Raw genomic sequence first — 72,089 nt, 5'->3', positions numbered from 1 at the left:
TATTTTATAAATGAAATGAGGATATTAGATGAAATAATTTGGAAAGAAATTAGAGTGACAGAGGGGAAAAATGGAAAAGAAATGAGATCTATGAAAGAAAAAATTAAGAAGAGAATTAATAGCTTGGTATAAGGGTACAAAAGCTTACCCAAAGCAAAAGGGACCTTAAAAAATAAAATGTGCCCAAAAGAAGCAGTGACTTCATGAGAAAGTGAAAAAAGTTGAAACAAAGCCAAAAGACTTTTTAAAAAATCCTGAAGTGAAAGTTATCTCATATAAAAAGCAAATGACCTGGAAAACAGATCAAGGAGAAATAATTTAATAATCTATGGAATATCTGAATGCTTTGGACAAAATATTGACTTACAACTAAGAATATCTGAACCAGCAAAGCAAAGTATAATCTTAGAAGAATATAAAATCTTGGAATCTTTTAATAAAATAGAGGATTTCTAAGAGTACTTTCTGATGAAAAGATGAGGGCTATGTAGAACTTTTGTAAAATAAACACAGGAGTGAGGAGAAACACAAAACTTAAATATGAGCAAGAAATAATAAGGGACTAAGCAAGGATGAATTGTTTACATTATAATATGTGAGTGTGTGTGTGTGTGTGTGTGTGTGTGCTCAAAGCCCTATTTTCAGACTTCATAGCAAGAAGCTACTAAAGCAGAGGCCTAGAAAGGATGGTTATGTTATAATTTGAGGAAGAGGGGAGCTAAGGGAAAAGAAGGATATGGGAAATATTCTTACAAGACTGGGGTGTCTAAGTTGAAGACTATACAAACAAGGATGAAGAGGTGGAAGGAATGGGCATCACTTGAATTTCAGTTATCTGAAGCACTTAAAGGAGGGAAAAATACATACCCAATTGGCTACAGAAAGAAATTTTAGTCACAGGAGAAAAGGAGGATAAAAAGTGAGAGAGAGTAATAGAAGGGGCAGTAGATTAAAGGAAAGACTACTCCTAAGCAAAATAACCTCTAACCATGAAAGATATATCACAAAGAGAGCTTTAAAAGGAAAGAAAAACTAAGAATGTGTGATTTGGGTCTGAAGAAAAAAAGTACTGTGTTTACAGAAGATGAGGAGAAAAGGACTAACTTTGAGGGGAAAAACAGGGACAAATGAAGGAAAATAGAGATTTGGATCTCATAATTTTGAATGTTATTGGATTAAATAGTCCAGTAACATGAAAAAAGTGACAAATTGGATAAGGAAAAAAAAACACACTTTGTAGTGTACAAGAAATGTCTTTTTAAAAACACACAGAATAAAAATGAATTGGAAAAAATGTACTATGCATCAGGTGAATTTAAAAAGCAAGAGTTGTAATAATGTTATCAGCAAACAAAAACATTCATTATATTAAAATGGATAAATTAAGAAATTACATTATGCTGAATGAACTATAAACAACAAACCAATATCAATATTAAATTTAAATGCTAATACACTCATGCATGAAAATTAGATCAACTATAAGAAGACATACACGATACTGTCCTAAAAGAAATAATGAATTTGATGTATACAGAAAAGTAGGGAAAACATAACCAATAAAATAATATACAGTGGCTTCAATGATATTAATGAGAAGAATAAACAACAACAACAAAAAAATCTTGAATCAGTGTCTCAAGGATATAAGATTATATTACAAGTATAACTTGAAGGAAGAAATAGGATAAATTGCCTTCATACATCCGAAGATGTATGCAATCTACAAATTGCAAATTAAGAGATCTGCAAATGAACATTTCAGATATTTTTAAACTTTTTCAATGCATTGATGAACTATATTGATTTTTTTCATCTTTTCTTTCCATCATTAAAAACAATCTTTATCATTTGGGATGGCTTTCTGAGAAAAGAAGAGGAAGGAGTATTGGTAAAAGTTAGTGAAGTAAAAGAGAGAAATAATACTTTTTTAGAAATTTAGAGACCAAATAATTTAACTCATAAGGATGGGTGGCTCAAAGAACAAATACTAGGAACAATAGATAAAGGGGACAGGGGAACAAATATTTATTAAGCACTTATTGTGTATGAAACATTTTGCTAAATAATCTACAAATATTATCTTAAGCATAATAACTACAATGAAATTACATTTTAGGATGTAAATTTTGAGATGTAAAATATCTCTATCACTAATTAATAAAATTAATAAAAGAAAAGATAATCAATGAATTAGACATGAAGCAGCAGCAGCAACAACAGTAACAAAAAACCTTCCTTTTTTTTTTGGACATATTTTAAATAACATATTTTGAAGACTTAATTTAGCACCAAAATATGAGTTCTGAAAATAAAATTTCAAAAACTGACAATATTAAAAGAAAAAAGAAATATCTTCCAAAATTGAATAAATAAAACTAGGAATTGTTAGGGGAAAAAAACACAATAAAATAGGTAGTTCATTAGCTAATTTGATTGAAAAAGAGAAAAAAACCAGTTACCAGTATCAAAAATGAAAAAAAAAAAAGGATTTGTAGCAGATTAGGAAGAAATACAAGAAAATAATAGAAACTACTTAATTACTTGCCAGTAAAATGGACAATCTAAGTAAAATGAATATTTACACAAAAGTTAAATGGTCAAATTAACAGGAAAAGTGATTGAAGACTTAAATAATTTATCCTAAGAAAAAGAAATTAAACAAGTTTTAAATGAGTTCCCCAAGAAGAAAGAAAAACAAAAATGGGACCAAATGCTATCAAATATTTAAAGAATATTTAATTCCAATACTACAAAGGTTAGTTGAAAAAAAAAATGAGAAAGTAAGGATTTCTTACCTAACCCTTTCTATAATGAAATCATGTTCTTGAGGTCTAAGCCAGGGAGAGTCAAAACAGAAAAAAAAATAGCTATTATCCACAATTAAAATTGACGTTTTTAAAATAAAAGATTAGCAGGGAGACAATAGCAACAAGTCATGAAGATATCTCTTATAAGCAGGTTGGATTTATACCAGAATTCCAGATTGGCTAAATATTGGAAAATTATAAGCAAAATTGTCTATGAAAGTAACAAGAACAACAAAACTCATGATAATATCAATAAATGCAGAAAAAGTCTTTATCAAGATATAACTCACTCCTGTTTTTAAAATAACCAAACCAACAACTAGAAAACATGGAAATAAACATATTTTTCACTAATATAATGAGTAATGTTTATCTAAAATCAATAGCCAGCATTATAATTAAAGTAGGATAGACTTTAAACCTTTCCAATAAGTTCAAGGGTAAAGAAAGAGTATCTGTTTTCACCATTACTAGTGAATATAGTGCTAGAATCACTAGCTATAGTGATAAGACAAGAAAAAGAAATTATGGGAATAAGGATAGGAAAAGAGAAAACAATATTACTGCTGTTCTCATATATGATAATTCACTTCAAGAATTTTAGAGATTTGATTTAAAAACTAATTAAAACAATTAACATCAGCAAAGTTGTAAGATGTATAAAAAATCTATACAAAAAGTAACATTTCTATATTTTGTCAACAAAACATAGGAATACATTATTGTGGAGGAAAACATAGAAATAGAAAGTGAAATGTACTGTCTACAAAGTAATGTTCTGTGAATGATCTTTCTATTCTCTACAATAAAACTATCTATGACTACTCTGAAGGACTTACTATGAAAAATTCTAGCCATACCCAGAGAAAAAATTGATTGTGTCTGAATACTGATTGAAACATACTCTCTTTCTCTCTTTTTTTTCCTTTTTTTTTCTTAAGGATTTTTTTAGGGGACTTTTATGGAAATATTTTACAAAACTCCACATTTTCTTTCTTTATAGGAGTGAAGGATGGGAATAAAGGAAAGAATTTGGAACCCAAAGTTTTAAAAATAAATTTAAAAATTATTTTAAATGAAACAATTTAATTTTTTTAAAATTAAAAATAAAAATAAAAATAAAATCGTTGGATCAGTTCACAATTCCACCACCAACAAATTAGGGTCCTAATTTTTTCACATCCCCTCCAACATTTGCCACTTTACTCTTCATTTCTTTTAGCTAATCTGTTAGATATAAAATGATATCTCAAGATAATTTAAATTTGCATTTCTCTAATTAATAATGATTTAGAGACTTTTTCACATGACTAAAAATATTTTGATTTCTTCACTGGAAAACTGTGAACATTGAATTTTGAACATTCAATAGGTAAGATGGGACTGGGAAGGGTTTAGGGGCAAAGATAAGTTTTTGGCCATTTTTAGTTTAAGATGTCTTCAGGCACCCAATTTGTTTTTTGTTTCTTTCTTTTTGTTTTGTTTTCTTTTTAATAACTTTTTATTGATAGAACTTATGCCAGGATAATTTTTTACAGCATTATCCCTTGCATTCACTTCTGTTCCGATTTTTCCCCTCCCTCCCTCCACCCCCTCCCCCAGTATATCCTGGATACAATATATGTGTGCAGAACCGAACAGTTTTCTTGTTGCACAGGGAGAATTGAATTCAGAAGGTATAAATAATCCGGGAAGAAAAACAAAAATGCGAGCAGTTTATATTCATCTCCCAGTGTTCTTTCTTTGGGTGTAGCTGCTTCTGCCCATCTTTGATCAATTGAAACTGAATTAGCTCTCTTTATCGAAGAGATCCACTTCCATCAGAATACATCCTCAAATAGTATCATTGTTGAGGTATATAATGATCTCCTGGTTCTGCTCATTTCACTTAGCATCAGTTCATGTAAGTCTCTGGGCACCCAATTTGTAATGCTTGAAAGGCAGTTGGAGATAAAAGATTGGAGGTAAGCAGAGAGGTTGGGGCAGGATAAGGTTAGTGGGATCACCTAGTGATTGAAGGAAAAGATAAAAAGTCCTGAAAATAACCCTAAAGGATATCTATGGGTGTGATCTAAAAGAGGATTCAGAAAAAAGACAGGAGTGATCAAATAGGTAGGAGGAGAATCAAGAGAGAATAGTGTCATTGATCAGAGAAATGCAAATTAAGACAACTCTGAGATACCACTACACACCTATCAGATTGGCTAAGATGACAAGAAAAAATAATGATGAATGTTGGAGGGGATGTGGGAAAACTGGGACACTGATGCATTGTAGGTGGAGCTGTGAACAAATCCAACCATTCTGGAGAGCAATCTGGAATTATGCCCCAAAAGTTATTGAACTGTGCATACCCTTTGATCCAGCAGTACTACAACAGGGCTTATACCCCAAAGAGATACTAAAGAAGGGAAAGGGACCTGTATGTGCCAAAATGTTTGTGGCAGTTCTTTTTGTAGCCCTGTTGGCTAGAAACTGGAAAATGAATGGATGCCCATCAATTGGAGAATGGTTGGGTAAATTGTGGTATATGAATGTTATGGAATATTATTGTTCTGTAAGAAATGACCAGCAGGATGAGTACAGAGAGGCTTGGAGAGACTTATATGAACTGATACTAAGTGAAATGAGCAGGACCAGGAGATCATTATGTACTTCAACAACAATACTGCATGAGGATGTATTCTGATGGAAGTGAATTTCTTTGACAAAGAGATCTAACTCAGTTTCAATTAATCAATGATGGACAGAAGCAGCTACACCCAAAGAAAGAACACTGGGAAATGAATGTAAACTGTTTGCATTTTTGTTTTTCTTCCCTGGTTATTTCTACCTTCTGAATCTAATTCTTCCTGTGCAACAAGAGAACTGTTTGGTTCTGCACACATATATTGTATCTAGGATATACTATGACATGTTTAACATGTATAGATAGGACTGCTTGCCATTTGGGGGAGGGGGTAAAAGGAGGGAGGGGAAAAATCGGAACAGAAGTGAGTGCAAGGGATAATGTTGTAAAAAATTACCCTAGCTTGGGTTCTGTCAATAAAAATTTATTAAAAAATAAAATAAAACAAATAGATAAATAAAAAAGAGAGAATAGTGTCCTGAAAACCTTGAGAGAGTATCAAGTAGAAGAGAGCTAATTAACAGAGAGAAAGATTTTAGAAAAGTCAAGGAAAATGGAGATTTTGGCAACTAAGAGGTCCTCAGTGACTTTAGAGAGATGCTTTATTGGAATTATAAGGTTGGAAGTCAAGTAGGAAGGGATTAGTGAGAGTAAGAAGAGAGTGAAGGCTCCTATTATAAATAGCATTTTTGATGAGTTTAACTGCAAAAGTCAAATGAAACACAGAACATAGTTAGCAGGATTGGAAAGATCAAGTGAGATTTTTTTTTTAAGAATGTGGGAATATGAAGATATTTGTAGGCAGAAGAGAATGAATCAATAGACAAGAAGAACTTGGGGGAAAAACGGAGTGGGGAGGACAGAGGAGGCAATCTGGGTAGATGGTATGGAATAAGATCACTTGAGCAAATAAAACAGGTAGATAGAAATATCTATTTATCCTTTTTTTTTTTTAATCAAAACTGAACATTTTTTATTGCAAGTTTATCTGATTGTTGTGATATGGAAGCCACCTGCCAGTGGCTGCTGGAGGTCTAACTCAGACCTGTAGAATGGATCTCTTCCTGTGAGAGGATGGTGATGATACAAGGAGACTGAAAGGCAGGTGCTGTTCACTATCTCTCCACTGAGAGGTAGTTGCATTGTCTGACCTCTCCTCTCTTCCCTCTGCCTCTAATTTATTTCTTTTATTATTATTATTATAGCTTTTTATTGATAGAACATATGCATGGCTAATTTTTCAACATTGACCCTTGCAATCACTTCTGTTCCAACTTTTCCCTTCCTTCCCTCCACTCCCTCCCCTAGATGACAGGTAGTCTCATACAATGTTAAAAATATATCTTAAATGTTAAAATATATCTCAAATACAATATATGTGTATATTGATACAGTTCTCTTGTTACACAAGAAAAATTGGATTTAGAAAGGCAAAAATAATCTGGGAAGAAAAACAAAAATGCAAGCGGTCCACACTCGTTTTTTCAGTGTTCTTTCACTGGGTGTAACTGGTGATTTCTCTCTGACATTTCTTCTATTTACCCTGTATGTATTTTGTAAGTGATTTTTTAAAATGCATTTTATCTTCTCCATTAGAATGAGGGTCCCTCAAGGTCAGGGACTCTTTTTACCTTTTTACCTTTCTCTGATCCCCAGTACTTAGCACAGTGCCTGGCACATAATAAGCACTAATTGTCAAATTACTTAAATTAGTCAAATTACTTAAAAATCTAATTCCAGGTGAATAACAAAGGATTAAATCTTGCAACAAGCATGCTAACCATCCATTTTCCAAAGTCACCTCCTTCTGGGGAGTCCTGGGCTACTCAGGGCTTGTCCTATTGCTTCCACATCACAACAGGAACAACATGCCTGAAGTCACTCATGACAGGATATTTGATTAGCATCTGCAGCAACAGCTGTTCTGGTGGAGCTGAGTTTGGTTTCTTATCACAGACTATCCAGCTGAGAAGACTGATATAATCTGGGACTGTGGTATAGAATACTGTTTCTCCTTGGAATGGGAACCAGATGAACCCTGAAATTGAGGTCCATGCTGATAGTGTTATTTTTCAGCACAACATCACTATGAAGTAATTAATTCTATTTACAAATATTAAATTATGTCATTTTATCTTTACAACAACCTTGGGAGGTAGATATTATTTTAATCCCCTCTATACAGAAGAGGAAATTAAGATTTAGAACAATTCACTGATTTGGACAGGATGACACAATGGAAGACAAATTTGAACTTAGAGCTTCCTGCCTACAAAGACAACATTTTATGTATTGGACCTAAATACCTATTTTGTATTCCACGCATTCTATTTATTGCTTGATTCAGCCTAACCTTTGTGCTATACCTTTATAATCTCATATGTCAGCTTCCCTTTCTTAATAAAGGAACTGCTTTAAAAAATCATATTCTCAGATTTTAGGTTTAAAGAATGCTTTCTTATTTCTTTCATCTTTTTAAATGAGGAACTCTGCTCATATTTTATCCATTCTTGTAGGCTTTAAATATAAGAGATTCTTTCTGATCTGGTTTCCTACTGTTCCACCTAAGAAATGGTGAAAGGAAAAAATATCACTTTACAGAGCCCCAAATTGTATAAAGTTATAAATTTTAGCATTATTATAAGAATTTACTTCTTTGCCATTTGGGGCAGTCCTTTGGAGTAGATGTATTTTTATAGGTGAAACCAAGGGAGTATTCTGGCTGAAGAATATTGAAGCCGTGATGATAGACCAGAAAGAAAGTTAAAAAGGCAGGACATAACATTAACTGATTTTATAGATTTTTTTTTTCAGTAGAATTCACTCTCCAATATCTGAATTAGTACGATTATCAGACCAGACTATGTAGTTAAACAAGGCCTTCTGGATCTCGGCAAATAATCCTCCCTGAATTTTCATATGGAATTGGAATATGTAAATATGGAAAATAGAGACTGAATTATAAAAGGCAGAGAGCTGGGAGGGGAATAGATATAGAATTGTAGCACATTATCCTTTCTAATTCTATACTTGTATTTGATGGGCTCCTGCATCATTGACTATCTTGTAATCTGATACCATGACATTGGTGAGAAGTAATTGCAGTTTGTTTGATATATACTGTGACCACCACAGCCAAAGTCATCATCTCTTGGTGCTCGATTATTATCATTGGCCTCCCAGCTGGTCTCCCTCTCTCCTATAATCAACCCTGTACAGTAAGTGCTGCCAGATTAATTTAAAAACATGGCTTTCACCACATCACCTCCCAAATCAAGAACCTACCATAATTTCCTGTCTGCTGCTTTGGGGAAATTCTTTTGACTTTCTTTAATAATTATCCCATTTTATTTCCTACTACTACCCAATGTGCAAGGCAAATAGGTGGCAAAGTGTATAGAACACTGGACTTGGAATCAGCAAGATTCACGTTCATGGATTCATGAACACACAGCCTCAGACATACACTACTTGTGTGATTCTGGGCAAGTCATTTAACCTACTTGCCTCAGTTTCTTTACATGTAAAATGAACTGGAGAAGAAAATGGCAAACCACTCAATGCCAATGCCAAGAAAACCCTGAACAGGGCCACAAACGGGGTTGGCTATCCCTGAAACAACTGGACAACACCATGCCTTAGGGTCAGATATTTTCATTTCCTTTTACCTTTTTTTTTCATTCTCTTTTCTATGTTGTCTTTCTCCATTTTTAATAAGCTTCTTGAGGTCAGGGACTATCAATCTTTTTGCTTGTATTTATATTTCCCGTACTTAGCAGAATGCCTGGTTGCAAAGTAAGTACATATTTCTTTTATTCATTGCTTTCTTTTCTGCTTTCTTAGGAAAAGGGTCCCCTATGAATCTTCACTGTATACTCTTTCTATCTCCATTCTCTTATTGCTAATTACTAGTTGGATATTTCCACCTAGAAATTCTTTCATCATTATGAACTTAACATGCCCAAAATGGAACTCACTATCTTCTCCCTTAAATCTACTCTTCTTCAAAATGGCCTTATTTCTGTGGAAGGCAATGCTCTCCTCCCAAACACCCCCCACCCCTGCTTCAGTTTTAGAACCATTAACAACTTTTCCTCCTCCCCTGTTTTCCATATACAACTACTTGCCAAGTCTTGAGTCAACCCTCATGGTGTAAAGGAATCAACAAGCAATTTTTGAATATATAGTAGAGATAGGTTCTGAGAATACAAAGACAAAATAAAGTAATCCTTAAACTGCTGACATGGCTATTTCACTAGACAAGTCCTATTGTAATAGAATTCAAACTGTTTTTCCTGTCTCTATCTTCTCTAATCAATCATCCAGCTGCTAAAATCATCTTGAAACACAGGTTTCACCATATCACTTTCCTGTTAAAAAATCTTTAAATGATCCCCATTGCCTGAACTAAAATATAAACTCCTCTCTTTGTATTTAACACCCTTCACAGTCTGGCTCCAGTCTACTTTTCTAGGTCTTGTTTCACATTATTCGCTTTTACATAATTTGTGCTCCAGACAAATTGGACTATTATCTTTTCTTCAAACTCCATGTTTCATTAATTGCCTTCTTGGATTTATACAAGCTGTCTTCCTACCAATTGTAGCCTCTCAGAATTTTTCTCTTCTTTTATGAATAAGCTTATGTGATAGTTTCTCCAGAGATTCTTTTGGTTCTCTCGTTATCTTTCTTTCTATAATGATAATGGCGTTATCTCTCCCTCACCATTTCTCTCACTGTCTCTGTTCCTCTCCCTCTCCATCTTTCTTTATCTCTGTCTCTGTCCCTCCCTCTCTGTCTCTTCTTCCTCCCTCCTTCCTTTCCTTCTTTCTTCCCTTTCTTTCTCCTTCTGTCTGTCTCTGTCTTTGTCTGTCTGTCTCTATTTTATAGTATAATTTGAAGGCTGGAAGTGATAATTCTGTTTCATTCATGCTTTCTCTATCCCTCTTCTACTCTTCCATCCCTCTACACCCATTCTTTCCCTTCAGATTTCCTTTGGTTTCCAAATTAGTTATGATGTTATTTTCCCTTATTCTTCAAAGTATTCCTTTGGCAATTTGGTGTACTGCTAAATCTATAAATTAATTTTTGTAGTATTGTTGTTTTTATTATATTTGCATGACTCTAGCCAAGCATACTGAATAGCTTTCCAATTATTTAGGCATTTTTGGTATAATAGCTAGAGGGAAAGAACAAGCATTTATTAATGGTCTACTACTTGCTAGCTTGTATTAAGCACTTTACAAATAATATATCATTTGATTTTCACAAAACCTTATGAAGTAGATTCTATTATTATTCTGACTTTACAATTGAGGAAAATGAACTAGTTACACATTAGCAACTCATTTAAGTTCACCCAGCTAGTGTTTAAGGTTATATTTGAACTCAATTCTTTCTGACTCCAGTCCTGGCACCAGATTTTTTTTACCACCTAGTAGTCTCACTTAGTTGGTTATCATTTGGATAGAGTATTAGACTTGGATTCAGGAAGACCTGAGTCCCAAACCAGCCTCTGATGAAAGTTTTGTGACCCTGGACAAAATACTGAACTACTTTGTGTCTCATTTTCCTCATCTATAAAACAGGGATAATAATGGCATCAATCTCTCAGGATTACTGTGAGAATCAAATGAGATAATATTTGTAAAGTGCTTTGTAAACCTTAAAAGCACTGTACAAATGCTAACTTTCATTATTATTATTATCTATATATGTCTTAAATGTGACTTGGTATTGTAATTCTTATATCATATGGTTATTTTAAATAGAACACTGTAAAACTTAGAGCACTACAGAAACATGAGATACTATTATTCTGGATTCATAGGGATAAATGTTTAGATTTAGGATTTCACCAGAAAAGGGAATTTCCTGGGAGGAATACAATTGTAAATTGTAAATTGTAAATTTGTACACTGGCACTTTCTCTTTCACTTGCCTTAAAGAGTAGCCTTGGAGATTAAATGACTGGTCCAAATTCATATATCTAGGTTGTATTATAGGTCCAGGTAGTTGCTAACCAAGTTTGGATCTTTCTTTTCTATATCACAATGTTTCCAATTTTATCTCCATTGTGCCCCACAGCATTTTCACAAAACTAGGCATGGAAAGGGTACTCAGTAAACATTTTGTTAATTAATAGATTGATAAAATGGAGGTGGGGTCTGACTTTTGCCTCTTCCCCCCCTTCCTTGCTCACTCTCTGCTGTGTTCTGATTGGGTCCAATTTAGTAACAGCTATACCTGGCCAAGCTGGATTAGTTCCTTGTCAGACATATAGCAGCCAATATCATTGTCACTCACATTCTGTTTCTACTGCCAGTATTTTAGGACCAAAATCTTCTGGGAGGTGGGTTGTTGTCCCTTGTTCTCAAAATGGATCAAAATGACTTCATTTGTGTTGGAGTAGAATTAGTATGTACATCTGTGGCTGATTAGACCTACAGGAGCTCTGAATGCTCTGCCTTAGATCAGACGCATAGTCCCTATGAATATTTGGGATGGCTTTTCTAATTTTGTGCAAAAGCCTCTGAAGAATATGAGAAAAGGCTTAGGAAGATACAACATAATTATCTTCTCTCCCCTGTTTTCTCCCACCCCCTTCTTTCATATTTATCTATAGCAAGATCTAGAAGGAAGTATGACAATTAAGGGGGACATAGCAGAGAAAGCACGTGGATCTGGGGAAGATCTTCCACCAAGACAGTGCAGAAGGGCACCACAGCATGGTGGGGACTTAGGAAGCAATGACTCTGAATGTGGTCAACAGGCTCTGATATGGGTAATTATGAGCCGACAATGTGGTCTTTAAACTCTACTCCTTGTGAAAACTTTGATTCAGTCTGTTCTCCATTAATCAGTTACTTATATGGTAGCTGAAAGAATCCTGGGCTGGGAGTCAGGGGGCCCCAGATCTCCTTCCAACTCAGCCATAAACTAGGCCAGCGACAACCTTCCTTACCTTTGCTTATCCAAAATCTGAAAGGGCCGTGCTATAACACCTCCAAGAAATGGCATTTTGTAAAAGCTTCTCTACCTCCTTCTATCATTTCTTTCTTTAGTCAGATCATAAAAAGAACACAAGAATCAGACTGGGATAATTGATAGAGAATTAGTATCTGATTTTAAGTCCTATTCACTCACTAATTTCTTCATAAAATTAACTACAACTTACCTAGCCTCTATCTTGTTTGTACACAATTACCTATCTTTCCATTGAAAAATGAGTTCCTTTGAGAGCAGAGACAATGTCTTGTTTCTGTTTTTTATCTCTAGAAATTAGCAGTTCTTGGCATTGAGTATTTAACAAATATTCTATTAAAATAGCTATTTTATAAATTTAATTAATTTATAGGCATTTAATAATTGCCTCTTGACTTGATAAGGAGTCACAGGCAAAATCTTAAAGTTTCTTACCTTCATTGTTCTCATCTGAAATGGGAGTCGTATTCTTTGCACAGAGGCAACCCTCATGCTCAGGGTATGCTCAGTATATAACTGAGTCAGATTTGAAGGTTTCAAAAGTTTCAAGCATGGCCTCTGATACCTTTTAGCTGAAAGACCCTAAGTAAGTTATTTAACTCTTCAATTCTCCAGACTACTCTTTATGATTGTAATTTACAGAGCTGGGATGGGTTTGCATTGGAGGAGTTTTTTCATCAGGAATTTTCTATACCAATGAAATCCATGCATGTACACTTTCTAGCTGCCCAATCCCACAGAAGCCTCTAGAACTCCTGGATGGGAACAAACAGAAAGCATGGACTTATCCTATTTATTTATTTTGCAAAGCAATTGGGGTTAAGCGACTTGTTCAGGAACTCAGGTCTTCCTGACTCCAGGGCTGGTGCTCTATCTACTTCACCACCCAGTTTCCCTTGTGAATTTAATTAATTCAAGGCTCACTGCTAGACTTTTACACATTTGGGCTGGTTACTTTAGGCCTGCCCTGATTTCTTTGAGCAGACAGTTGTCCCTCCAATTTCTTGGCCACATCATTTGATAAAGTCCCATCCAGCCTTCATTCTATGATCCCATGATTTATGCATATTGAATACAACACTCTCTTTGTGAGAAATGGGCTGTAACTCTGCCTGGGAGTGGGAGAGAGAAAAAGGGAGACAGCAATGTTAAAGGAAGGAAGAAGGATGGGGGTGGTGTATTAGTGTAGATGAAATTAAGCTCTCTCATTAGCACTGAAATTTTTCCAGTCCCGGTTCTTGGGATAGCCTTGCTACAAATATCTTGGCACACCCCATGATAAGACTTACTGCATGGCTCAGCACTTACACGAATGTGAGAAAGGAGACAGAATGCCAGAAACAGCTGCTTGTAGGTGGGACTTCTCAAGCAGGCGAGAGAGATCAATTACTCATTCATTCAAGCTGGGTTTTAATCCAGCTAGGGTGTTTATAATTTCTGCTAAAACCTAGTACTGTAAGTGTTCAGAATCCCCTAGTCTTTCCTTAAAAAGGAAGAATAGATGGCATTTTATATATAGCACTTAAACTTTCCAAAGCTCTTTCCATGTTATCTCGATTGAGATAGGTACTATTCTTGTCCCCTTTTTAGAGATGAGAAAAGTAAGGTTGAATGATTTGCTCTGAAGCATCCTCTTGACCTTGAGGGCAGCACTTACCCATTATGCTATGAACATGGTCCAAATCTTAAATGATGTGACCTATTCTGATAAGGATGGACAGAGCCTCACACCTGCCTCTGGATTCTTGCTCAGATAGGAGGTCAGTCCTACCTTCTTTAGGCACAGGAAACTCATCCATCCTTACAAACGGCTACCTCCTGGGGTTAACAAGGACAAGGTCTGCTCTGTGGAGTGATTCCCATGTTCTACATGGAGGAAAAAAACAAAAACTCTTCATTGCCTCTAGCTCCATCTGAGGAATGTGTGCTGCTAGACGGGTGGAAAGGGAGGGAGCTGGCTGGAGTAGAGGGCAGATGGCACAGAGTAAGGTAAAATACCTGGAAAAATAACTGAAAAACATTTGGGCAAATAGCTCATTTATCTATGAAAAAACACACTTCAACCTTTTTTTAATCAGATTTTATTGAATTAGAATCTGTGCTCAAGATGAATTCTCAATGTGTGCGTAGTGAAGAGATATCAATGTCTGGCCATTTCGCAACTGAATGGGCTAGCAAGGCTTCCGAGGGTTCTCTTCTGGAAGGCTGTTACAAAGCTAGGCTGTTTTTTTTTTTTCAGGGTGAATTACTTTCTGCATAAAAATAACTCACATGATGTAGCACTCTCCCAAAGGGAAGTGCTCCCACCCAGAGAATTATCTGACTCCTAACCCACCCTGAGGGGCCCCAGCTGCTCTTACACCACATGCATTTTAGAAATCTGATTTAATTCCAAAACAAAACAAACAGAAAGAGTGGACTGAGTAGAATTGTCTTGAATTTTTTTCCTCTAAGTAAAATTTTTATACTTTTCCTCCAGCAAAGTTCTTTTGAAGGAAAAGGGAAAGGGAAAAACAATAAACAACAACAAAACAGCTCCACTAAGGGAGGAGGAGAGTAGATATCTTAAAGTTTCAAGTAGCTGAATATATAAGAACAAAGGTTACTGGGATATTCTCTTTACTCTTTGAAATGATGCCCTCTGCCTTCCCCTAACTCCCTTCTCTTTTCCATTCTTCCTTAAAGAATACTGGTCCCCCCAGCAATCTACCCACCTTCATCTTAGATAGTAGTACTGAAAGGGGTCCCTAAGGATGATCTATTTCTGCTCCCTTTATTTTACAGACAAGGAAACTGGAGGTCAGAATTTGAAAATATTTGACCAAGATCATACAACTATTTAAGAGCAGAGTCAAAACTTGATCTCAGGTCTCCAGATCTTGGATCCAGTGGCTTTTGTTTAATTATACTGCATTCTATGATGGAACTTTTGATGACCCTCTTCAGTTTTCCCAGAAGTATATTTGGAGTGGGACGGCAACTCTGAAATGATCTAATCCAGTGGTCAAAAGAGGGGCATCCCTGTGGGCTGCACGGTGACTTAGAACATCACATATTAACATTGTCTGTGTTTTAATGTATTTTTGTGATTTCCCATGGACATTTCAATCTGTTATGGGCAGAGTTGCTAGCCACAATGCATGTTTTTGACATTTCTGATTTAGTTTAATCTTTTCATTTTATACAAGGAAACTAAGGCTCACAGAGATTAAGCCACTTGCCTGATGTCACACACATGTGGCAGAGCCAGGATGTGAAACCTTAGGTGACTGAGGTCTAGTACCGAGCCTTGCTGAATGCTACTTTCCTTGTTTATGAAATGAACCCCATGAAAAGGGCACCTCCCCCTTTGTTTTAACCTTAAAATAAAAGGAATTGTATGATGCAGAAGAAAATCCTTCCTATGTGGGAGCATATGAGAGTATTCTATATGTGCCTTTTGTAGCTTGGTCCAGGATGAACCACTGGGACTTTCTGAAGGAGATATTCCAAAACCCTAATGACTTCAGTGTATTTTTTTGTGGACTTTGCAGCAGCATTGAGTAGAATGCCCTTAAAGAACTCTAGCCTTTCTATTTCACCATCCTCAGTCTCCAATCATTTGAATGATGTTCTGGGACCAAGGGTTCCAAATGATTAATGTATTGTATTAATGTGTGAACACTTGACAATATGCAATGCAAGAATAGACACATTACAGATACATGTAATATCTATCTATAGAATCTGAACAGAGATATAAAATAAATTAGGCTCATCTGGGGTTTGTCTCCTGTCACAGTACAAGCACATCATATGAAGGAATGATATGATATCAAAAAGCAAAAGGAAGATGGAGAGTTACCAGAAAGATGGGAACTCCGGATGGAGAGATTTTTTTTGACAACAAATAAGTGGTCACACTGCAAAAGGGCTATCACCTGGGTGCAGCTCAGAAAGCTACTGGAAGCAAGAGGTGAAAGATGAAAGAGTACTGGATGATAACCATTTTGCCCAACCTATTTTCTGGTGAGTGGCCAGTGGCTCTGGTGAGTTTCCATAATATGGACCCTCAAGAAGTCCCAGATTTTGGGTAGCAAGATTCTCTAATTTCACTTGTCAGATGGACATATTGACTGTCCACCCCTCTTTTTTAGGAGGCAGCTCCAGCAAGATTCAGAATGTGAGTAGGGTAGGGCTTTCCTTGCAAGGTGTCTTCCATGCTTTAAGATCAGGAAGAAAAGATAATAATTCCATCTCTGGTCCTCTTCACCAAACTGAGTTCCAGATACCCGAACTGCAGAGCTTCCATGGGTATATACCACATGTATATGAATTTGGTACACTATCTGTTCGCTATAATCCCCTTGCCTTTGATGATCAGCAGAAAAATTTTAATGTATAGCTTTGGTTTTTCTCTCCATCTTTCATCCCTTTTTCCTCCCTTGAGATCTCTCTAAACAAATGATGGATTAAATAAGTCCAAGTAGAACTAACTAAATAGTTAGTTCAATTGCTCTAACTGATCAATAGAACAAGTCCTTTAGTAATTACCTTGAAGAAAAGATAACTTTGAGGTTAATACATTGGCCTCTTCCTTCATCCTGGAAAACAGAGGCCTGAAGGATATCATTTACTCCCTTTTTTCTCACACATTTCCTACTTTGCCTGGGAAAATTTCATATTAGGAAGCCAAATAAAAAATACACAGAAAAAATGTTAATTGCCTATTATGAATAAAGCCTTTCTTGCCTACTTAGATTCTTGGCTGGGAATAATAGAAATCAGCCAAGAATTGGAATGCTACCTTGGGTGACCACACCTTTAACTTAGGGTGACCACTTCTACAGAAGTATGAATCTAAGAGTTATTATGGAGGCAGAAGGAACTTGGGGACAAAGAGGAAAGAAAAAGGGCAGGATTACCTATTTATGAATTACAGGGTTAGAAGTCCTTAAATTACTTTATCTGGGTTCTTTGAATGAATTCCCGCCAATACTGGGAGCTCAATTACATGTCCAAACCAGTCAAATTCTAGCTGGTTTGGTAAAAGTGGCCACCCTTATGTAAAGGTGTAGTTCTTTAAATTTATGTGTATGTGTGTGTGTTTTTATTTTGTCACATTTCTTATCTTTCACTCCAGCTCATGCTTGCTCAGAAAAATCACCTTCATTCTGCCATTTTCCGCTTGGAAGGGGGCAGGAGATGGGAGGGCAGCTCATTGGGCAACTCGTGCCCTTCCAACTTGACTTTGATGAGGTGGTTGGCCAGGGCAAACTCCTCATCATCCAGCATTCCATCCTTATCAATGTCTGCCAGCTTCCAGATCTTGCCCAGCACGGTGTTGGGCAGCTTGGAACGTACCATCTCCTTTTTAGCATTGGCACCTGTGATTTTGCCATCCACTGGGGACAGGGTATAGAAGATTTCATCGTACATAGGCTTGTCCCTGGCCACCACCCATTCAGCATCATCAATGCCCTCACCAGCTCCTTCCCCATAGCCATGTCCAAAGGGGCCGTGTAAGGTACCCTCAAAAGCTCCTCCCTTCACCATCTGGACCGGCCGCTGGGTCTCTTCCTGGCGCACCAGCACCATAAGCTGGGCAATGTCATGAGCCAGCATGTCCTCCACCACCTCCAGCAACTTGTTCTTCAGGGGCTGGAATTTGGTAAAGTCTTGGGCCTGTAGTTGGTCCTGAGAAGGGGAAGACAAGAAAGAGAAAGACAAAATGAATAGTGTTATTCCCTCTGATTAAGATAATCTTGGCCTCCCAAAGACCACAGAGTGCTTACATATATGTTATATCATGAATCTGCATAATATACCTTTGAAATAGTTAAATAGCCCTTCCATTTTTTTAAATAATGCAAATTTCAATAAATGCAAAGACAGTTTTCAACATTCCCCCTTGCAAAACCTTGTGTTCCAATTTTTTCTCCTTCCCTTTCCCTGACTCCTTCCCCTAGACTGCAAGTAATTCAAGATGTTAAAAATGTGTAGCTCTTCAATACATATTTCCACAATTATGATGTTGCACAAGAAAAAATAGATCAAAAAAGGAAAATAATGAGAAAGAAAACAAAAAGCAAGCAAACAATAATAATAAAGGTGAAAATACTATGTGGTGAGAGTTCCACAGAACTCTCTGGATGCAGATGGCTGTTTTCATCACAAATCTATTGGAACTGGCCTGAATCACCTCATTGTTGAAAAGTCACATCCATCAGAATTGATCACATAATTTTGTTGTTGCTGTGCACAATGTTCTCTTGGTTCTACTTGCTTCACTTAGCATTAGCTCTTGTAAATCTCTCCAAGCTCTCTCTGAAATCAGCCTACTGATTGTTTTTTATAGAGCAATATAACATTCAAATACCATAACTTATTCAACCATTCTCCAACTGATGGGCATCCACTAAGCTTCCAGTTCCTTAGCATTACAAAAAGCATCCCCTCCATTTTGTCTCCATTACAGATGAGGAAATTGAGGCACAAGAAGACTGAATTAGAGCAATTTGTATCGTCACAGAATATAGTAAATAATGGTGATGGTAAATTTTTGTGATCTTTGATAAGTCACATAACAGCTTTGGGTCTCAGTTTCCTTCTCGTAAAATGGTAGAGGAATGGGTGAGCTGGATGATTTCTAAGTTCCCTTTCAAAACTAAATTTGTGATCCTGTAGGAAGAGATGTTTCTTAAATCTCAGAGCTCTAATATTCTTTGACATCTACTCTTGCCCCAAGAGCACCATAAAAGTCAATAGAATCTAAAGAACTCAGGAGTTCAAAGATCCTTTTTTCCCTCCTCCACAATGATCTAAAAAGGTTTTACATTTACCTGTCACCTTAAGAAGTCCTGAGTAAAGAGTAGTCTACTTGACTTTGTCCTCCCTGACTTCAGCTAAGAGGCAGTGATAAAATGAAAGCTTACAACTCCTGTTCTGGCTGTCAGCCCAATACATATGTAAGTATGCATGTCATCTTAGGCCACTAGGAAGATATCACCATCAGGAAAATAGTCACAATGTGATGAAAATCCAGGAAAATTTTAAGAGGTGCTGCCACATTTTGAGAACAGGTGTTACCTTGGACATTCCTAACTTAGCTCTCCTGGGGCCTGGCTAATAAAATGTGATAGGAACAGCTAATGTGATTTCATTTACCAAAAGGCAGAGGTTTAGCCCCAATGATAATTAAAATAACTGAGCTGGATTAGAGGGTTTCCTTTATCCCATCTAGCTGGAGTTACTCAATTCAATTCAATAAGCACTTCAACCTAACTCAGTCCAATGTTTGCCTCATTCAAATCAAACTTTCCACTTGTCTGACTTCCTCATGTTCTCTAATCAGTGAGTAAACAGAGGTTTCCAGCAATATAAGTGATTCTTTCCAGGTTGAGTCTTGTGGCAGCTGCTTTCACCAAAATCTCTTATTAAATCCTAACCAATACCTGGAAATGAGTTCATTCAACAGGCAGACATCTAGTCCTTCCGTATACTATGAAAACTTTTCAGGAGAACTATATTCTTTTTGCCATGTATACAACAGTCTTGTATAAAAATGAACATGAAGAGCAGAACTGTAGGAGCTGCAAGTTCCAAGCTCAGTGATATACTGATGGCCCAAAAGCTTTTATAATTCCACCCACTTCACAATGAGCTATGATTTCAACACTAAGATACTGAGAAACAAGTTGCTATCTGAAAAAAGTCTGGGAATATTAGGCTTCACAAATATATTAAAGTCCATGGATACTCACACCTACTTAAGTGTTAGAATTCTCAGAAATCCCCAAAATGGTACAGACTATTGCCTTCAAGATTAAAAAAATTCAGTATAGTGCTGTATAGCCTTAATTTATAAAGTTGGCTTTCTAATTCTATGTTCAAGCTCCTTCCGTGAAACCCTGCTAATTTTTGTTTTTTTTATATCTAATCTTCCCTATATAATCTCAGTAATACTTTCAATACTTTTTTTTTTTTGTCCTAGAGCTGGAATCCAGTTATGCTGGCTCTGGTGGATCCCTCACACTGGCTATTCACACAAAGCTTCCAAGGATATTCTCTACTTACCTGCATCTTCTTCAGGTTGGGGAAGTCCCCAGGTGAGATCTGGTGCTCCCGCTCAATCCGTCCATAAATCTCTCCCAAATTATTCACTAGCTCCTTCTTCTTGTTGTCTTTCCCAAACACAGATGGCATCTCCTTCTTTAGAGAGCTGATGATATAGGCATGGACCTAAGAAGCAAGAGAGATTGAAGCCCATTGATCAAAGAGAATGAAGACTGACACACTCTCTGTCTGTGTGTCTGTGTCTGTGTCTGTCTTGTCTCTCTCTCTCTCTCTCTCTATTTCTCTCAATCATTCTTACCATCACTTTCTAAACATTCTCTTCTAACAACCAATTGTTTTCTTTATCCCCTGTTCTCATATCTTTTCATGATTCCAAATAGGACAAGGGATGGAGCCAGTGGGTGAATGCATTGTTTGCCTGACAAGGCAAGGCAACAAGCTGGAGGCCATCACTCCAACAATATTCAATGGCTCTTGTGGTGAAGGTTCCCCAAACCAGGACTCTTTGACCCACTCTCCTACATAATTTTCTCAACCCATTCCCTTCCCCAAGGTCCCCAAGGGATAGGACGTGCCTTGGCCAGCCGGGCCCTCTTGATAAGGTCATTGAGCTTCCGAAGGGCTGCGTTCCTGGGTAGGCTCTGGATATCTCTGAAGAGGTCCTGCTCTTCAGCCTCAAAGAGCTTGCGGTTATCTGGGATGAGCAGCGGGTGGGACCAAAAGGAGCCGATATAGACCCGGATGACTTCGGGGGTATTGACGATCTTTCCTAGGGACCACATGAGGGCCCCGTACACTCTCATGAGCTGCTGCGTCTCAATCTGGTCAGCCTTGTTCAATACTACTCTCATTTTATCTTCATGATTCTTCAGGGCCTTGATAACTTCAGAGAATTCATCAGAGATATCCAGTTTGTGAGCATCAAAGAGCAGGATGATGCGATCCACACGTTCTGCAAACCATTCCAAGACTGCGGCAAAGTCATAACCTGTGGGATTGGGACGGGTTAAGAGAGAAGAACAGAAAGGTTTGTCTAACATTGGGGAAAAGTCCAAAATGGTACAATCCAAGCAAAAGTTTAGCCTGTTGGGCCTGGAGTCAGGATGGCCGAAAGCATAAAACTCCTTTCCAGTGGGCCTAGATTTGTATACTGATCTGAAAACCTTCCAAGAGAAGAACAAAGGATGAGGCGATGGAAGAGACCAACTAATCAAAATTTTTTATTTTACAGATGAGAAAGGGGAGTGACTAGGAGGGGATTTGAAGCCAGGTCCTCTGTCCCTAGGCAATGTTCCTTCTCTTATACCACTTTACCCCCAACTCTGTATTAAACTACTAGAGAGAGAGAGAGAGAGAGAGACTGAATCTTTGAAATTATCCAGGAAAATATTTGTTCATTCAACAAACACTCATTTATGATGATAGCTTAGGATTATGTTGTACTTTACAGTCACAAAGACCCTGAAGTATAAGGAGCTTATGTATTTAGATGGACCCTGGCATTTAACTGAAGAGTTATCTTAAAAAGTGATCAGCCCAGGGTACTGAAAAACCTGGTGACTTGTAATTGCATGAACCTATTCAGAGGCAACTAGATAACATACTGGGCCTGGAGTCAAGAAAATCTGAGTTCAAATCCAGCCTCAGACACTCACTAGCTATGTGATTTGGGGCAAGTCATTTAACCCTGTTTGCCTCAGTTTCCTCATCTATAAAATGAGCTGGAGAAAGAAATGTCAACCCACTCTACTCTATTTGCCAAGAAAACCCCAATTGGGGTCACAAATAATAGGACACAACTGAACTACAAGGGAAAAAAGAGATGCTATTGTTACCGGATATAGAATCTTAACATGGGGTCTGCAACATTTTTTAAAACATTTTGATAACTGCATTTTGATATAAGTAGTTTCCTCTGTGATCCTATATATTTTATGTCTTTAACAACATTATACAGGAGTCTAGATTACCAAAGGAGTTCATGATACCAAAAAGATTAAGAATTCTGTTACAGAAGATACATTAATTTCTTATGTCCACCAACCCCAGTGAAACAGGGACATTTCCTAATGTACACAGCAAAGAAACTTATGCAAAAAATTTGTTATTGGAGGCTTTTTGTTCTAATGTTAGATGCTACATGATAATCAATCCTTTCTAGATTCTAGTGCTCTGATCATAGTGAGCTTGGCTTAAAGAGACCCCAAGCAAGCGAGTGAGTGCTCTGCCAGCACTGAAAATTCCTTCAATCTGAGAAAAATCAAAAATGGAAAAAAGAAATTAAGGTCAAAACCTTTGGGCAAGGTTGAGGCCTGAGGATGAATCTTGATTCTTCTAGCTATTACTGCATAGCACTAGCCTGATATTATCACAAAGGTGGGAACTGTGTCTCTCTATATCTTCCCTAAAAGACAATAAATATCTTTCGATTGGTGGAGCCAGGGGCAGAGGAGATGACATACCCCAAAGGATCAAAACATGTTCCTATCACTGGCTGACACATCATGTCAATAAAAGAGGCTGGCAGAAGCTGTTTCTGCCTGCAGACAGGCTGAAGGAGGCAAAGTAGGGGTTCAGATGCTGCCTTGCAGCCTTGGAGGCTCACAGAGTCCTGTCTCTCATTAGGAAGCTTTCCTGGCTCATCCTGCCCAGATCATCCGTAATGGTTATTGTTCAGACAGTACCGACTCTGATAGCCCCACACAGACCTGCTTTGTCTCCAGCTGTCACTCCCCAGCCAGCAATATCGAGAGAGTCTTAGGAGCCCAGGAGCATTTTTTCCCCCTGCTGGTTTGTTTCCGGGTATATAAAAACTCCCGGGGCCTTTCTGTATATACTTCAAGCAGGAGTCAAAATATTATCCTCATTTAGGGAAGAGATGTTTCAGAAGCAAAATGAGAATGCTAGCTCTTCAGAAGTCCCTCAGAGATCATTAATGATTTCAAAGAAGCTGTGAGAACTCCAAGTGACACAAGAAAGAAATATTCTATCTGAGGATTAAGGAACTCCCAGAGGAGGAAACTCCTTCTCTCATGCAAATTGGCACCCTTTCTTCAGTTTCTAGCAAGACAGTTATCTGGGGTATGGAAGAGTTAAATAATTTGCCTGGAGTCGCAAAAATTAAAAAGCAGAACTAGAAGCTGAACCTGGCAAGCCTCTTCTGAGTATTTCTTTATCCACTATGGCTGCTTGATAAGAAGAATAAAATTAAAATAAAATGAAAATAAGAGATGGGTTAGTCAATTGTTTTTCTTTTTTTGTTTTGGTAAGGTAATCTGGGGTTCAATGAATTGTTTGGAGTCACACAGTCAATTGCTTCCAAATTATTAAATTGTCAGTATGATTATTTACTCAGCAATGGTACAAATAAGGGCTTGATGTATAGTTTTGTTGATTTCCAGATTTATGAAGGTAAAAAATATTAATACAGATTAAATATGAATTTTTTGGGGAAGAATCAGTTACTATATGGCTGAATAAAATGTTTCCAGATTACATAATCTCTGGATAGTTTTTGATAGTATGGTATCCAGTTACGCATTTATATGTATGCATATGTATGAATATATATGCATTTACTGAATGCCTTCCAGAACAGCAAAAATCACAGAATCTTAGAGCTGGAAGGATTAAATTCAGTGAACTTTAGTTCTTCTCATTTATTTTTTGAGTCACAGTGGCTAAAGTATTTGACTTGGAGTAAGAAAGACTTAAATTGGAATCCTACCTGAGAAAGTGTTCTCATCTTTGAAACAAGGATAATAAATAATAATAACTGTAGCAGCTACTTCTGGGGGCTGCTGTTGGGATTAAATGAGATAGTATATGTCTAAAATGCATTGTGAATTTTAAAAACTTACATAAATCAATAATTATTATTATTTTTCAGATAAGCACACTGAGGCCCAGAGACATAAAGTGACTTAACTATCATGAATTTACTGTTGGAAAGAAACTTAGAGGTCATCAAAGCTAATACACTTATTTTACAGATGAGGAGACTAAGACACAGAAAAATTGAGTGACTTGCCTCAATCAGTTACCAATACAATTGATAACATTTATATGTCACATTAATGTTTGCAAAAAACAAAACAACAACAAAAACCCAAAAGGACATAACAACAACAACAAAACCCACTTCAACATTTATAAAGGGTGACCCAAAAGTCTCAGTATAGGTTCTTTAAATTTTTTTAAAGTTTAAACTACAGAGACTTTTGAGATGTCTTATATAATGCTTTTATATTTGCAACACACACATTTATAATTGTACACACACATAAACATATATATGAACAATGCACACAACACACACACCCCCTGCAGTGTACAACACATGCACATGAAGCAGTGCATACATATGTGAACACATATGTGCATCTAAATACACACAAGAATGTGCACATACTGCAGGACATATACACACACAAACATATAATGTGCAGTGCATAACATATATGTGCAGTGCATATACATATGTGTATACACACACATGAACACATTCGCATAATACAATGCACACGAGAACACACACACGGACAGTGTATAGCAATATACATGCACACAGTGCACATACACACATGTGTGCATATATGTATGTAAGCATGAATATAATACATAAGAATGCATGCCCACATTGCAGTGTACAATACATGCAAACTATACATAGTATATGAACACATACACATAAGAATATACGTGTGATGAATATCTGTGCATGTGTGTGTGTGTACATGGCACACACGAGAATACACATTACATTGCAGTGTACCACACATTTACATGCATACAAAGTAGATGCATATGTACAAATATATACACACATATATGAATGTATGCATCACAATGCATACATTATATGCACAGTGCATAACACCTACATGCAATGCATGTACATGTGTGTTCATACATATATGAACACACTCATAGAACACAATGCACATGAGAATATATACATATGGACAGTGTACAGTAAGATACATCCATACAGTGCACATACACACGTGTGCAGAACAAGCACACAAACATGCATATAGTACCCAAGAATGCATGCACCTATGTGCAGTGTATAGCACACACACACACAACACATGCACACAAGAATATACATGTGTGCAGTGTGATACATACATGTATGTGTGTGTGCATATGGCAGACATTACATTGCAGTGTACCACACCTTTACATATATACAGTGTAGAAACATATGTACAAATGTATACACACATATATGAATGTATACATCACAATACATATATTATATGTGCAGTGTACAACTCATATATACAATATATCCATGAATATGTATATACATGCATGCATAACATATATATATGCTATTATCTCCAGTTTACAGATGAAGAAACAGTTGTAGACTTTTATGATTGGAATAGAACCCTCTGTCATCCTGTCTCCAATTCCAATATTCTAGCTACTACCTCAGAGCAGCTAAGCGGTGCAGTGGATAGAGCACCAGCCCTGAAATCAGAAGGAATTGAGTTCAAATCTACCCTCAGACCCTTAATACTTCCCAACTGTGTGATCCTGGGCAAAGTCACTTAACTTTGAATAAAAAGAAAGAAAGAAAAATAACTAGCTACTACCAGGGGTGTAGGTACTACTGTTATTGTCATTCAACAGTTGAGGAAAAAAAGATTGAGAGAGTTTAAGGGACTTATCCAGCCAATGTCAGAGGCAGGGATTAAACTCAAATCTGACTCTCCAAGTATCTAAAGAGTTTCTTCATTTACTTGAGTGAAAACCAACATAGGAGAAAGTAAGTTTGTAACTCTCACAGTTAGTTACAGTTACAGAATTGTAAATCTTGTAACTATTACAAGATAGATTTAAAATAGTTTGATCTTTGAGAGCAAAGGTAGAGGCTGAGGGCGGGTGCTCTTGGACAAGCCCATTAGACTTCTTGGTTACACAGCTGGGATGAGGACACAAACTAACCTTGGGCAAAAGCAGGATAATCTTGGGCTTGGTGAAGGCTTGTCAATTGTAATGTAAATTAGCTAATCCTTTAACCCCACCAGTTCAGAATGGATGCAGATAGCAGTGAGTCGGAATTTTAATGGCAACTTAATGTCTAGGCTGGAAACTAGTCACCAGGACAGGATCCATTGGAAGGATTGAGAAAATCTACACTGTACTCACAGCTTTGGGGACAGGGAGAGAAAGAAAGAGAGAGAGAGAGAGAGAGAGAGAGAGAGAGAGAGAGAGAGAGAGAGAGAGAGAGAGAGAGAGAGAGAGAGAGAGAGAGAGAGAGAGAGAAACAGCAAGCATACAATGCCGTGTGTGTGTGTGTGTGTGTGTGTGTGTGTGTGTGTGTGTGTGTGTAACATCAAGCATACAATGCCAAAGGCTGAGCAGCCTTTAAGTAAATGCTTGTAGAACTGAATTCCCTGACTCTCTTTTAGCTGTGTAATTTCAGTTAAATCATTTATTCTCTTTGGGCCTCAGTTTTAAAACTCATCTGAAAAACAAACAGGTTGGACTTCTGAGGCCCAAAGATATGATCCTCTGGTATTCACTCTGCTTCCTCCCAACTGGATTTCTCAATCAGGGACCCCAAGGAGTCTTTGAGAGGAGAAGGTACCCTTTTTCCATAATAGAGCCCACGGCGACCCAACTAACTCCTGTTGCAGCAAAGCTGATCATTGCCAAGCATATTTACTAGCTTCAAGTTGTCCCCGCTCCAACCAGCTGGGGGCAGGAGACCTGCCACGCTGATCTGTCACGGGACAGCCATATGCTATTTTTAAACTTCCCACTCAGCAGAGATAAGGGGCCAGGGCTGCTCTAAGGTTCTCGAAGCTGTCCAAGAGAAATGCTTTCCCTCAGAAGGTGTTGAGGGGACCTGAAGTACTCAGAGGGAGCATCTGCATCCTGGAAGGGACCTTTTTATTATTCAGTCATTTTTCAATTGTGTCTGACTCTTCATGATCCCATTTGGGCTTTTCTTGGCAGGGATACTAAAATCATTTGCCATTTCCTCCTCTAGCTCATTGTATAGATGAAGAAACTGAGGCAAAAAGAGTTAAGTGATTTGTTCAGGGTCACACAACTAGTAAGAGTCCGAGGCCAGATTTAAACTTGGGACTGTGAGTCTTCTCAGCCTTAGGGATGGCCTTCTACCCACTGAGTGATTGAGCTGGAAATGACCCTATAGGTCATCTAGATGAGGAAAATGAGATCCAAAAAGATGCCTGATGTCACTCAGGGAGTAGTCTAAATTCAGGTCCTGTGACTCTCTGTTGGTTTTCTGTGAATTCCCTTTCACCGGCTTGGTGGGCTACAGAGGTTCTGATGCCTCTGGACAGCTTCAGCATACAGCAGTGATTTTGAGATTGCAAAAACTCTGGCCTTGGAATTTTTTTGAGATCTACTTGAAAGTGGCTGGTGAGGGTTAATTCTCTGCTTCAGCTGTTCCTACACTGGTCTGTGTCAAAGGGAGAGGGAGACTGGAAGGGAATGGAATGACATTCCCCACCCCAACTCCTTTTAGACTTCACACAGAACTTTATTCAAATATAGCCCCTATAATTCACTTATCTTTCTATCTATTATCTTGTGTTATAGGTATTTATTATTTACACTTACTTATGTATTCAATATTTGCTGAGCAGAAACAATGTACAAGACAGACACAGGGTGGAGTCATGGGCAAGGAACCAGCCCTGGAATCTAGAACACCTGGATCCAAGTCCTATATCTAATACAAACTGGATTATGACCCTGGGCAATCCATTTAACCTCTTAGCATCCCCAGGGAATGCTCTCATAGATAAATTGCAAGTGGTAGCAGATGTGTTTTGAAGAAGAGAAATTCTTTACTAGGAGGTCATGCTTACACCAATGAAATCATAAATGAATTCATAACAACACAAAAACATTCTGTTGGGTTCTGTTTTAGAAGCTATGGACAGCAAGACAAAAAAGAAAATATATCACCAGAGTTAACATTAATTCCTCTTATCAAAAAAGGAGTTTCCTAAATTGAAAAGGGAAAAACACCTCTGGACTTGATATAAGGAACTGGAGAAATTGCAAATTAAACATTCTACCTATTGAAAGAGAGAGGGGGCTTTGGAATTCAGACTGCTTAATCTAAAGCTGCTGGATGGTCAATGGATGATTCCAGACCTTTTAATTCTCCAGGATGGGCTCAAATGGCCCTTACCAAAACAGAAGGCAAAAAGAAATGACTGGCAAATCTCCATAGCTGAGGTAAAGGGAAGAAGAAAAATTTAAGAAAATACCAGGTCAGCACTGCCTGACTGCAGGAATGGAAATTTGCCTCTTACTTAAAAATAGCTCCATGTAAACACTAGTTCCTATCAGGATCTGTGGTGAAAGGGCTTTAAGAGTCTGATTTTTTAAGAATCATTGTAGAATAATACCATTAACATTGGACCAAGATTCAGAAGACTTGAGGTCTAATTAGTTACCAGCTAGCTAGTTGTGTGACACTGAGTCAGACATTTGCTAATCTGGAATTTTTTTCCCCCTCATTTGTAAACTGAGAGAAGGATGACCTCTAATCTGAGAATAGAAGTATTTTACACTGGAAAAGATCAAGAATAGTGAATAGGAATTTTGCAGTAATACAGATGTGTAGTGAGGAAGACCAATATAGCAGCCAAAAAAATGAATATCACATTGAGCTGTCGTAGGGAAGTCATGGCTTTATTCTATGTCCATTGAACAGACCATATTTGGGGCACTGACACAATGAGGTAGGTCTCAAGAGCATATCCTGTGAAAATCAATGGAAAGAGATGGGGATTTTAGCCTAGAGAAAACTGGATGGGTGGGGGCAGAGGAAGGGATAAAACCTATTTTCCAATATCTAAAGCAATGGTAGAAGTTGTAAAGAGGAAAATTTTCTAGGAAAAAACATCATAATGAATAAAGCTTTCCCAAAGTGAAATGAGATGCTTTGGGATTTGCCTTTCTTAGTCTTAATGCAAAGAATGGATACTTGTTGGGTATGTTGTATTGGGATTTCTTTTGTATGAAGATTATATGTAGATACCATGGACCCTTCCAACTCTCAAATTCTGCAATCCCACACCTATTAGTGCCTGACATATAGGAAGCATTTAATAAATGATGAATAAACGAATTGAATGGATGAATGAAAAAATCTAGTGCATTTAATAAGTATTATTTGGGCTGCTTGAAAAGCACTAGACCAAATACAAGATAACTTGCCCAAACTGTGCAAACATCACTGACCTATACTCAAATCCTCTGCCTTTAAAGGTACCAGAGAGCTAGAAACAAAGCTTGTCTAATGCTCAACTGTAGGAAATGAATGAGGTTTTACAGTAACCAATTTTTCATCTGACTTCTTCCCACACACTGAGAGATGGTCTAAAGATTTATGGAAAAATGCCAACCATCACCTTAATTTGCATGATACACATTATACTCTGAAAATAGTCTAATTTTCATCCACATTATTTTATTTGGATCTTAGAACTGCCCTGAGATAGGTATTAGTAACTTTAGTTGGTGGGCATGGAAACAAGAGACACAAAGAGGAATTGAGTTTGTTTCAAAGCCAGGAAAGGCCTGGCTCTTAATAGACACTTAGTAAATAATGAAAGCACAAGAATCTCCTTCCTGCTCCAAGAAACTTTCCTTCTCTCCTATTTCTTCTCCCCATCTCCAAATTAGAAGTGATGCTTCTTCTCAAACATTTTTTTTTTACTTTTACATATTACTTTACATATTTACTTTTACATACCTACTCTATGCTGGAGTTCTCTTAATTAACCCTAGTCCTCTTAACTCAAAGTTTTTAGTATCTGATTTAAACATTATAATCCCATCATACAAAAAATCAGCATAGGACAGCAGAAAAGAGTGCTGAACCAAGAGTAATTAAAGAATTTGATTCAAAGCCCACCTTTAACACTTATTAGTTGTGTGACCTTGGGTTATGAAAGATCACTTCTCCTACTTTCCTCATCTATATCTATGGATAATATTACCCGTTGTACTTATCTGACAGGGTTCATTGTAAGGATCAAATGTAAAGAATTCTGAAAAACTTAGACCTCTACATAGAGATGGCAGCAAAGATTTCTGTATAATAATTGTATTTGCACATGTTTCCAAAGGACAAGAAAGCAAAGAGGAATTGTGATCTGCTTTAACAAAATCATGGATCCACCAAAGGATGAACCTCCTTATAAAAGCTTTTTGAGGGCAGACAATGTTTTAGCTATTTTTCTCTCTTTCAATGCTAAAAAACTAAAACTAAAACATAAAATTAAAAAACCATTGTATTTGCTCGGAAGAGATATGGGAATATACTTTCTTGACCATTTAACAGAGGTGGAAGACTAGTTATATGGAATGCTGTATACATCATTAGATTTGGTTGATATAGTGATATTTTTTTTTAAACTGCATTCCTCCCTCCCTCTAAACCTTCCTCTTCTCCTCCATCCCCAAGATTTTCTTCTCTGTCATAATGGATGACTTTCTAGGAGGGAAGGGATAAAGAAGACATTGAGTAACTCAAGGGTAATGTAAAAATGAAATATCTCTATAAAATGTAAATACATAGATTCTTATTGAACAAATGGTCCCTTTCCATGATAGTGTACTGCTTTTCTAAATTACAGAACTACACAAATGCTGACCTGAATCTCTTCTGTCTTCTTAATGAGCGAGGTCCAGTAGGTTCCTTAAAGAAAGATGTTGAGAGGAAAATAGGATCCTAGATCTCATCTAGAACCCATCTAATCCAATTCATTTGACAGATAGGAGGCTTAGCCACAGAAATTATGCGCCCTAAATCACACAGTGAATAAATGACAGGACCAGAACCTATACTTTTCTTACATGAATTCTCCATTCCTACCATGGCACTGGTGAATGTGTTGGCAGATCTCAGGCTTCTAGTTACCAACTTTTATGATAAAAATATGCCACATGGTCTTTCTTCAAAGTGAAATGAGGTTTCCACCAGTCTCCTTGCTTGTAGTCTCTCTCTATACCAATCCATCCTCCAATTTGATTGCTAGGATGATTTTTCAATATATAGGTGAGATCATAGTATCTTGCTCAAAAGGCTCCAGTAACTCCATTACCTGGAGGATCAAATATAACTAACTCCTCAGTGTGTCATTTAAAGCTCTTTATCCTACTTTTCCAGGTTTCAAATACTTGGCTCCCCTCCACACAATGTATGGTCTAGCTATCCTGACCTACTTGCAGTATCTATTATATCTCTCCAATCCTTGTCTCTCTCCTGAGCTCAGTCTTGTACTATCAATAATCTCTTGGACATTGGACAAGATCAATGTTCTATAAGCATTTCAAATGTTAACACATCCAAAACAGAAGTCATTATCTTTCCTTCCAAATTCCTTTTCTGAACTTTCCAATGATAGTCATCTTTTCTGTCACTCAGGCCTGCAGCTTAGAGTACTCAGTCTCACTCACCCCAAATAACTAATCTGCCAACATTTTTTTTTTTAACCTTAACAACATCTGCCCCTCTCACCACTGAGGAATAGTATAGGTCTTCAACATCTCACACCTGGTCTTCTGGTCATTCTCTGCTCAATCCATCCTCACTCTACTCCATCCCAACCTCTACTCAGCTGAAAAATAAATTTAAAAAGCAGGTTATCCTATAGGCCATGAAGTAAACATCTGTTTAAAGTTCAGAGTAATTACACCTCAAAAGGAACTGATTTTAAATATCTAGCAACTGCTTCAGGGATCTGAGGATGTGAAACAAAGATTGAGCTTGCCTACTCACTTATTTATCTAAATGCAGGGGTCCTCAAACTTTTAAAATAGGGGGCCAATTCACTGTCCCTCAGACTGTGGAAGGGCCGGACTATAGTAAAAACAAAAACTTTGTTTTGTGGGCCTTTAAATAAAGAAACTTCATAGCCCTGGGTGAGGGGGATAATCATCCTCAGCTGCCGCATCTGGTTGGCGGGCCGTAGTTTGAGGACTCCTGAAACAATAAAAAAAGGGGCAGCTAAGTGGTGCAGTGTATAAAGCACCAGCCCTAAAGTCAGGAGGACCTGAGTTCAAATCTGACCTCAGATACTTAACACTTCCTCGCTGAGTGACTTTGGGCAAGTCACTTAATCCCAATTGCCTCAACAATAAAAATAAAAATATCTGGCTTCAGATGGAATTCCCTACAATTTCTTGAATTACATAGTTCAGAGTTTAAAGGGCTCCTTTCCTGAGGTGGAGATTGTAGGAAATTCCATATTAGAAATACTCAATAACCCTGCTCCAGGAGAAGGTCTACCCTTTTATACCCCCTTCCACTTAAGCTCCACCACTATCCCCCCTCCAGGTAAGATCCCTAGGACTGAGTCTTTCCTAGAAGAAAAGGACAGAACAGAGCTCACTGCTAACACCAAAAGTCCCTCTCCTCTCTTCCACTCTTTCTCCCTCTCCCAACCCAGTCAGTACCCCTTGCACATTTATGTGTTCTGCATGGGCCACACTGTGCATGTATACCAAGTACTCTGCACTTCTCTGCATTCACCCATTTCCAGAAGTCTTGGTCAGTGAAACTGAACACTCACTTACCCAACCTCAAATCTTCCTGCCTACATCTAGACCTTTTAAGAGTTCCCTCAGGTCACCTCCCAAGGGGATGGTCACAGGAATACTGGAACATAACCAACACTTTCCTCAGGAAGCTTCCTGGGGGGAACCAAAAATGTCACCAGGAGATAACATCCACCCTATTCACAGGCCCCAAGCTGGAGCATAAGCAAGAAGAAATGATAAGGGGCCTAGTACAAACTGGCCTGGCTGGTTCTGCCAGTGGGGTAAGTAACACAGAGTAAACAGAGCCAGGAGTGCAGAAGAACTGAGAAATGGATTCCTGTCTTTTCAATGGAATGGCAGGTTTCTTTGGCAAACTGGGCAGGGGAGAAGGATAAGGAGGGGCACTGTATCAACACAAAACTTCTCTTTCAGTTTGTGGTTCCAGCAATGTCAGGCTTTATTCAAATCAAAAGTTCAAAGATGTTTAGTTGTCTTTTTTGTCGTTGTTAGATTTATTCCTTTTGTTTCTTTATGGCTTTGTGGTTTTTTTTTTAAATTTCCTTCTATACTCACCATGACTTCAGCAATTAAAAAATAATAACATCTACTGAGATATTCACAACAGCATCCCCAAGGCAGGAATATTGTGGCAGCACCCAGGTTCTCAGTATGCACTTATAACTCGGGACATCTTTGCCAATAGCCACATTTGTGGTCTGGATCTGGGCCAGGAAGAGGATATTCTGGTCTGATAACTGACTCTTGGGCCCATTATCTCTTCCAGAAAGCAGAGGGAGGGGAACCTGTTAGGCCTAATCAAGTTTTATAAGGCTTGTGGGTGCCAGACAAGAAACAGAAACATTTTAACCCTAAGATCAGGGCCAAGCAATGACCATGGCAAGGCTGATTTGGGTTAGATCAGGAAATGGGGGGTGAGCTGGAGGGAAAGAATCATTGGTATAGACAAGGCAGGAAGAAAAAAAATAGCTAATATTTATATAGTGCTTTGCAATATGATTAACATATGTCATTGTTTGATCCCCTTCCAACAACCTTGTTGAGTTAATGCTATTATTATTCCCATTTTACAGATCAACCAATAAACATTTATTAAGTATCTTTCTGTTTTAGGTCCACTGTTAAGTACTAGGGATATTAAAAAAAAGGAAATGACAGTACCTGCATTCAAGGAACTTACAATCTAATGAGTAAATTGAGTTTAGGAGGGTTAAGTAATTTGCTTAAGGTCATACAGTTAATAAATGTTTGACACAAGTTTTCCTTACTTCAATGGAAGGGAGGGGAATAGGAAGGAAAGAAGAAAGAAAGAGGAAGGAGGAAGAGGAGGAAGAAAGAAGAAAAGAAAGCAGGAAGGAAGAGAGAGAAAGAAGAAAGGATAGAACAGAAGAAAGAGGAGAGGAAAGTGAAAGAAAAAAGGAAGGAAGAGAAAAAGAAAGAATATAATAAGAAAGTGAAAGAAAGGAAGGAAAGAAGGAAATAAAAAAGGAAGGGAGGGAGGGAGAGGAAGGAGAAAAAAGGAAGGAGAAAAGAAAGAATTGAACGAAAGACAAAGAAAGGAAGAATAGGAGGGAGGGAGAGAGAGGAAGAAGAAAGGAAAACAGAAAACAAAAGAACAGAAGAAAAGAAAAAAAAAAGAAGGAAGGAAGGGAAAGAGGAAGAAGAAAGTAGGAAGGAAGAGAGAAGAAAGAAGGTAAGGATAGGAGGAGGAAAGAAAAGAAAAAATAAAGGAGGGAAAAAGAGAAGGAGGAAGCAAGGGAGGAAAAAAAAAGTATGGGACTAAATTATGAAAGAAATTCAAACTGAAAGGTTTTCTTCTTGAATTCCAGAAAGATGAAGATATGTGTAAAAGCCATACTTTGTATCTGAAGAAGGGAGAAAAATATGATAACTTTACATATCCAGAGAAACTGGAGACTGGTCTTCCTCAGGAAAGGTATATTACAGGCTTTACTCTTTTTCTCTCAGTGTAGAAGGACATAAAGCAGGGAAGAAGAGAGGCGTGGTAGATGTAGGAGATCAGAGGGATAAAGGGAGAATCTCATGGCAGGATTACACTGAAGAAACAAGAAGTCATTGCTTTAGCTCCCAGTAACTAGTTGCCCAGAACCACTTACAAAACACAAAGTGGGTGATACCAACCAGCTGAGTCCTTCTCTGGATAATATACAGGTCCAGAACCCTCTAGCCTCCCCACCCAAACAAATCCCCCAGATCCCTATAAGCAGCAAAGACTGAAGAACACCCCAAACCAGAGTTTCTTCTGTCACATGCAAACCCAGGTATTTAGCTTAGCCTGAACTACAACTCCATCTGATAGGACAAAATTCACCATTTTTAGGTCTCCTTCAATCTCTTACAATCTCTTCCCTCCACAAAAAGGAATTATCTCATAGTTGTATTTGTATACCTAGTGTCTGCCACAGTGTTTAATAAATGTTTATTCAATTGACTAAGAAGCATTTATTACACACTTACTAGGTTCCAAGCCCTGAGTTATGATGCTGGAGCTACAAATACAAAGTGAGACAGTCCTTGCCTTCAAGAAGCTGACATTTTAATGGGAAAACAACACATATAAAAGGAATGGTGGCCAGAGAAGATAGTTTTGGTTTGGGCAGTTTTAGGGATGATAAAATGAGCCATAGGGCAGTCAATTGTTATGCCCTTTCCGACAGCAATGGCACTACTGATTTGATTAGAATTGATCTACAATTGATAGATTTGATCAATTAGAAATGATTAGAATCAAATATATATATTTGATTATATTGATTATATATATTGATCTATACATAGATTGAATATATATTGATATATATATATATGATTATAACTTACATAATATTTGACTGTTGATTTATTGAACGATTGGTTTGGCAAAGACAGAATTTAATTTTGGACTATTGAAGTTTGAAAAGATGCAAGAGATGATCTCATCTAATGCTCTTGTTTTATGAATGAGCAGACTAGGAGGCCCAGGGAGATAAAGAGATTTGTCTAATATCATATTGCTATTTTATCCAATTAAATGTTACTTGAATCCAAATCTCTCAAATCCTAATCTAGATCTCTTTAAAGATTCAGAGTCCTAGAACTTTGTGGGTACTCTGTCAAAGAAAAAGAGTTTCTCAGAGATACTCACAAATTCAAATGTGCCTTTTCCAAGTCCTTCAAATGAAAGGCACCCAAGCCTGTCTCATACTTCTTAAGAGACACTGGGTTGTACATTTGCTAAGTTGTTATTTCTCAGTTAGGGCTACCACACCACTGTGGGATGGGATGAGTCACAACTACTGGCAGAAGTGTTACAAATTCTACCGGTTTGAAGTAGAGCTGGGGAGGTAGGAGGAAGGGTGAGGAAACCAAAGGGAGAGGCTAAAAATGCAAAAAAATAAAAATAAAAACTAAATCCCAAACAGCCACCCAAGCTGCTAAGAGGTCAGAGAGGCTATGTGCTAGAGAAAACATCAGGGTATACCTCCAAATGGGCATCTATACAGGCAGCTATAGCCCTCCTCTGCATCTGGACAGGAAAGGAGAGAAAGCATGATGAGATAAAGATAAGGTACCCAGAAGAGAGACAAGGTCTTAAATTTCCTTGAGCCCACACATCAGGGTAGAGATTGGTTTTCCCTTGTCTCCTGTAGCAGCAAGCCATGAGGAAAAAAAAAAAGAAAAAAAAAAAAAAAGGGCCCATATTTCCCTATTCAGGCAGGGACAATAGCTGAGCTGAGCAGGAGGAGATAAAGAATGAAGGGGAGATAAAGACAGAGAGAGAGAAATGTAATCCTCTAATCTCCACAGCTTTTTCTAGTTTATCTAAAGCACTCTTTTGGCATTAGATCATAGACTAATTGTTGCCCATTTTACGGATGAAGAAACTGAGAATCACTGGGCTTTTAGGCAGGATTTGAACTCAGGTTTCTTGAATGCAAGCTTATTGCTCTACCCACTCTCTGTGATCTAACTTGGGGAGAAGAAGAGGAAATGAAGTAAAGAGGGGAGAAAGAAAAAAATCTCTGGCAACCCAAGGTCTGCAGGCAAAGTAGCAACTAGGAATTTATGAGCATGGGAAAAGTGTAACACATGGTAAAGGAAGTCAAAGACAAAGACCAGGGTAGGAAGGTCATTTGATAGCTCTTTATTTTTAACTTAGGATAGTTTTTTTACCAACTAGGTTTTAAGCTCTGTCATTTCTCTGCTGTTGAGGAATTGGAACAAAGTGCCGTCAGCACCTTTTAAATTTGACACCCTGGGTCAAAGTCCAATCATCCCCACCCTAGTTATCACTGGAGCTACAGGTCCATGAATAGAGGGCTTAGCCAAAAATTGCTACACCTTATAGAACACACAAAGTCATAATAAAACTGGAGAATATGAAAATCCCAGCGATAATTGTTAAGATTTTTCCCCTCTCTCCCACCAATAAAAGAAAGTATCATAGCTCTATTATAGCCCATTAGTCCAATGCCCTCATTTAACCCAAGAGAATGAGGTCAAAATAAAAGTGACTTGTCCAAAATTGCACAGGGATTAAATGGCAGAAGCAGGAATTTAAACTAATGTCCTGTGACTTTATTGTTCGGGATTCTTTTCCTATAGCCTCTCACAGATTCAGCTTCCTCATTCAGGAATTGGACTGGAGAGTCTCTGAGGTCCCTTCGGGCTCTGAGTGTTGCATCCTAGGAGCCCAGGACTCCAAATTCTTTCTAGTGTACCATGCTCACCACTTACAACTTTTATGTGCCCAAGAATTACTCCTTGGACTTCAATTAGTGCCAAAATTCTGAAAAGGGAGGTGTCAATATAAGAAAGACTTAGAATGGGCCCCTATGCCATGTCTTCCCTTTGCTAGAATTTAATTTACCTGCTCCATAATGGAGAAGGCATCCAGCTAGAATGCTATCCCATCCATCCATCCCACTCCCCGACAATTATATAACATTATTCAAGAGAGGAAAGGAAAAAAGAAAGAAAACATTTATTAAGCACTTACTATAATGCAGACACTGTGCTCAGTGCTTTGTAAAATGTGATCTTATCTGATCCTTACAACTCTAGGATAGGTACTATTGTTATCCCCATTGTACACTGAGGAAACATTAAGATGCTTGCCCAGGTTCACACACTGCTAGTGAGTAAATCTGAAGCCAGATTTTTAACTCAGGAATTCTTGATTCCAGGCCCAGGGCTCTTATCACTGTTGCTGCCAATCTGCATAAGGTGACAATTAATTTTATTTATTTACTTATTTTTCTGAGGCAATTGGGGTTAAGTGACTTGCCCAGCGTCACACAGTCAGGAACCGTTAAGTGTCTTATGCCAAATTTGAACTCAGGTCCTCCTGCCTCTATCCACTACTCCATGTAACTGCCCCAACAATTTATTTTAAAGTAAGTATCTTCTCCTATCTTCTCCTAACCCTGTCTTGAAATTCTCACCTCTCCTTTCTTCTTGATAAGCTTAGAACTCTTTCTATTAAGAAAGAGAGTGTTCAAGGACACAGACATAACAAAAGAAGAGATAAGTGGGAAAGAAAGAGGGAAACAGGATCTACCCCTGGTTTTCCTAATGTACTCAGTATTTTTCTACTCCACTAACCCTTCTACTCTAATCAACAGGCTCTGGCTGTTGATCTGGTGTGGACTGGGGATGGCAGCCCAACAAATTCCTTCCTCCTGAGTAAAAGATGGGGATTTTTATTGGCCTTTGAGGATGCTACTCCCCTGAGATGCCATGTGGAAATTAAAATTTTCTGGGGGCCCCAGGAAGATAGGCCAGACAAACACGTCTAATAATAACTATGTGCCAAGATTTCAGCAATGAAGGAAGCCATGGGAGTTGGCCTTGGAATTTCCAGGGGAAGAGGAGAAAGGAAGGAACGAAAAGAACTTATATTCTCATCTGCCCCCAACACAGCAATGATCTAACTCTACGGAGGCCTGGGGAGAGAGTATGGTGAAGGAATCAGAAGAACCTGAGTTCAAATCTGCCTCTGACATTTGCCATCTGTATGTCTCTGGGCATGTCATTTGCTTTTTTGAGTTTCTCATCCAGAAAATGGTGATAATAATAGCACCTATCTCTTGGGGATGTGAGGATCAAATCAGCTAATAAATGTAAGTCATTCTGTAAACCTTCCAGCTCTATACCAATGCCAATTTTTTTCCCTTTTAAACTGGATTCTCTGATTTCACTGGCATATGGAACTCCCATTGCCAAATATACCAATAAACATTTGCAACTGTTTTGCAAGTTATACACTCAGTTGCCAGAGTCACTGAAAAATGAAATTATTTGCCAGGATCAGAAGCAGTCCTTGAACCGAGATCCAGGACTCAACCCTCATACAGGGCTCCTGGGATCTTTCTGTAAAGCTCTGAACCATTCAATCCCTCTCCCCATCTCCTGTTGGGACAACAAGAGCATCCTTCTCGGACGCTGGAGGGGCAAAGCATTCCAGTCCTATAAAATAGAAGAAAGCTGTCCTCTTATTTCCTTGTCCAGGGCTTTGCCTCTAGAATAGATTAATGGGTCCATGTTCCTTAATTCATCTTTTTGTTCTGTCCAGCACATAAAGCAATATGGATCTTTTACCTCGGCTAATTCTTTGTTTCTCTCCAGACAGAATCCCGGGAGTGTCGATGACACTGATGCTTTCTAGCACTGCATTGGGCAATTGGGCACACACGAATCTACAAGAGAAAAGAAGAAAAAGAAAGGAAAAAAAAACCACTGTGGTAAGAAAAAAGTCACATTTTGTCAATCTGGTCCTCATTTTCCTTATGGAAGCCTTGGGTCTTTGGGGTGGGGGAGAGTGGAGGAGATAGTGTAAAAAATGATGAAACCAGCTCCCATATAATCTCTCTCTATATCTTATATATCAAATATAGTGCCTTGAAGAATTAGGGAATTTCAGTGTAGAAAAGGACTTCTAGATTGACCTCTCTCTAAAGTATGACTCCCCCCCAAAAAAAATCAACCACCATCTGCTTTAGTATTCCCAGGGATGGGGAACTCACTACCCTGCCCCACCTCTACCAATATCAGCAATACAATGTTTGGATATCATTAATTAGGAAATTAAGAATTATTTTCTCAAGTATCTGAGTAGAGCTGCTAATTTCTTTTAGCATCTGTTTTCCTCTACAGGGCACAACCCATCCAAATGTTATCTCTGTATGTATATCACAGTGATATATGTAACTGAATTTGTGGCCTTACTGGGAAGGCAACAAAGATTTGTGTCCACTGATTAATAAGTTAAACCTAGAAACTGAGAGACACTTGGGCATAGTGGGTACCATGCAAGACCTGAAATCAGAAAGATCTGGATTAAACTCTGACTTGGATTTTATTATTGGTATGAGCCTAGGAAAGTAATTTAGCTTCTCTGAATCTCAGTTTTTCATCTGTAAAATGAGGCTAATAATATCCCTTACTTTACAGGGCTCTTGTGAGACTCAAAATAGATAATATACATCAAATATTTTGCAAACATGAAGGAACTAATAAATGTCAAATTATTATTATTCAGGGTCTTATTATACAATGATCACTGAATGAATGAAAAGACTTAAGTTTAAATATTGACTCTAATGCTTATCACCTATGAGACCTTGAGAAAATAAGTCTCTTGGACCACCTTTTCCTCACCTGTAAAACAGGAGTGTAAGAGTGAAGTGTAGTATAGCTTCTGACAGAGAAGAGCTAGATTTAAGATGCAAAATAAGACACACATTTCCTAAGTGGGATTTGTTTTACTTGAATAAGTGTATTTGTTAAAAGGTGTTTTCCCCTACCTTAATTGAGGAAGGGAGAGGAGAAAGAGGAAGAGGAAGAGAAACAGAAAGAGAGATAGAGAGATTGTTTGTTTTAAGACATCAAAAAAAAATGAATAAAAAGAAAAGGAAGGAAAGATAATCATTAAAACTTTTTAAGGGACAATAGAGAACAGAAAAAAAGGAAAACTAGAAAAAATTATAGACCAGAAGGATAGTTTTGAAAGTTAAATGGGGAATTTATATTATTATGACTATATGAGAGAAGTTTTCAGTTTTATGTACAATCTTCTTTCCCCGTTTTATTACACACACACACACACACACACACACACACACACACACACACGCACACAGATCAAAATTTTAATTTAAACTGGTGTTCAAGTCCAGAATTTTTAAAAAATTCTTTAAAAAATGAAATGAGATTGCAGATCAGATTGTCTCTGTGATACTTTTTAATTCTTAATTTGTAATCTTAAATGTTAGATTGACAACCTTAAATCATTTAGTCTAAAGCCCCCATTTGACAGATCAGGAAACTAAAGCCTTGAATCAAAAGTAATTGGCCAAAATCACACATGCCAGCAGCAGGGGTTTTCCCCATATTATCTGACTTCAAACCTAGAGTTATATCGTTCTGGTCAAACAAGTCAGGGACATGGTTTTGAATAGGATCCACTAGTCCCAGCTGGACTCTTTTCTTAACTGTAGCTCCAATCGCCAGATCTGGGGAACTCAATCTAAGTAATAGATATGAGGCAGATTAAGGGAGTCCAAAGGTCAATTAGTATACAGCTAGGTGACCTCTGTATTCTTGCTGGTTTCTGTTCTCTTTTTTCTTTCTGATTTCTTATACTAGATCACAAATTGCAGCTCAAAGTTCATTCATTCAATTAAATTCATTCATTCATTCAATAAACATTAGCGAAGCATGTGTAAGGGACAGCTAAGTAGTGCAGCAGATGGAGTGCCTGGCTTGGAGTCAGGAAGACTCATCCTCCCGAGTTCGAATATGGCCTCCGATATTTACTAGCTGTGAGTCCCTGGGCAAATCCCTTCACCATGCTTGCCTCAGTTTCCTCCTTTGTAAAATGAGCTTGAGAAGGAAATGGAAAACTGCTTCAGTATATCTGCCAAGAAAACCCCAAATGGGGTCATGAAGAGTTAAACATGACTGAAAGACAACTGATTGAATGTGCTAATCAAACTGTTGAGATATGTAATCTTGTTCTCCATTCAAGGAACGCTGGAAAAAGGCAGAGCCCATGCTCAGATTATATATTAAACTAAAGGCTCCTTGCAAGTGGGATTTCTTCCCTATCCATATACATACTGAAGACAATTTCAATCCTTCCTAGCTGCTGGCTCCTATCTCTTGCCTTTAAAATGGAACTTCAAACTTATCTTCTCCAGAAAATTTTCTCTGACCCAAATCCAGTTACTGTCTCCTTAAAATATTTAAAATGGGTATCTAATTGCTACGTTAATAAAATAATCCACAAGCATTATTAAGTGCCCACTATTTATCAGTCTATTAGATAATGGGAAATACAAAGATCTGTCCTCAAGAAGCTTACAGTCTACCAGAGAAGACAACATGTATGTAGACAAGTATATGTAAAGTCGGAGAAGTTCAGAGAAAGAAATCCCAGCAGTTGTTGAGGAGAAAAAGCAAAGAAGCCAGACTTAAGAATGAAAGTTTTCCTATAGAAGCAACTCTTCAATATTCCATGTTTATTAAAGATCTTTTGGCCCAATCCACTCATTTACAAACAAGAGGAATCATGGCCCAGAAAAGTAAACCAATTAGTCTGAAATTCTGTGGCAAATTCATGGTAGAAAAAAAGACTTAAACCCATCCCCTGATGCCCGTGCTCAGCTACCATACTGTCTAGCACAGTGGTTCTCAAAGTATGGTCTAGAGAATCCTGGGGATCTCTGAAACCTTTTAGAGGGTCTACAAATTCAGAAATAGTTTTTATTTCCAATATGGTAAATGTCTATAAATATAACCCAGATAAACAAAAATGCTTTGGAGAGATCCTCAATAATTTTTAATAGGATAAAGATACTGAAAACAAAAGTTTGAGAACCACTGGTCTAGCAACTTCATTTTACAGATGAGTAAACAAAGTCCAAAGGGAGGCTGACTCACCCAAAATGACACAGTAAGTGGAAGACAAGTAGAATATAAGATCCTTAAATGGATGAAAGACCATTTTTGCTTAATTTTTGTACCTCAAACACCCATTCCAGTGATATATCCTGGCTCTGTGACTTCAGGAAAGTCACAACTTGTTTGTAGCTGTGTCTAAGGCTTTTTACTTGCAAAATGGGGATAATGATGAATGAGAAAAGATAATTAAAAAAAAAAAAGTAAGATGCAGCATATAAATTACTAAGTTAGCAGCCTGACTTTTTAAAAATGAAATTCTCTAGAAGGAATTTAATCCTGCACTTACCCCACTTCTGATAACATATCACAGAGACACACAGTTCTTCCAACAAGTAGAAGAATCCAAGTTCACATTTACAGTAATTTAGACCTTTTCTCAGATATGCCACTTTTAGGAGAGATCAAAAACAACTTCTCATCATCGTTCTTATGCCTCTATATCCTGTATGGTGATGAATATGAGTCTAATCATAGATCTCCTGGGAGGATGAACAAACCCAGAGGCTAAAAGATAGCCTGAGCTCGTGAGAACAAGATATGTGTACAATATCCAGAATTAACAATGGAAGGGAGTTTCTGAGCTTTGGAGTCAGAAAATCTGGGTTCAAACTGGCCTGTCTCTTTCTACCCTTGGGTCTTGGGAAAGTAAGTCTCTCAATCTCTCTGGACCTCTGGAGACTAAATTAGATGGCTATTAAGATTCCATTCTAGCCCTAAAACTATGAATTCTCCCCTTTTTGAGAAACTGTAAGATTACAATATGAGGTATCTTGAGTTCACATCCAGGCTCAGACACTAACTGGTTTTTATGACATTGGGCAAGGCATTAGATACAGTGGATCTGATTGCCTGACAAAATAGATCTACCGTATCTAGCAGAGAAGGAAATGATAAACCTCTTCAGTTTCTATGCTAAGAAAACCCCATATGGGGTCACAAAGGGTTGTACACAACTGAAAAATGACTGAAGAACAACAAAAGAGATCTCAGTAGTATAAGGATATCCTGGAGCAGGATGCACTGAATTCAGATTTGACTCATTTGGGCCAAATTATAATTTGGGTTTGATTTTTATTTTCTATCTAAGCTTAAGAAAATAATGGAAATTAATTTATTAGCTGTGTAACCCAGGAGAAATCAGTTAAACTCTGACTGCCTAAGTATCTTCAACTATATATATAGGAATAATAATAATACCTACCCCTGGGGATGTTGTTAGGTTCAAAAGAGGTCATGATTGTAAAGCACTTAATACACTTCCTGGTACATAGTACTTATCCTTTCTCCTCCTCCCTCCTCCATCTTAATTCAAAATGAATTTAAAATTTTCAAGCCCAACTACTCTTGAAGTGATATGTAGTTTATTAGAATATAAGAAGAGTAGATAGCAGGATGAATGAGGAGAAATTCCTATAAACTGAAATTTGGTAACAATTTGTGGGTCTTTATAATTCTGGACCCACTCAATCTCCCAGAGCAAAAATCTCCACGAGGTCTTTCAAGTGGGTTTATCAGAGAAACTGGGCTATTCCTACAATGGCTGTGAGAAAAATGTGTCCTGTTAACCAGTATGACTGCCAAGTCCCACCCCACCCAGGTTTGCTTGTTGGCAATAGTGACTCCAAGGGCCTGAGCAAGGTCTTTTTTACCCACTTGATGCCTGAGCCCAGGCAGAAAGCACATAGGAGCCTGAGGCAGAAGGAGCCTGGCTCAAACATTCTGAACAAAAAAAAAAAAAAAAAAAAAAAAAACAAACCCTGAAACAGTCTAGGAAAGAATGGGGAAAATGATCCAAATCAATGCTGGGGATGATGGATTGATGGTCAAGCAGCTACTCACTTTTGTAAAGTGATAAAACCCTTCAAATTAATTAAGCATTCACAGAGTACTCTAGATTAATAATCCTTCTATTTGTATGGGGCTTTACCGCCTGGTAAAGTCATTTCATCTTCACAGTAGTGCTATAATAACATTAAGACAGAAGAAGAAATTGAGAAGGCACAGAAACATTAGGGAGTGTCAAATGGCATTCATTCCCTTATATGCAAAGGGCTTAACAAACTATCTCACAGAAGTCTCACAACAACCCTAATACTTTAGATTTTATTATTTTCTTTATATAGCTGAGGAAATTCTGAAAGAGTAAATAACTTGACTTGGTTACCCAGCTGGAGCCTGGGTAGAGATGAGAGTTAAATTTTCAGTGTGAATGTTTACACCTTAGAAATTGGCAAATTTTTCATTTGGGCTTGGTTTTTATTTTCTGCCTAGATTTAAGAAAGTAATGGAAAAGCAATGAGATGAACCAAATCAGTTCCAATAAAGCAGTAATGAAATGAACCAACTACACCCAGCGAAAGAACTCTGGGAGATGACTATGAACCACTACATAGAATTCCCAATCCCTCTATTTTTGTCCGCCTGCATTTTTGATTTCCTTCATAGGCTAACTGTACACTATTTCAAAGTCCGATTCTTTTTGTACAGTAAAATAACTGTTAGGACATGTATACTTATATTGTATTTAATTTATACTTTAACAAATTTAACATGTAACCTGCCATCTCGGGGAGGGGATGGGGGGAAGGAAGGGAAAAAAATGGAACAAAAGGTTTGGCAATTGTCAATGCTGTAAAATTACCCATGCATATAACTTGTAAATAAAAAGCTATAATTAAAAAAAAAAAGAAAGTAATGGAAATTAAAGTATGTCATACATAACTTTTTCAGTTGTTGATCATTTATTATCACACTCTTGGTCTGAATCAGGTCTTCCTGGACTGGATCATATAATAAGAGAGTGTTTGGATTTAGCAAGACCCAAGTTTTAATTTTGTCTCAAATACCTACTTAGCTGTAAGACATTGGACAAGTCATTAAACTTTGCTGAACCCAGTTTACTTATCTGAAAAGTAAGGATAATAATAGTACAAATAGTATGAGGATCAAATGAGATAATATACTCTATATAAAACAGTTTGCAAACCTTTGAGCACTAAATAATGATTTATTATTACAATAACTCATAATTATTGATTACAATAATTTAAAATAAATAATTTAAACCATTTTGCCTCTCAAATGGCTTGCCAATAGTTATAGAATCACTGGCAATAGATCTAAGGATAAAATCCTGTTTCCCTGACTGCTAACTCAGTTCCTTTCCTGTGATATTATACTGCCTCCTTTTTTATATTCTTTCCCTCCCTTTTTAAAATGTTTTGACATTTTTTTCAATTTCCCTGTGATTCTTCCCAGACTCTACAGAACCTCATCTTATAACAAATACATACAGTTACACAAAACAATGAACTCTGTGGTCTGACTGATAATTTATACCTCATTTGCAGCTACAATCAACCACCTCTCTGCCAAGAGACAGGAGGCATGCTTCACCATTTCTACTCTTTATGTTTTCTATCGCTTCTGGACATCACATGAATCCTTCCTCTCTTACCTGAGCACTTACCTGGGCTTTGTGTCTAAATGATTACTAAACATTTTTAAAATGCAAGAATCATTTCTAGTTGGCTTTCACATATACTTTATAATTTATTTTGCCCAAAGCTCTATTGCTTCCCTTAAGTTCATTTTATAACTTGTTTTCAGTTGCTTGGTACTTGCCAAATCCAGAGTTGGTATTTTTCAGAGGCAGAGAGAAAATGACATAAGTTTTACCCATGGATCATCTACCAAACAGATAACTGAGATGAGTTCCTGTTTAAAGAGGTGTGTCCTAGCATCTCATTCTATAACAAAATCCTCATATCTAATGCCAGAAAATTTTCCACTTTTATTCATCCAAAAGACTTCCTACTACATATTTTCACTTGGATGTTCACCCATGATTTCACAATTAGCAGGTTTTCAATCAAATTTATCATCTCTCCCTTAATTCTCCCCTCCTCCACACCAATCACAAGCTTTCCATCATGACTCTTCTAAATGGTACCATCATACACCATAAGATTAAATTTGGAAGGCAAAACAGCAGTGTGCTAGAACCAGCTTGTACCAGCTCTCTCCAACTGTTAGATTTTCAGTGTGAGCATTCACACCTTGGAAATTGGCAAAGACTACAAAATAGGGCTTAACATAAGCAAATGATAAAGAAAACATTAACATTTCAGATTAAACTTAATAGTGTCATGTCTATTTTTTTCCCAACAAGTCAGCTGTTAAATATCATGTTAAACATACTAAAATACCTCTGGACCTTGGAGTCTCTAACCCTTTCCTTTTACAGGTAATAGAACTGAAATCCAGGGACCTTAATTTGGCCAAGCTCAAACAAGTAGTTAGTGGTAGAATCTGGATTTCAAACTAAGACCTAAAAAACTCAAAGAAGAGAACTGGGCAAAGAAAAGCTAATGACATCCAGAAATACCAAGAAACTGTAAAATCAAGAGTGAAGAAAATAGAAGAAAAAGTAAACATCTCGTCAGAAAAAAAAGGAGAAACAAAATAAGAACAGTCAGACTACCTGAAAATTATGATTTAAAAAAAAGAATCTTGATGTAGTATTTCATAAAATTTTCAAGAAAAGTTTCTCTGAAGTTCTAGAATAAGAAGCTAAAGCAAAAAAAAAAAAAAAAAAAAAAGTCTATCGATCATCATCACTTGAAAGAGATCTCAGAAGGAAACTTACAGGAATATCCAAGCCAAGTTTTTAAGCTCTCACATAAAAGAGAAGATACTGGAAGCAACAAGAAGAAAAGAAAAACAATTTAAACAATTGTTACAATAAAGGGCTATGATAAGGATTGTACAAGACTTAGCAGATAGAATACTGAACGACTTAAGTCTTGAAACACTATATTCTACTGAACAAAAGAGTTGGGATTACAATCAAAGGTAACTTACCCAGCAAAGTTAAGTGTAATCCTGAATGAAACAAACCAAAAAGAACATTTAATGAACTGAAAGACTTTCAGATTTTTGTGAGAAAAGTTCCAAAACTTAAGAGAAAATTTGACATATAACATCCAGAAGAAATATAAGGGTGTTATATAATTAACCAATTATAAAGGACTCAATAAGCTCAAATTGTTTGCTTCATATATGTGAAAAAATTAACAGTACTCTTATTGTCTTCATTATTTAGGTATTTGAAAGAAAAGTTTGGATTGAGCTGAGTATGATGGGGTGATTCTAAAAAAAACAAAACTGTGCAGGAAGAGATAAAAAGGACTAATTATCTTATGCATATGAAGCACAAAAGGAAAAATTGATACAAAAGAAGGTAACATGGGGGAAGGAAGGTAATACTAGAACCTTACCCTCAATGGGAATGGATTAAAGAGGGAGTGTGTGTAGAATATTAAAAGTCTACTAAATTCAAAAAAAAATAAGACGATAAGAGGATGGGGGAGAAGATAAAGGAGGCACTTTTAGAAGGGTGAGTAGGTTAAGGAATAGGAGATGGGTAGAAATAAAATGGAGGAGTGAGAAAAGATAGTGTAAATAGGGTGATAAGAATAGTGAGGAAAATACTTAACAAGTGATAGTACCTTGAAATGTGAATGGGACAAATTTACCTATTAAACAGAAATGGATAGAAGATTAAAAATTTGAATTCAACAATATGTTGCTTTCAGGAAACATAAAAATAAGAGACATAAAGATAAAATAAAGGGCAGTAGAATTTTAAAAAAGCAGATAGTAATCATGATCACAGACAAAACTGAAGTTAAAAACAAAAGGGAAAAATAGAGAACTTATACTATCTCAGCGATATTATTCATCAATATTGTTTTAGACCCCTTAAAATACCTAGACAGTATAAAATATCTGACTATATACCTGCCAAAACAGATACAAGAACTACATGAACAAAAACATCAAATACTTTGTATACAAATAAATTCATATCTAAAAACCTGAAGTAATATTTATTGTTCATGGATAGGTAAAGCCAATATAATTTTTAAAATGACAATTTTACCTAACAAATCTATTTATTCAATGTGATCTCAATTAAATGACTAAAAAATTATTTTGCTGAGTTAGAAAAAATAACAAAGTTCATACAGAAAAGCAAAAGGTTATAAACTTAAAAGAAACCAGGAAAAATATGAAAAGGAAGTAGATTCAGCAGTATCAGATCTTAACTATATTGTAAAGTGAAAGCATTTTTGAAGTGTAAAAAAGATGATTTGTTATTTTGAATTAATATTTTCCTCATATAAATAAAACCTATATAATCAACAATAGAAGGAGTGCAGAAAAAAATGTCATAGACAAACTCTCAGATAAGATGTGATTGGGTTGGAATATTGTGTGGTATATGAAATGATGAGCTGGTTGATTTAGAAAAATATGGAAAAACTTGGATCTGTGAAGGAACATGTTATCCACTTGGACCAAATGATAGGTGGAAATAAGCATGGTATAGTCTTATGCATTATAAGTATGAGTGTATATAGAGATATGTTTATAGATATTCAGGCATATAGGTATATGTATATATGTATATATACACACGTACACAATGTACTTTATACATACATATATACACATACATATATATTTACACACACAAGTAATTTTAACTTTCTTTAGGGTGAGGGGAAAGGGAAAAAATAAAATAAAAAAGTGCACATCAGAGAACAAAAGAAAACCAACAAGAAAGCAAAGTCAGGCACCTTCAAAAAACAATGTGCAATATTTATTATATAGGTTTTCTTGAAATGGAAATTCATTATTTTATATTGAATACTTTCTTACGGTCCTCTGTGTATGTGATTTTTTTTTTCTTTTCTCATTTTGTATTTAAGTTTAAACTTTTAAAAAGATATTAAAAGAAAATTTAAAAATGAAGTCTATACTGAATTTAAAACCATGGTTCACCTCAATTCACCAAATCCTGTCAATATTTTCTATAGAATGTTTAACATTAATTCCTTCTCCTTTCCTAATGTCATCCTTCCACTTTGAGTAGAAAATTAAGCTTGATGTAAGGGGAAAAAAATCCAACAACTTAGATCAAGCTTAATTCTCACAAATTTTTATTGTTATTCAGTCATTTTTCAATCATGTCCAACTCTTCATGACTTGGCAAAGATACTGGAGTGGTCTGCCATTTCCTTCTCTGGCTCATTTTACAGATGAGAAAACTGAGGCAACCAATTAAAAACTTGCCCAGTGTCATAGAGCTAGTAGATGTCTGAGGTCAGATTTGAACTCTGGAAGCTGACTCTTCCTGATTGCAAGCCCAGTGTTCTATCTACTGTGCCACAAACTGCTCCAATTTGCATGAATAGGGATATGCAAAAATTGAACAGACTGATTCAAAAAGTAATGAGTGTTTTGTCACTGGAAGACTAAGTAAATGCCAGATCAGCACTTTTCAACTATATTGCAAAAGGGAGCTGTTTAGGTCTGGTCTGCACTAGATGGTCTCTTAGATCTTTCTTGGAGCTCTGAAATTAGGCTCTTCTCATTCATACTAAATGATTATTGCATAGCCCTTCTGACACTACAACCAACCCAAACCAGCTTTATTTGCTTATTTTCAATGAGAATATTTATAACAATTAACAAATGCTATAAATTATGGCTCATTTTGTTTTGTTCATTGTCTAGATTTATGGAAGTGATGGGAAAAAATGTTAATAACATTGATTAAACTTAAAAGTATGTCATGGATATATTTTTGTAGAACTGGCTATTAAATGTTACTTGCACACCTCTGCTTCAATCATTAAGCATTTATTAAGCACTTTCTTTGTTCCACATATTGCATGATCCAGAATATTAGCTCCTGTTGTGATCTATCCAGAACTCTACCGTCAGACTAATATTCTGAAAACAAAGCCTTTATCCCATCATTCAGTGGCTCAAAAAATGAGTCATTCCTACTGCCTCAAGTCCAAAATCCTCTGCCTGGCTATCAATACCCGTAATACACTGTTTCAGCTCTGAGTATCCAATCTTATTTCTTAGAGGCAATCTCTATTCTAATTAAGTCAATTTTAAAATGCTCTGAATTATCTTGAGGTCTTGACAGGCTTTTCCCCAAGCACAGTGCCTATGGAAGGGCCACTAGTCCAAATATTTGGACTCATCTTGCTACTCCACAAATACTTTGAAATAGGAGATATCCTTCCTCAAAGGGCCGAAAAGAATAGTACCACTATTCCAAATCCAAATTTTGGCATTCAAATTTCATTGCCCCTCTGGTGATCCTCATCAAAATCCTTCCCCCCCCCAACCCCGAACATCTGCCACACTTACAAACTGAACCATGAAATTCTGTGCTTTGTTACATTGTATCCTCTTCTGTTCACCTAGTTTCTTGACCTAAACTTATTTGTCTCATTGAATTACAAGTTCTTTGAGGGTAGACATTGTTTCTTCTATTTCTTCCACAAACCATATAGTTCAGCATGCATGGCAGGAACATAATATTGCGCATTACTGGACCTCCATTAGCTCTTCAGAAGGTACCCTAGGCTCAATGGCACCAGAATCATAGAATCTGGCAGTTGGAGGTAATCTCAATGCCAATTAAGTACAATCCATCTATTAAAAAAAAAAAATCCCTACTATAATTCTCTATCCAGAGAACCATGTCTTTCAACAGAGAATAAAATATAAAAGGACAAAAACTTTCAGCATAACTTATCAACACATCAGCCAAGTCTGACAAAAAAAGCTACCTTTAACAGCCATCCTTTCCCCCTCTATAAAGAAGGTCAGAGGTACATTTTGTCAATTCTGCTTAGAGGTTAATTTTGATTATAATAATTACATGCCCACAAATATTTGAATACAGCTGCCATGACTCTGTTAAATCTTTCTTCTCCAGGTTAAACACATCTAGTTTATTCAACTGATTCTCAAGCTGCATGAACTCAAAATTTGGGTTCCATACCAGCTGTCATTAATTAGCCATGTAAATTTCACTTCTCTGTGTTTTGAGTTTTACAAAATGATAGCATTGGATTAGGTAATATATTTTAAAAACTTTTTCTAATTTTAATTTTCAGTTTCAAATTCTCTTCCTCTCTCTAATCTCTTTCCTATCCATTGAGAAGGCAAATAATATGTACCTATGATACATGTGAAGTCATGTGAAACATTTCCATAAATCATTCTGCAATTTTTAAAAAGGCAAGAAAAATTAATACAGTGAAAAAATATGTTTCAAATGGCCCTCATAGTTTATCAATTTGCACTCTGGAGGTACACCATGGATGAGATAATCTTTAAGGTTTCTTCTACTTCCAACTTTAATTTTCTGTTTTTATTAGCTGGCAGTATATAATCACCTGGGTTTGTTTTTTGTGACCTGTTTTATGGGCCCCTGAATTTTACCAGCCTACCAATGTGACTTTGCATTTCCCCCATTTACATCTTCGATATGAAAATGCTTTTTGCTGATAGATGGAGGCACCCGAGGCAGAATGGACTGAACAATAGGCTTGAAATCAAGAAGACTTACATTCAAATTCTGCCATTGACACTTACAAGCTAGGAAATTCCAGGAAAATCATTTAAGCTCCATGTTTCCTAAGCAGCTTCTTGGGATTTAATACCTCTCACAGGTGGCAGCTGGTACAGTGGAAATAACATTGAATTTTGAGTTGGGGGCCTTTGACTGAAATACCACTTCTATTTACTGGCTGTAGGACCTTAGGGAAGTAACATCATTCACATCACTAAGATTTCTATGTCCTCATCTTTAAAATGAACAGGTTTGGACCCAATGACCTTTACAGCCCCTTCCATCTCTAAAGCTATAATCCTATGACTTTGCGCCAAATTCCAGGCAGGCTAAGATTAACCGCCAGGAAACAAATATACCAGATGAGGCAGCTTGGGTCACACTCATCCGGAGAAGGGAGAAAGAAGGGCCAGGAGAATTCGGGTTGGCGCGGTGCCCCGGCCCCCACCCTGGGGAGCACTGAATGGGCCTGGTGTTTGCCACTGCGAGGCTCCTATTCATGTTTGTCCACATGGAGAGTGACTTGGCTCGGCTCAGCATGACCCAAGATACCAACAGCAGAGGAGGGAGGGGGGAGTCCTCTGCTTACAACAAAGGCTGGAAGTCTAAGGAAAAAGCTGACTCCATCTTTTCTTCTGTTACTGTTTCCATTCTACCTCTTCCGCTGCAGCCCCCAAGAGGAGGGGGACAGGAAAGGGCCCCCACTCACCAACCTGTTCAAGAAGGCATTCCCAAAAGCATTGAGTTTCCTGAAGGGTTTCTTCGGGTCTACCACCAGTGCATTTCCTGGAATAATTCCTTCCACATCTCCCTGCATCACCGCGATGAATGAGTCAGTAGTGGGCTCAGGCCCGATTCTCATGCCTGGGAAGTCCTGTTCCAGTAAGTACCTGGCAAAACGAAAAAGAAGCTGGATTTCAGCATTCCGTACAAGTAACAATTACATAATTTAAGGTGCTATAAACAGAGGATACCAGAATCTTCCCAAGTTGCCCTAGCTTACAATCCAGATATCACCCTTGACTTCCAGCTCTGTATCCAACCAGAGGCCAAGTTCTATTGTTTCCACCTTCACAAGATTTCTTGTATACACTCCATTTTCTCTTCTGACACTGTCAGATCTTTATCACCTCACCCCGGGTTTCTACAATAATTTGCTGCTTAGTCTTTCACTGGGGTAGCAAATTGATGTTCATAACATATAAGTTTATCACATCACTACCCTAATCAATCGTGTCCAGTGGTTATTATCTCCAAGATCAAGGATAAAATCATCTATTTGGCTTTTAAAAAGCTTTTCATAACTTAGCCCCTTCCTATCTTTCTCCTTTTTCTGTTTTTGGCTGAGGCAATTGGGGTTGAGTGACTTACCTAAGGTCACACAGCTGGGATTTTAATTCATTAGTTACTCTAAGAATTATTCTTATGAACTTATCCTTGTGTATAAATGTATTTATCATTTAACCGAATGATGCCTCTAAATCAAAGATTCTTAACCATAGTGTGTTCCATGAATACCTAATGACAGATTTAAGGGGATCCCTTATTACCTTTCCAATTTTCTCACTCCTTAGAGCCCTGCCCCTTTGTGTATTCTGTGAGCCAGTGATATTAGTCTCTTTGCTATTTCTTGAATAAGGTATTCCATCCCCTGACTCTGGACATTTTAACTTGGTGTCCACCATTGTCTGGAATTCAGTCCTCCTTATCTGTCTCCTAAATTTCCTGGCTTCGTTCAAGTCTCAATTAAAATACCACCCTTTCCAAGAAGTCTTTTGTGATCTAATTAAAGCTAGTGCTTCCTCTCTTAATTATCTCCAATTAATACTGTGTATATCATTGTTGATGGAATTGTGAACACATCCAGCCATTCTGGAGAGCAATTTGGAACTATGCTCAAAAAGTTATCAAACTGTGCATACCCTTCAATCCAGCAGTGTTTCTACTGGGCTTATCCCCCAAAGAGATACTAAAGAAGGGAAAGGGACCTGTATGTGCCAAAATGTTTGTGGCAGCCCTGTTTGTAGTAGCTAGAAGCTGGAAAATGAATGGATGCCCATCAATTGGAAAATGGTTGAGTAAATTGCGGTATATGAACGTTATGGAATATTATTGTTCTGTAAGGAATGACCAGCAGGATGAATACAGAGAGGACTGGCGAGACTTACATGAACTGATGCTAAGTGAAATGAGCAGAACCAGGAGATCATTATATACCTCAACAATGATACTGTTTGAGGATGTATTCTGATGGAAGTGGATCTCTTCGATAAAGAGAGCTAATTCAGTTTCAACAGATCAAAGATGGACAGAAGCAGCTACACCCAAAGAAACAACACTGGGAAATGAATATAAACTGCTTGCATTTTTGTTTTTTTCCCCGGGTTATTTCTACCTTCTGAATCCAATTCTCCCTGTGCAACGAGAACTGTTTGGTTCTGCACACATATATTGTATCTAGGATATACTGTAACCTATTCAACATGTAAAGGACTGCTTAACATCTGGGGGAGGGGGTGGAGGGAGGAAGGGGAAAAATCGGAACAGAAGTGAATGCAAGGGATAATGCTGTAAAAAATTACCTTGGTATGAGTTCTATCAATAAAAAGTTATTTTAAAAAAATCCTGTGTATATCTTTTTTTGCACATGATTATTTGCTTGATTAAATTGAGCACTTTCTGAGCAGCAACTGTCTTTGTCTTTCTTTCTCTCCTCAGTGCTTAGCATATGTTTGGAACTATAAAAGACAATAAATGCTTGTTGGCTGATTAATTTTAAATTCTCTTGTTTGATGATCAAAACACGTCCAGGTCATGATCACTATTTTACAGATGATGAAAACAGAGCTGAGAGATAAGTGATCTGTCCAAGATCACACAGCTAACAAATAAAATGGGGAATCTGAATCCTCATTTTCTCTACTAGTGTTCTTTCTGTCACACCATAATGCCAAGAAAGATCCACAAGGGGCTCTTGTAGGCCATTATCCACTCTGATCCAATCTAAGATGAGCATCTACAATATTCCAGGCACCAGAATTAAAAAGCTAAAACTCTACAGTATGGGCTTTCAAGGAGATTAAATTATACAGAATGAATACAACATGCAAATAAAAGAAATATAGAGAGGCTAATCTGAGGAGGGAGAAACCAAAAATACTTTTCTAAGACTTCCTGAGCTAAAGGAAACTAGTGATTCCAACAACCAAAAGTCAGGAGTAATGGCATTCCAGATATGAGGGGCAGCCTGTATATAAGCAGAGGTGGAAAGATGGAATAACTTTTATACAGTAGTAGGTAGATAGCAAGTAGGTCAGTTTGGCTGGAGTGTAGAATGTATCAGGGAAAATAATTTATAATCAAACTAGAAAGGAAGACTGAAGACAAGTTGTGAAGAGCTTTACATAACATGATGAGGAATTCACATTTTACCTTAAAGCAAGGGTTCTTAATTTTTGTGTATTATGGATCCCCTTTGGCAGTCTGATGAAACCTATGGACCTCTTTTCAAAATAATTTTTAATAGATAAACTACATAAGGTTATAAAATCAATAATACTGAATTTTTTTTTAAGTTCATGGACCTTGGCTTAAGAATCCTTATTTTAGAGAAAAACTGTAGCTAAGAAAGCCTCTATTACTATATAGTATGTTGGGCTTTCCTAGGGGTTATATCAAGGTATATGAAATCATTAATAAGACAGGATACTGTAGTAGTTGGAGTATATGAGTCGGAGTCAGAAAAAGCTCAGTTCACTTTCTTTTTTTTCACACTAATTTAAGTAATTTCAGTTTTCTAAGCCTCAGTTTTCTCGTCTATAGAGGCCATAATTGTATCCACCTATAGGATTGTTAATGAGAATCTATTGAGATAATGCTTATAAAATGCTTAGCAAACATTCAAGTAGTCTATAAATGCAAGCTAGAATTACTCAACAAGGATGACAAATAAACTATAATTATGCTTTAAAAACAGAAATGATGTCTATATAGATCTTGCTGCTTTAGCTCAGGTTATTTTCAAGTGCAAATTTTGCAGATAACATTAGTTATACTTGCCAGGGCTTGAAGGGAAAGGAAAAGATCGTGGGAGAGTCTGTGTACTATTTGAATTAAGAGAAATAAAGGCATGGGGTGCTCTACTGCAGCATCTGAAGTAAGTGAAGAATAAATCATTTTTTTTAGCACAAATTCAAAGATTAATCATATGTTCTTCTCTGGGATTATTTCTCCAAGTATTCCTGCCTCTACATATTCCTTGCATATTGTTCTTCCCCATAGGTTCCTTAATGGGTCAATTCTTCTCGTTGATGTTCTATATATTTGTGGAAGGCTTATTGAGGAAATGGTTGATTGCTTCTTTAATTGCTATGTCTTTTTATTAAATGCTTCTGTTTTTAACTTTAAAAAGATTGCTTTTCTGCTTCTTGGAGGTAGTATGTCATGATGGACAAAGGGCCAGCACTGTAGTCAGGAAGACTTGATACACAGTACAGGCACCCAACCATAATATCATATTATTTGGCCCTAGAGAAGCTTCTTAATCTCTTAGGGTCCTAGTCCCTCTTACACTATAAATTACATATGAGTTGCAGACATGCATCAGTGGAGAGTTCCTACGCGAGAAACTCCGTATATTGATGAAATCATAGATCTGCACCACCTTTCCCCACCCCTAGTCCCCCAAACTCTATTCATCCCTCCCCACATAAGCATTGTTCATTCCATGACATCTCTCCCTCCAGTTCCTTCTGATCAATTCTGTACTACTAATCTAGATCCCTTATCATCAACAAAAGCAGCTCACAGAAATGGAACTTTTGCCAAGTTTGCATGTGGGTCAATGCCATTTGAAAGTCTGACTTAAGGGGGCAGAAGTTGCCCTAACAATTATTTTCATGGTCTAATATGAAAATAGGTTTTGCATGATTGCACATGTATAACCTATATCAAATTGTTTATCATTTCAGGAAGGGGTGAGGAAAAAGAATGTGAAACTCAAATTTTTCTAAAAATGAATGTTAATATTTGTTTTTACATGCAATTGGGAAAAAATAAAAATTTAAAAAATATATTTTTAGGGGTCCCAAATTGAGAGGACATGACTGTCACATCTAAGTCCCGTAATACTATGCTAACTGTTCTTCTATCTTTCCATTTTAAGTTGCTTGAGGGAAGTATTTACCCCTCCCAAAAAAATTTGCACTTTGCACTTTGATAAGTAGGCCTTAGAAGAAGGATGCATAGAGGAAAAGAAAAATGAGAGAGGCAAGAAGCTAAAAGAAAGCAAGGAGAAAAAGAGAGAGAGAGAGAAAAAAAAAAAATAAACAAACAGGTTTTTTTGCTACCACCTTGCACAAGAGACTTGGCAGCAAAGAAGTCTTAATAGACATTTGCCAGTCTTCACTGAGAAACTCATGCTGTGGAGACATGGAGCCTAGCAAGAAGGTGAAAAAAACAGTCTATAAATAAAACTATATTTTAAAAAATGCACAAAACAAAACAGAAGTAGACAATAGAGCAACTTTCCTACTATCTTAAAATTATGTGTATACATGTATATATGTACATATACACAAATATACACACATATATAATATACATTATTTATATTTTTTTAAGAAACAAATCTTATGTAAGAGAATATCACTGTCTTTTATACATTCCTCTTATTCTTTGTATATTGAAATGTTTGCATTTGCTACTGATTGTTAGGTTCACAATTTTAGAAAAAAGAAAAGAAAATGATGAAATCTGGACCCAGCCTTTAAATGGCTCTGGGAATTTACATACATCTTGACTAGAGATTATTCAGTCATATTTCATCAAGGAAGGGTCATGAGTATCATGCATATATTGACATGGGGGCTATGAGAGAGTAAGAACATCAAAGTACACCTGGGTCCTTTGTTTCAGGAGATTCTCACACAAGGCTTATACCTCTAATTAGGATTTAAAAACAACCCCCACCAAAAAACAACCAGCAACCACATCTTCGAAGAAGGAAACAGCTTTTGTGACAAAATGCTAGCCAAATTCTGGCTGGCTGGTAACCTGGACTGTCCCAATGTACAAAAGAAAAGTAATTGGTGGGCACAGGAAATTTAAAAAAGGAAGTGTTATATGTGATACACATAAGACATAGGCCCTTTAGCAGCTTGAAATGGAAATATGTCAGGTGTGAGAAAGTCAATCCCTCCGAATGCTAACTGAATTATCTTGCCTGCAGCTGAAGGGTCTGTCTCTTACACACAGAAGAGAGGCCAGAAGAAGGAAAGAATCTAACTTTAAAATCACACAATAGTGGCAGTATCTTGGGCTTTTAGAAATGATCTTTCTTTGATCCCTTCATTCTGCAGAAGAGAGAAATGGGGAGTCTCAAGATTGGAAGTAATTTGCATGGATCAAAGAGCAGCAAGTTAGAACAGAGCTGGAAGTACCTAAATCTCCAGACTCCCATCCTAAGAACGCTTTAGACTAGCTCATCTTCTGAAAGAGAAAAGAACAAATGGCATGAAATCAACACTTTTTCTCTTTCCCCTTCTCCCCAATAAAATAAACCACACATGACTAGTGAATAGTGATGATTCACACCTCAGTACCAACTCTGGAATTTCCACAACCTTATACTAACTAAAGTACTATCAGGACAAAACAGTTCATTTGCATAAAGGTTGCCCAGCAGTGTCAGTTGGGTTGCCATGGCCAACCTTCCCCAAAGATAACACACAGAAGAGGAAATCCCTAGAGAAACTAAGGATACACGAGTTAAGACTGGGGCATGGGTAATCCAGATCTCAAAAAAATCAAAGACCACAGCTGTCTGTGAACAGATCTAAACTCTCTTGGGCTGTACCTCCAATGGCTCGGGACATTCCCGCCCAAGGATTCCAGCCTAAACAAACAAATACTGTTTGGAGCCAGGATTTCCTCCAGTAATGGGATTACTAGTAGGGCAAGCACCTTAGGACCTTAGGTCTGAAAACCAAAATAAAAACACCTTCCAAGGATGTTTCTTTTCACTTTTCAATAGACATTTATTGAACCTATTGTGCAGAGAAAATTGTTAAAACTACAGAGGAAAAAAATGCATGGTTTAGAGAAGATCTAAGACAGTTTTTAGTGAGCCTACAACCCACTAAGTGTTACAAGAATAAAATCAGAAAGGCATGATAATTTTTCCATTTCATTGAGCCCAAATCAACTTCCTTAAACTCTCATTGCTTCCAAATTCTGTTCTAGGCAATGATACCGAATAAGTCCAGTTTTATCTTCTCCATTGCCTTCACATTCATTTTCTAACTGGCTTCTCACCACAATCGGGAAGGATCAGACAGAACAATCCCTTCTTTTTTTCCTTTTGCAGGCAAGGAAATTGAGGCTGGGGGTTATTCAAGTCTCCTTGGCTAGTTAAGGTCAGAAATGGCTCTTGCATTCTACCCTGCCTTCCATATTAGGCAGAAAACTCTTTCTGTCTAATCTGTTACCTCTCTCTAGTGACTGCACCCTGTATGCAGGGCTCAGGACCTTGCTGTCTATTCTGCAGCCCTACTCACTGAAGAGCAAGTGAGACTTTTGAACACACACACACACACACACACACACACACACACACACACACACACAGTGGAGGAGAGGTTGTTACTGGTTTGCATCACATTTACCCTGGCATTTACCTACTCCCTAGATGTTATGTCTGTCTCCCTGAAGGATCTTTCCTTTTTCTATCAGGGAACTAGTCACCTTGGAAGAAGTCACCAAAGGGCAGCATGGGTGGGAATGGGAAGGTGGGGCACAAGAACAAGGCTGAGCATTGTATGCAAAGGAGGCAGAAATGCTAAATGAGGAATGTTATCCCAATATCCCTGAAGAATACTGGCCAAAGAATAGGTTTTCTGGAGAGAGCTACAACATAGTTTAGAAAAAACAGCCACATAAATCATGCCATTTTTGTGCATCTAGGCCCATCACTTCAAATCTCTTCTTAAAAATGAAACGGGAATGTCCAATATTAAAAGAGATACCGACTTGTTTGTGGAGATGCAGGATCCTAAGAGGATATTTCTAGGAGCTCAGGAATCATCAAGACAAATCATTCCCAGTGAGGAACATTATGGTGGTGCACACTTATGGCTCTAATATCAATGTGGGAAAACTTCTGGTATAAAAACTCCCTCTGTGCATAGAGAGCCCTGACTCATCTGTAACCAATGGTCTCGGTCCACGAGCACATACTATGGATCAGAAACAGGGCTTGAACCTGAAGTCTTCTGGAATGCAAAACTAGTCCTTTATGTGGCCACTTTATATTTTAGAAGTAAATTGGGAGAGCAGCTTCATGGATAGAAGATCATCAGCCCTGGAGTCAGAAGTACCTGAATTCAAATCCAGCTTCAGACACTTACTAGTTGTGTGACACTTAACTCCGTGCCTCATGCTCCCTTAAAAAAAAAAAAAAATCAGAAAAAAATAAATTGGAACCTTTAGGAAGTTTGGTCTTTTTTTAGACTGTGGGGGCCTTTTTGGGCAAAAAGAAAAGCAGTCTTAACAAATACAAAAAAAATTTTTAAGATATCGCAAGAAGAACTGAGCAGGAACTAGATAAGGATGTGTGAGAAAGGTTTATGTTGAGTTCTAGTTCTGCCTCAGAACCTTACTGGGGAGGGAGAAGTCAAATGCTAAGGAACATAGCTGAGCACCAGCCCAAGAATTTCTGGCCCCAAAGTGAAGGAAGACAAACTTTAGTGATTAAGTTTCTGTCTTTACGCTAACTTCTCAAATTCCAGCTCCTGATAGACCACGGTGGCTGATTTGCAATACCCAGAAACACTGGAGGACAAGACTCAAGGTGGGCCTGGCATTCTGAGCCAGTCCACCTTGCTGGGCACAAATGAAAGCCTCTGGGAGCACAGGAGACCGAGGAAACTGAAGACCCCGAAGAGTCCCCATTCCAGGTCCTGGGGACACCAAGCTGGAGCAGGGCAGACAAGGCTGGGCTGAGGAAAGGCACAGGGAGTCTGGGTAGACCTTGCAAGCCTAGAACAAAGGTCCTACTGTGCCTAGAGCCAAACGCACAAAGGAAAAATCTACTGAGAAGCTTCACACACTGCGTCTTCATGGGGAAAGATAAAAATCGCCTCTGTTGAGAGACAAAAACATTCCCACAGACATGTAAAGAAGAGTGGATTTGTTGCTTGATAGGTCCATCTGAGTAAAAGACGGCTATCTCTGTCTATCCCCAGAATTAGAAGTACATGAACAAGGAAAGGACCAAACCCTGGGGTCAATCTGCTTCCCAGAGGCCCTAGGAGGCCACCTAATCCAATCCCTGATTTTAAATTATTTTTAGGGGGAGGGGTTAGAAACTGGGTCTCCCTAGCTCATCCAGGCTGGAACCCTGTTTCTGCCCTGCACTTCTTCACCCTCCTGACTCAGTATGAACATGCAATTCTCTTTAGCCCTCTTACAGCTAAGAATTCCCAAACTCAAGAGATTTATCTGTCTAAGGCCTCCCCAGTAATGGGAGATTACGAGTATGTATCATTACCTCCTCAGTTTAGATAGGAGGCCTAGTGTAAAGTGATTTGCCCATAGGCAGGTCTTATAAAGTAGTAACCTTCTAAGGCTGGATTTGGACTTTGAGTTTCCAATCTCCAGAACCAGTTGTCTTCCTACATTACACCATACTGCCCCTAAAATTCAGTAAGAAACAAGCTGACTTAATCAAGACAGTATATTTGCTAAGAGGCCTGGCTCCATCATTCACTTCTTGCAAGATCCTAGAAAAATCACTGATTACCCAGATCTTAATTTCTCCTATTTATAAAAAGGAAATAATACCCTATTCTTGGAAGTGGAAAATGTAATTAAATGAGGTGTGTTTGAAGTCTGGCAAGCAGATGATTACTGTGCTTTTCAAAAACAGGACAGCACTCAATTCAGTTCTCCTCTTCTAACTCTGCAAGGCTCAATATCATTTTCCCAGAACCACAATTCTCCTTTTAGCACTTCAAGGGGACAGGACCTTGGCAGGGGAAAGAAGTATTAATAGCCATAATAATAGAAGCTTTGCAAAGCATACATACATACTCACATATTTAAGATTATAAGTGTGTGTGTATATACACACACACATATATAATATATACACATATACATATATTTAAATTATATATACATAATATACATATATTTAAGGTAAATTATTGCATATAAACACACAAACATACACACATAGAAAGAAATTAAGGGTTGAACAATGAAGAAATTATCCTTAGTCATACAGACAATAAAATGTAGAAGCAGAATCAGAATGCAGTTATTTCCTGACTCTACGTCCAGGACTTATTCCACTATACCATGCTATTTCTTAGCTATATTATGGATGAAATAAATTCCCCCATCTTGGCATAAGCCTGTAGGGAAGCTTTCCCAGTGGAGTCACAACAATACAAAACAGTCTAGCTACATGTCATAGAACCAAGTAACTCAACCTTGCTCTACCCTAACTGAATGCTTTTCATCCTTCCATTTCCTGAGAGCCCTCAGGGCACTGGTCCTCAGAACAGAATTCTCAGGTTGAATCTGAACTAGTAAGCAAGTGGAAGCCATCATTATTCATATTCGTCTTTCAAGGATTTTTGTTTCCTTCTATCCTACTCAGGACCTCTAAGAGGTTGAGCAGAAATCATAGGATGTACTACTATCCAGGACCCATTCTGCATCTTTGGCAGGCTTTAGACCTAGAAAAGAAGTCATATCAAATCAGGGAAAGGTACATGGGATCTGAAAGCCTAAGAGAAAAATGACAGCTCAGAAGAGATCTATAAGGATTTTCTTATAAATCCAAGCCAAATTGTATCTACCTTTTCCCATTCCTACAGTTCATCTGTGAAATAGCTTTTTCTGGTAAAATATTATGGAGGGAAAGGGGGAAGGAAGTGAGCATAGTAATAGAAAATTGTGCTATCATATTCCACTGATGAGTCATCACTGGGAATGATACAAAGAATATCATAAAGAATTAACAGAGCAAGATGGAAAGAAGTCTGAATAGCTACTTTTCCCTAAAAGCAATTTGGATACATTATTTAAAAACAAACTCCATCAGCTTCTCATTGCCCAAAGACGAGGATACTGGTACAGATGGAACATATGACATAAGAGATTTGGAACTGATCTCAACCTGGGGCAGCCCTGATATCCTGTCAATCTGGTCCCTCTCAGTGCTCTCCAGTCAGCAATGCCCTGAAGTCCAGCAATGCCTCCTGGTGAGGACCTACATCGGTACCACAAGCATGTGCTCATAACCTAGGGAAAAGGACTCAGAAAAAAAAAAAAAAAAAAGGATCCAAGGAAATAATAACGCAGCATAATCTGTGGGTAGACAGATGATCTGAGCGATAAGGACTCAAAGCCAAGTGTCTGGAAAAAAAAGGCTAAGAGAATGCTGGTATATGAGTGATTCTGGACTAGTATACTAGCAGCAGGCAGCACTAGCAGAGAACAGAGACTGGGCCAATTTGTTGTTTATTTTATTACTTGGGTGACTGGGCCTTGGGCCAGGGAAGTTATTTCAGGCAGAGACCACAGCTTGTTAATTAATTATTAGAAGAATGTTCTTATCTGCATGTACTTCCTTAGGCAGGCAACAGACCTAGTGGCAAGAGCATATAATTACAGGCAGACACTTAGGAGAGAGCAAGCCAGCAGAAAAGGTAACGGGGAAGAAGAGGCAAATGCTAGGTACCCAGATGCAGCTTCTGCTTAGGTAGGCTGGGCATTTTGGTACCAGAGTTAGGAACTGACTGAGAGAAATCCTGTGTAATAGGAGAGGCTGAGATAGGGGACACAACAGGAAAACAGCTGCGTTCCTGGGCCCCTAGATCCTCTAAAAGAAGGAAGAGTTTTGGCAGGGGTGAGAGACTCTAAACAATGACACAGTGAAGTCTTGTATTGTATTGGGGCCTCCCTAGGCCACACATACCACGGAGCTGGCAGCATCTCCCGGTGTACACTGCAGCTCTCTGCCACAAAAGACCAGCACCTGAACAAAAGTGGAGGTCTTGAACCACTTTTGCATAATGGATTTACATTAGCAGTGTGGTAAGGTCTATGGAATTCTCTTCTCAGAAGGATGTTTTCAAATACATAAAATAAAATACTCAAGATTATAAGAAAATTAATTATACTACGATGGTTATTAAATTAAAAAAAAAAAGCTTCATAGACTCACAGCTAATAACTGCTCTATTACAATGTTTTTAATCTCCCTGGTCTTAAAAAAAGGGAATACAGGCTGACTTTGAAAGTGGGGAAGAGATGGGCTCTGTTCTGCTCTTCCCTTGCCTCGGACAAGAAGAATTTGTGATGGCCATCTCCTCCAAACACAGAGCTAGAGATGACTCAGTCAGTTAGCAAAGGGGATATTTAATATGGAAATTTTTTGTAGTACAAAAACACTTAACTCTGACCACTTCTCTCTGATTCTCTCAGTTCTCTTAGTGTCTCTCAGATGCTGCCTTCAAGTTTACTGGCTTCTTGCCCCTCCAAACATCTCTGGAGAACTGGTACTTTAAATGAGGGGTTAGAGAGAAACCACTGGACCAGGAACCTAGCTGTCTTTCTGTTCCATCCCCTTGGGCATGGACTCAGGCTGTTCTGAAATAAAGTTTGGGGAAAACCAACACTGAATTTCACAAACCTCAAAGGACAAGAGCTGGTCTACTCTTATTACCCAAGTACCCTTTCTTGCTGAGCTTTTTCTAGAATGGTCATACTTCTGTGAACTAATGTTGGCAATAATCATGAATAATTTCACTTATATAATAGTTTAAGATTTACAGAGTTCTTTATATGCATTATTTCACTGGAGCCAATAACCCTATGAAAAAGATTCTATGAGTATTATTATTCCCATTTTACAAAGAGAAATGAAATGAATTAGAAAGGCAGTATGGTAGAATGGATAGAGTGTTTGGATTTAGAGACAGAAATCCAGCTTCAGGCATATACTGTGTAGCTTCTGTTTCTTCATCGGTAAAATTGAAAAACTAAGAGCACTGATCTCACATGATTTTTGCCAGATTCAAATACAACAGCTATAATACTGTGTAAACCTTAAAATGGCTTACAAATATGAACTACAGTTATTATTACAGTTTTTCCCCTCCATGATCACATAGCGCCTAAATGCTTCAGACATTGGATTTACTGTCAGAAAGATACAAATTGATGTTCATCACAATTCCAATAGTCTGCACACACAGAATCACACAAGCATTTTTTTTATTCCCATGTGTTCTAGTATTTCTAATTCTGAGCTTGTTCTGTCCCAAAAGTTGGGAGTCATGAGTATAACTTCAAAAACAATTGGGGAACAAAAAGTACTATATGCAGACTGATGTTCCTATCTTTAATTCATAAATGTAGCTTCCCAGAAGTTCCTTGGCCTTAAACTAAGAAACCCAGTTATAGAATCTTTGAGATTATTAGACTAGTAAAGGGGAAGGAATTAAGAATAATTATTTATTAAGCAACCACTAAACATACTATTCTAAGTGCTTTCCAATTATTATTCTATTTGAGGGAGGAAAGGGGATAAGCATTTATATGTGGTACCTACTATGTGCCAAACACTGTGTTAAGCCCTTTACAAATGTTACCTCATTTGATCCTCACGATAATCCTTCAAGTTTGGTGCTAAATCTTGTACAAATACAAAATGTTTTATTCTTACACTAATTCTTTGAGGTAGGAGCTATTATCTTTCCCAATTTACAGTTGAAGAAACTGATGTTAAACTTGTATCTTTCCCAGGGTCTCACACACACACACACACACACACACACACACACACACACACACTAACCCAAAGTTGAGATCTTTTCAATAGTTATCCTAAAAAGATGGCTTACCCAGCCTCTGTCTGAATATCCCTCGTGAATAAAAAATTCACCATCTTATAATTATTAGTTTTGGGTAGAAATTTTTCATGAATGAAACCAAAATTTCCCTCCATGTTAATTGTACCCATCGGTCCTACTTTCACCCCTCTGGAGTAATATAGAAAAATCAGCTTCTTTTTCCATAAAACAAATGTTTTTTTTTAAAGATTTTTTTAAATTGAAAATTTAGATGTGATTCATTATTATAAAAAATAAATAACCATTTCACCAAAAAAATTGATAGAACTATATTAGAAAAAAAAAAAAACATTAACTAGGGGAATTGCACATAGTGGCAAGGCAAACTTCCTATAGATACAGAATATTAACAACATTTTTGGGCCAATAAGACATCTCTTAAAATGTTTGGGAGCTATCCATTGCTTTCTTCTGGTCTTTCTCCAAGCCTGATACTCTCTTGGTAGGAGCCCATACTTCCCAAATCCTTGACAAAATTGAATTATCCCCCTTAAATTATAGTACCACATTTGAATATACTATATAAGATCTAGTCAGTCCATTGTAGAGTACTTTGAAATTTCCAGCATAGGCAATATTCTTTGAACTATAGCAAGGCATCAACTTAAATCCTCATGGCCACAACAAGGAAACCCAAACCTTTAACCTGTGACAAAATAAATAAAAAAGAATCTGAATGAGAGAATTACCAAATAATTCAATAGAAAAATTTACAAAATGCCTATTACTGGGAATATGAAGATTTAAAAATATAATATAGTTCCTACTTTCAAGGAGCTTCCATTCTTGGGAAGGGAAATAGGTGGGGATTGTTTTCATGACAAAGATCCTGGAAGGGAGGTAATAGAAACACTATAGTCACCATTTATTGACCAGAAAACAGTAACTCCAAGACCTTAAATTACTGCTGCTAATAGGTGCTAGATCATTATCCAAGGCCACAGCTATTTCTGCTAGCCCAGATTTGATGACTGGAATGGAATATAGAGGAGATCCTAGTCCACAAAATCTCTTAAAAATACAAAGGATATACCCTAATCTGACCCTGTGAAGTCCCCTCCAGTTCAAGCATTCTGTAGTTCCAAGGAACAGACAGTCTTCTCCTGGGAAGATAAGCATTTCCTGATAATCTTACTCACAATGGACAAAGAATCAGGTGCTCAGAGTTCTAATCCTGATTTGGCGAGAACCATTTGTCATTTTTATCTCCTCATCCAAAAAACAATGGGATTAAGATGATGACTAAAGTCTCTCCCAACATTCATAATTCTATGTTTCGATAAAGAGCAAATTCAAGAAAAGGGAGAGGAAAACCTGCCATTTCCCCCATGTTAGACGAAAGACTATGTAGAATATCTTTTCCACATTTGATGACTGTAGTACTGTACTACAACAGTAGTTACTGGATTAATCCCAAACACAAAAGAACAAAGTCATGTATACCTCTGTGGACTCAGAAATATCCTGGAAACATTTGGGGATGCAAAGGAGACCAGAAACCTGGATTGACACTTAAAACTTTTTTTTACATAATTACAGAGATACATGGCTGGACAAAAGGTATCAAGATCTGAGTTTAAATCCAGTTGCTGATATTTCTTAGCAGGGTAACCTGGGCAAGTCAGTTGACCAATTGATTCTTTGTTTCTTCATCAACAAAATAGGGCTAATATCACTTACAGTGATCTAACATCAGTGTATCAGGGCTATAGTGAAAATCAAATGAAATCACATATGTGACATTCTTTGCAAACTTTAGAGTTTTTTCTATAATAATAGCAGTCGACATTTATACAGCACTTAGTACATACTGAGCTTAGCATATTCATTTGATATTCACAACCACTCTAGGGGTAGGTCTATTATAATGTCTCTTAACAGGCAAATTGAAGGTAAGTGACTTGCCTGGGGTCATATACCTAATAAGTGTCTGAGGCTGTATTTGAACTCAGATCTTCCAAATTCAGGGCCCAATGCTCTATCCACTGGGCCACCAAAATTAAATGCCTTATCCTCCATGCTCTTTCTCTATGACTATACTCTGCCATCATCTTCTTAGTACACTAATTAGGAGATTTTGATGGCTCACTCAAATCAGGATACCATGTAGCAAGTCATGTGATGTGTGAACTTCCTCCTGATCACTTTTGGTACTAGGCCTCTACAAAGCAAAAAATGAAAACACACTCAATTTCCTCCAGTGTTTTGTTTTTGTTTTTTTTTTTTTTTTGGGGGGGGGGGGATTTGGAGGTTGTAAAATTTTTGACTGAGATCACCAATACTTCCAAAAAAAAGATTTTCATGGAAGTCTGCACCATTTTCATCTCTCAGAGGCAACAGGAAAGAAAGCCTCCCTGAAACTCACATAACCACATAGCTACCTGGGACATAGTCTTGGAAGTCATCTCCATCAAAGCTTTCTGGGTTAAAATGATGTATAAAGATGTTTTCCTCAGTGCTTCCAAAAGGCAAAAGAAGCTCTTTTTCCAACCCCAATACAACTATCTAACCCTCCCACAAACCACAGTTACATGTGTTATCCCTAAACCCACTTTGACTTCAGCAAACTTAACTTCAGTTGTAGCTATTATTCATATATGTGAAGGGGAATGGTTCTCCAATGACTTGTCCTGACCACCAGCTGAGTTTAGGGTAATGGCTGGATGTTAATTCTTTGATGGCAGGCCTAGGATAAACAGTTACAACAGGGCCCTATCAGATTAATCCAGAACAAGAAAGAAGAACTAAATCAAGCATGTTTCAGAAATAACCTGGAAACTTTGGGGCTATGGAAATTTCACCACATTTTTTCCTATTGCCATCTCCTTCATATCTCTCTGCTCTCTGGGTTTTAGTTTCATTATCTGTAAGGAGAATAATATAGCCAACTACTGCCCCCACCCCCAACCCTTTCACAAAGAGCAGTTAATTCAATTGACATCCAGGGTTAAATAGAGAAGAATGGAATGAGCTAGTGAACTAAGGGATAGAAAAACTTTTAAGTTCCATAGTATAGTGGAAAGAATATTGGAGTCAATCAGAGTATCTGGGTTCAAATACCAACTCTGACACTATTTGTGTGACCTTGAACAAATCACAACTTCTCTGAAGCTATTTCCTCATCTTAAAAAAAAATTCCATTAAGGATTTATTAATCACCTAATTATAGAAACATAAAATGATGGGGAGTGGCCCAGATAACCTCTTAAGTTCCACTTAGTTCTATATCTATGATCCTATAATTTCTTCTGAACCCCAAATTGTCTAAAAACATTTCAAAATGTTTCCAGTCTTTGCCTATGTATGGTGACTCTGGAGAGGTGAAAGTGGCGCTCCAGGAAATAGAGTGGTTCAAGGTTTTAACATACCCACGCCAATTTACAAAGTGATGGAAATAGCCCGTAAGTTCCTCTCACCTGATGAAGGTTGTCTTCCCAGTGGAATACTGCCCCACGAGGAGGACCATGGGCTTATTGTCAAAATCGGCATCTTCCAAGGCAGGAGAGTGAAACTCGTGAAATCTGTAATACTCTTCCAAAGGGAGCAGCTTGGTCTTGTAGAGTTTCTTGAGCCCCTCACTCACAGTCTGGAACACCTCGGGATCCTTCCTTCTTCGGTCGTCATGCCCAAGCCAGCTGAACATCTTGGCTGAGGGAGTTCCAGCAGTCTAAAGCTGTACTACCGCCTCTCCCAGGTTTCTGTTCTCTCTCTTCTAGTCTTAGATACAGACAGGAAGAGAGCACCTGCCCAGCCCCCAACTCTTTCCGACTTGCTTCTTTTAAAAGGGGAGATGGCTAGCAAAAGTTAGCCCAATTTATTTTAAAATTATGATGGTGAGAAGGAAAAAAAAAAAAAGACCCACAATCAGGGGCACTCCGAATTCCTACACAGGAGAGATACACCTTTTATCTCGCTGTTCCCTGTGGCTCACCATCAGCCAACCTAATGCCCAGACAGAAGCGGACACAGGCTACAGATAGCAAACTGACCTATCTGTTCCTTTATCACGCAAGGAGGGACCTTCTCCTGAGTGCAATCCCAGTGCCTTCTTCATCCAGCTAGAGAGACTGCGTGGGAAGGCAGAGAACCTGTGACCCGAAGGACCTACGCGCTATGTAGTCTCAGCAATAAATGTCATATCTGCAATTAAAATGTCAAATAAGCTCCTTCCCTTCCACCTCCCCCCGCTGCAGCCCGTTCAGTGAGCTCGAGCTGGAGCTGCAATGGAGCGCTGAGTTAGAATTCACCCCCGCCCTGGCTAAGCGCGCGCCTCCTAGACGCCCGGGGAGTGGCGTGTCCCACTGTGCTCCGGAGACTGCTCAGTTCAGGTCGCAACGGGAGGAACCCCCTGTGCAGCGGGCTCGGGCTCTGCTCAGCTCAGCTAATGCGGACAGTGCGGCGGCGGCGGCGGCGGCAGCAAGCGCAGCTGCATGCCCCAGCTTGTGCGGCTGGATTTAAATGCCAGCCCTGCAGGAAACCGCGGGGCATAGGAAGTGCCGACTACTGGCAAGCGATTCTCGCCGTCCTGGGCGAGGTGAAGCAGCGCAGGGAGCCGCCATGCTTGTGGGCAGGGCCAAGGAAGGCGGGTGGGGGAGCGCTCCTGGAGTCCTCAGCAGCATCAGCCGCAGCATCAGCAACATCAGCTGCGCTGGCTCGGGAATGCGGCCGGTGCTGCTGCTGAGCCCAGGTGTGGCTGCGGGGGCCCAGCGCCCTCCTGGGGACAGGGACGACGCTAAGGAACATCCAAACTGAGCATTTCTTTGCTTTTCCCTTGCAGCGACCCCATCATGGAGGGCTGTCTGAACTGTTCTGAAAATGATTTCTTGTGAACTTAGAATTCCTTCCCCTGCCTACCCCAGATTCCAGCGTGTGGTATTTACCAATAGTAGAGTTACCACTGGACTAATCAATCTCTGCCTCAGGGTGAAAGGAAGAGTCTTTTCCGTTGCAGTCTGCTCTCTTTAATTCCATGGTATCTTAAGAGTCTATTCGGGTAGGAAAAGTTGATAATGGTTTCTATTATTTGCAAAACATTTAATTTATTCTTTTGCTTCTATTTGTTCCCTCTATGCCCTCAGGTTATTGGTTTTGGGGTGGGTAGGGAAGAGTCCAGGCCTGTGATTTCATTTCCGCCGAGAACTTCCAGGGAGGCTCTGGGATTTAGTCCTTGAGGGTTGGCTGGGGCGAACTAAGGAATTAAGTTACTTGCCCGGGGTCAGGGAACATAAATTATGTATATTGTGTCCTGGATTTAAATTTATATCCCCTGACTCCAAGGCCAGCAATCTGTCTACCACCTCTTATTGCTTGGAGTTTAGGCTACATAATACAAATAAATTTATTTTCTCTAATGTGACTAAAACCTAATTTCATTTTCTCATGCAGCCATTCTCCATCATACTGCTGCTGTCAAGAGACAAGGAAAATAACTGTACCTGTGGCTTTCTGTTATGAGAGCAGCCTTGTGAGGGAAAAGGGAAAAAAAAAAAAAGTAATTCATGTTGTTTATGTTTAGATATGTTAGGTATTGTTTCCCAATATACAATTTAAGTATCTTGAGGGTAAGGGCTATTTTATTACTGCCAGTATTATCTCCAGTGTTCCAAAGAAAGCCTGGCAAAGAGATATAGGAGCAGCAAGGTGACAAAATGGATAGATCCCTGGACTTGGAATCAAAAAATCTTGAGTTCAAATCCAACCTTAAA

The 72,089-nt window shown here is 37.8% G+C and overlaps 1 protein-coding gene across 1 annotated transcript; it reads right to left on the bottom strand.

Moving 5' to 3' along the window:
* Positions 1 to 14,770: 14,770 nt before the first annotated feature.
* EHD3 (EH domain containing 3) lies at positions 14,771 to 70,738 on the bottom strand. Its single transcript, XM_051976115.1, has 6 exons — positions 69,801 to 70,738; positions 53,173 to 53,349; positions 39,649 to 39,746; positions 21,054 to 21,466; positions 20,479 to 20,643; positions 14,771 to 18,099 (listed from the first exon to the last, which is right to left on the bottom strand). Exons 1-6 carry the CDS (start codon positions 70,025 to 70,027, stop codon positions 17,572 to 17,574), a joined length of 1,608 nt encoding a protein of 535 aa, XP_051832075.1. The 5' UTR covers positions 70,028 to 70,738; the 3' UTR covers positions 14,771 to 17,571.
* Positions 70,739 to 72,089: the final 1,351 nt, after the last annotated feature.

This window comes from Antechinus flavipes, chromosome 2 (genome assembly GCF_016432865.1).
Source record: "Antechinus flavipes isolate AdamAnt ecotype Samford, QLD, Australia chromosome 2, AdamAnt_v2, whole genome shotgun sequence".
In the NCBI taxonomy this organism is placed as follows: Eukaryota; Metazoa; Chordata; class Mammalia; order Dasyuromorphia; family Dasyuridae; genus Antechinus; species Antechinus flavipes.
Note: the sequence above shows the minus strand (reverse complement) of the source record. Positions and strands in the feature narration are given on the sequence as shown.

What these genes read in the sequence shown, in the direction of transcription:
- EHD3 (XM_051976115.1), bottom strand. Translation starts at nt 70,027, where the DNA reads ATGTTCAGCTGGCTTGGGCATGACGACCGAAGAAGGAAGGATCCCGAG. An exon ending in GGGAATGCCTTCTTGAACAG is followed by an intron (nt 39,747 to 53,172) that starts GTTGGTGAGTGG and finishes TTTCTCTTGTAG; the next exon opens with ATTCGTGTGTGCCCAATTGC. An exon ending in GAAACAAAGAATTAGCCGAG is followed by an intron (nt 21,467 to 39,648) that starts GTAAAAGATCCA and finishes CCAATCCCACAG; the next exon opens with GTTATGACTTTGCCGCAGTC.